At 38.8% G+C, this 72089-nt stretch overlaps 3 protein-coding genes and 3 non-coding genes across 6 annotated transcripts; 3 read left to right on the forward strand and 3 right to left on the reverse strand.

The window, feature by feature from the left end:
• Nucleotides 1-26334: 26334 nt before the first annotated feature.
• Nucleotides 26335-27975, reverse strand: LOC112803823 (uncharacterized). Its single transcript, XM_025847281.1, has 2 exons — nucleotides 27237-27975; nucleotides 26335-27158 (listed from the first exon to the last, which is right to left on the reverse strand). Exons 1-2 carry the CDS (start codon nucleotides 27973-27975, stop codon nucleotides 26335-26337), a joined length of 1563 nt encoding a protein of 520 aa, XP_025703066.1.
• A 1226-nt stretch (nucleotides 27976-29201) lies between these two features.
• On the reverse strand, nucleotides 29202-29879 carry LOC114927784 (uncharacterized). The gene has a single exon (XM_029298739.1). The coding sequence runs from the start codon at nucleotides 29877-29879 to the stop codon at nucleotides 29202-29204; it is 678 nt and encodes a 225-aa protein (XP_029154572.1).
• Nucleotides 29880-29885: 6 nt separating this feature from the next.
• On the reverse strand, nucleotides 29886-30974 carry LOC112803824 (uncharacterized). The gene is made up of 2 exons (XM_025847283.1): nucleotides 30900-30974; nucleotides 29886-30740 (listed from the first exon to the last, which is right to left on the reverse strand). The coding sequence occupies exons 1-2, from the start codon at nucleotides 30972-30974 to the stop codon at nucleotides 29886-29888; spliced, it is 930 nt and encodes a 309-aa protein (XP_025703068.1).
• Nucleotides 30975-32390: 1416 nt separating this feature from the next.
• LOC112804642 (small nucleolar RNA Z43) lies at nucleotides 32391-32491 on the forward strand. The gene has a single exon (XR_003203255.1). It is a non-coding gene; the product is annotated as a small nucleolar RNA Z43 (small nucleolar RNA).
• Nucleotides 32492-32583: 92 nt separating this feature from the next.
• LOC112804738 (small nucleolar RNA SNORD14) lies at nucleotides 32584-32707 on the forward strand. The gene has a single exon (XR_003203354.1). It is a non-coding gene; the product is annotated as a small nucleolar RNA SNORD14 (small nucleolar RNA).
• An 80-nt stretch (nucleotides 32708-32787) lies between these two features.
• On the forward strand, nucleotides 32788-32915 carry LOC112804641 (small nucleolar RNA snoR86). The gene has a single exon (XR_003203254.1). It is a non-coding gene; the product is annotated as a small nucleolar RNA snoR86 (small nucleolar RNA).
• The last annotated feature ends 39174 nt before the right edge of the window (nucleotides 32916-72089 follow it).

The raw sequence follows: 72089 nt of genomic DNA on the forward strand, positions 1-72089 counted from the left end.
TGAGATGACTTACATACCTAGGGAAGACAATAGTAGAACTAATATTCTATCAAAACTCGCAACAACAAGGGAGACAACACATACTTCCACACTTTTACAACTAACTTTAGCTGAGTCTAGTATCAGCTCCATGTCTATCTTTGCAATTTCACAGGATGCAGATTGGAGGATACCTTACATTGTATACTTCAAAACAGGAGCCCTACCACCAAGTGTATGAGACAGCAAACTCTTCAAGCGCGGAGCATGTTTGTTTACACTTATCGATGACACTCTATATAAATGTGGTTTCTCAAGACCCCTACTAAAATGTCTAAGGAAAGAGGAAGTTGACCTAGCAATATGAGAAATACGTGAAGGAGTTTGTGGCAATCAATTAGGAGGAAGAACTCTAGCATCCAAAATACTAAGGTGGGCTATTATTGGCCCACAATCAAGAGAGACTGCATCATCAAAGTCAAACAGTGCAATCAATGTCAAAAATACTCTCTATAATAATACATCAACCAGCCGAGCTCCTGCATAACTTGGAGGTAAGCTAACATTTTCAAAAATGGGGGCTAGATATCTTCGGACCATTTCCAATAGTAGCCGAGCAGGTAAAATTTTTTACTTGTAGCGATCGATTATTTTTCTAAATTGATCGGAGAACAACTTTTCGCCAGAATAACCTCACACAAGGTATAACCATTTATTTGAAAATACATTATATGCCGTTATGGATTACCTAGAGAAATAGTTATAGACAATGGTAGATAATTTACTGATTGAAACATAGTAACATTTTTACAGCAATTTCATATACAACACCACTACTCCTTAGACTGATGGGCTCGTAGAAGTTGCTAACAAAATACTTTTACAAGCTCTTTGCAAAAAACTAGATGAGGCCAAAGGACTCTAGGCTGACATGATCCCAGAGGTGCTATGGGGTTATAACACCACCATAAATTCTACAACAAACAAAACACCTTTTCGACTGGTCTATGGAGCAAAGGCAATGCTTCCTACAGAGATATCACAAAAATCTCTTAGAATCGACAACTACAACAATGACGATAATAACAACAAAAGACGATCAGAGTTGGATACAATTGAGGATGACAGAGACATTGCATTATTGCGACAACCGTTGATATAACTCTTCGTCCAAAACAAGTACAATCGAGGAGTCAACCTCCTATTTCCGACCTCATGACCACGTGATTAGAAAAACCAAAGAGGCAAGGAAACCAAGAGGGCAAGGAAAGTTGCAACCACATGAGAAGGTCCTCTCCATGTTAGACAAGTGCTCGACAAGGGGCTTACAAACTGGAAGCTTTAGACGAATCCAATGTATATGGAACATGGAATGCGTCCTCATTGAAAATGTATTACAACTAAGTAAACTAAAAGGGAGGTTTTCGTATGTACTTTTTTTCTATTCCAATTTTTTTCCCACCTTGGACTTTTTATTAGAGAGATTTTAATGAGGCATCACGCATCTCACCTGCTATTATAGCAGAAACACATTCATAAAAAAAATTGTTTGTACCTTTGTTGTTTTTTGGATTAACCTTCAATAATATCCATGACCCTTTTTGAAAATTATAGCAATCATAAACCAACAATACATAGTGCAATACCTACTACAAAGTTCAAACATCCATTTTTAAAATCGAGTCTATATCTCGATGCACCAAATAACAATCATATAACAATCTAAACCAACCTACGTAGTCAATACATCCAAATTCAAAATAATCATAAATCTACTAAAGCTATTACAATTCAATCATTTTGTTGCTCAATAACATTATCGTCAATCCCCTCTTCTAGTACCCCATTATCAACCAATTTGCCATTTATGACGACCTTCGTAATGTCCATCGCGCTAACATCAACCTCAAAGAGCAAAGTCTTAATTTGTAATACTGCATGATCAAATCCTTGAGTAAAAACCTCGTATACCTCATTTTCTTTGGTAGATAATGAGGCTTCCAAATCCTTAACTCGGGTCAACAATCTTTCCTTTTCCTTACGATCAGAGTTGGATACAATTGAGGAGGGCAGAGACATTGCATTATTGTGACAACGGTCAATATAACTCTTCATCCAAAACAAGTACAATCAAGGAGTCAAACCCTTATTTTTGAATTCACGACCTTGTACTTAAAAAAACCAAAGAGGCAAGGAAACTAAGGGGATAAGGAAAGCTTGCAGCCACATGGAAAGGCCTTCTCTGGGTTAGACAAGTGCTTGGCAATGGGGATTACAAACTAGAAGCTTTAGAAGAATCCAATGTATGTGGAACATGGAATATGTCCTCATTGAAGATGTATTACAATTAAGAAAACTAAAAGGGAGGTTTGCGGATGTATTTTTTTCCTACTCCAATTTTTTTCCCACCCTGGATTTTTTATTAGAGGGGTTTTAACGAGGGATCCTGCCTCCCATCTGCTACTATAGCGGGAACACATTTCATAATAAATTTGTTTTGTACCTTTGCTATTTTTTGGATTAACCTTTAATAATATCCATGACCCTTTTGGCAATTATAGCAATCATAAACCAACTGCAATACCTACTGCAAAGTTCAAACATCCATTTTTAAAACCAAGGTCTATATCTCGATGCACTAAATAACAGTCATATAACAATCTAAACTAACTTACATAGTCAGCACATCCAAATTCAAAATGATCATAAATCTACTAAAACTATTACAATTCAATCATTTTGTTGCTCAACAATATTATCGTCAATCCTCTCTTCTAGTACCTCATCATCAACCAATTCGCCATTTATGGCGACCTTCATAACGTCCATCACACATTGTGCTAATACTGCACAATCAAATCCTTGAGTAAAACCTCGTATACCTTATTTTCTTTGGCAGATAATGAAGCCTCCAAATCCTTAACTTGGGTCACCAATCTTTCTTTCTCCTTAGCACCTTCCTTCACTTCCTTTTCCAGCAAAGCCATTTTTTTCTCAACAGATTTCAACTCCTTTTCTCTGTTTTTCAAATCTTCTATCGAACTATTCAACAACTCATCCTTAATCTTCAGCACGCTCTGAAGCTTGGTAATTTCATCTACCTCATACTTTTTTTTCATTAATGTCAATTCCTAAGTCCTTCGTATTGATAGCAAACACACACCAATCACCTACAAAAATCATCCTACATAGCTACAAAACAAATCCCAACCAGATAAATGAAATAAATACAGAGCAAGGTTATACTTGGAGATATTGGCTGACCCCAATTTTTTCAGTCTTTGTCATCAAGCTAACATCAATAGGAGATTGGGCAAAGTCATCAGCTATGGTAGAAAACGAATAATGCTCGAACCATGGTGAAGACGATCCACCTCCAAGGAATACTCGTGTAATTTCTTTTGTCGTTCATACGTCGCAATGCTTTCAACCGAGCTATATATTTTCCCACCCTCCCTCGGTGGAGAGACGACTAAAGGCTCTTCCCTTGACTTCCCATGCTACATTTTCCTTTTCTTTATAATGATCGGTTTCGGCTGAGTTCCCCCTATACTACTTTAACCCCCTTCTTGGTCTGTGTTTGTGGATGATATCTCTTTTTCGCCTTTCTTTTTCTTGTTTAGTAAAGCTTTTAGTCTAGGGGTGGTTAGACTTGATTCCCTGCTTCTTGCAGTAGCAACATATTCGCATCAATCACTTTCGTCATAAAAATATCCTAACACAATATAAAGACATCACTTACCTATATGCTTTGCCACAACATCCCAATCGATGTCATACTATAATAGTTCAAATACAAACAATAATTTCCTAGTTTCAAACACCACCATCAAGAACTTTAAAAACAACTCATGCCTCTTACTCATTTTCTTTACATCTAAAATTTGATTTGGTTCAGATGACCAATACAAAGGAATCTCTCTTCTAGGATTTCAAAAAGGTAAAAGAAAACTCAGTCTCTACTGACCAAACTTTCACAAACATGTCTTTGAAGTCCTTATAGGAGGACTTATACAAACCAAATATTAACATTCCTAAGTGGCTACTAATTAAGATTCACCCACAGGCCACGACGAACACCTTTCGCCTAAAATAGAGCAAAAAAGACATCTATGGAGATATAATATTTGAGATAATCCATTAACACTTCAAAGGCATTCACAAATTCCCAATAATTCGGATGCAGTTGGGATGGCACCATAGTTAAGTTGATATATCACCCCATACTCAATATGTAAACAGCAACCTCATGCTTAGTTCGATCAACATGCATGTATAAATGTAAATGTAAGTCCAATCTTTGCTCTTATCACACGTTCTGTCATTTTCTCCACAGCACAAAATCTCAACCCTAGCTCCATTTTTACCCCCTAATAAACATCATTTAAACTAGAGATAGACTCAGTATCACTAAAAAGAGAACTACGATATCTCATATCAGCTTTAATCCAACCATATGAATTGTCACCTGATCAAACATGTTTCCCTTTGTCTTTCGACATAGCCCACCCAAAACAACAAAATAAATTTGAAAGAAGACACAGAGATAGCGATAGAGAAAATGAGCCAGAAAACAAAGATGAAAACGTGTAATACAAAGAAAACTGACCTTTTGGTTCTTTTTTTCTTTTCCGAAAAGTCGCAAAACTTATCAACCTTTCCACTTCCAACTATTTCCCCTTTATTAACTCTCCCTTACACGAAATGGTTTACTTCATTATTGCCACTACTCACATATACGACCCTCAAACAATAAAATCCAAACATCAAGCCATCTCGTAAACTATCCATTTCCCACAAATCAACGACCCAGATTTCCTTGAGAAAAATTCATGAGTCATGTCAATTAAATTACATCAAGTAAGTACCCTCTAACAAATGTTTGTTATGCATGTCAAAACACATGTTGACCTTTGGGGATAGCATATGTCTCCGAGTTATAGGGTTAATCGATATATTATGAAACTCAACCTGCTTATTTGAAAAAAAACAACAAATGGGCCAAGCTTGGGGGCTGTGTTCTGTTTTCTATAAGCTCAGCAACCGATTATAACTCAGAGACCAATTCTGGGTAGGTAATTTCTAGCCAAAGTCCACTTTTCAACTACGCTAATAATTTGATGCCTGATTTTAATTATATATCCAAACACATATCGCAGAGAAAAGATATATCATAAAACACAACTCAGCAATTCATTATAAGCTCAAATATTCATTCGATAATAATAGTTTGTTGATTCCTTTATTGACTTGAACGTTGGAGTTCTTTTTATAGGTATTCGCTCGCCTGGTGTTTAGAGAAGTTCAGAGAGCTCTCTTTCTCATGGCCGAGCTATACCTCCGAGTCTCCAAGCAGCACAAAACGAAAAGGATTTCAGTTGAAAAAAATTAGAATTTAATTTTAAAATGGTTCCCTTATTGGTGTTGTACACGGCTATGGGGGATATGAGTGATTAACAGTGGATATGAGCACCACAGCATCTCACAATGAGCATGCTACTAACAAAGGTATCTCGCACCCTACAAGATGGTTGTGTGCCGCCATGTGTCCGTTGTGACAGGTGCTTGCAACTCGCACCATGCAATAAGGTGTGACTTTTCTTTGACCGCAACTCTTCTTCAAATATCTGATTTTTTTTTGGATTACTTAACATCATACCTTTCAGATATTTACTTGAACTTTGCTACAGCTTTTTCTTTATTCTTCACTTGTTCCTTGTTCTCCACCTTAATTGTACGAAAAAAAGATTATAACTTTTGTAATGGGATTTAAGAAAAGTTTCAATTTTCGAGATTGGGTGTAGGTTTGGTATGTGTAACTGCAAAAGGGAATGGTTGGTGGTGGTGAGATTGAAGCAAAAGAAGAGGCAAATTCCATATGTATGAAGTTTGAAGAATTAGAATTAGTGTGTATAAGAATATCACTTTAAGAAAAAATTTTCTCAAGAGACAAAGGGAATGCAAGCAAAAGTTACTAAATATTGACTACTGAGAGAGAGAAAAGGTATTCAAGACTTTTTTTTAAAGGAAAACAAATCTTCAATTGTATTTAGAAAAAAAAATCCTTTGCTTCTAGCTAATTGCAAGAAATCACTATTCCACATCTCTTAACTTTTCCACCTAACCGCATCTTAAGGCACAACATCTTTATAAATTCTATAAGTAAATTTTTTATCTTAAAAAATTATCAATGAGAATGGCTGTACAAATAAAATAATATTACTATTTAGACAGTGATTTTAATGTGAAAAACTTGAGGTTTCTAAACTTCTCAGCTCATATATTTATATATACTAATTAATCATTACAATATAAACTAAAGATAAAATATAATTATTCATAATTAATTCTAATCTAACTTAATTGGCACCTGATAGCTAATTGACTGACCTAATCTAACCTAATTGACACTTATAAATTAATTGATTAAATTATTTAATTTGAATATAATATCAACATCCTCCGTCAAGCTAGAGCATATATATTATATGCACCAAGCTTGTTACAAATGTAATTACTACGAGGATCTTTAAGAGACTTTGTGAGAATATCAGCCAATTGTTCACTTGAATTAACAAATTTAGTGACAATTTCTTTAGATATAACCTTCTGCTTTATGAAATGACAATTCACCTTTATGTGTTTAGTTCTTTCATAAAATACTGAATTGGATGCAATGTGGAGTGCTGCTTGATCATCACAATATAACTTCATTTAGTTAACTATCTCGAACTTCAACTCTGAGAGGAATTGCTTGACCCATATTAACTCACAAGCCACTAATGCCATGGTGTGATACTTTGTTTATGCACTTGATTGTACAACAATGCTTTGTTTCTGATTTTTCCAAAATATAAGGGAAACAAAGAAAGACATAATATCCAAAAGTAGATCATCTATCAATAGAAGAACCTGCCTAATCGGCATCACAATAGCCAATGACTTTGGCATTTTCTTTATCTTTGTATAATCATCCTTGGCCCGAGGCTTTCTTAATATATTTTACAATTTACATTACAGCATCCCAATGATCAATGCAAGGAGATTGCATAAACTGACTCACTACACTAACAGGGTATGAAGTATTTGGTCTAATAATAGTGAGGTATAGTTCAGTTTTTCTTTTGATATCTCCCAGGATTAGAAAAATGTTCCCTTTGGTTAGGTAGTAATTTAATATTAAGATCTATTGGACTGTCATTACATTGGCAATTCACCAAACCTGTTTCTTCCAATATATCAAGGGCATATTTCTGTTGAGATATAGCAACTCCATCTTTAAATTGAGCAACCTCAATACCAAGGAAGTACTTGAGTTTACCTAAATTCTTAGTTTGAAAGTGATGAAACAATGTTTCTTTAACTTTGTTATCCCTTCATGATTATTACAAGTGATGACTATATCATTCACATAAACAACTAAATAGATGCACTATCTATGTGAGTTGTGTTGATAGAACACTAAGTGGTTAGATTCGCTTCTTTTCATGCCAAATCTTTGAATAACAGAGCTGAATTTGCTAAACCAAGCTCGAGAAGATTGTTTTAACCCATAAAGGGAGCATTTCAACTTGCAAACCAATCCCGACTCTCCCTAAGCAACAAATCTAGGTGGTTGCTCCATGTGTACTTTCTCGTTAAGGTCTCGGTGAAGAAAAGCATTATTGATATCTAATTGATACAATGGCCAATGACATATTATAGCAATACAAAGGAAAATACAAACAGAATCAATCTTTGCTATCGGAGAAAAAGTTTCTTGATAATCTTGCCCATATGTTTGACTGTAATCCTTGGCAACCAAACGAGCCTTAAGACGATCAATTAAACTATAAATTCCAACCTTAACAGCATACACCCATCGGGACTCAACCACTGATTTTCCTGGAGGAAGACGAATCATGTACCACTATACTCTAGAGCATTCATTTCATCAATCATAGCTTATCTCCATCCTGGATGAGAGAGTCCTTCATGACATACTTAGATGTAGGTATAGAAGATAATGTGAAAAAAACATAGTATGTGGGGACAATTGATGAAAACTCAAGAAATTATAAATTGAATGAGAATTTCTCGTATTACGATTACCTTTTCGAAGAGCAATCGGAAGCTCATCAATAGATACAATTTGATCCGTAGTAAGGGAAACCAAAGGAGTTGAACATGTGCCACTATCCTCTACCATCTCAGCATTAGTGGACCATTTATAGTGGTTGTTGGATTTTCTAGTAAGGACAATAAGGGTGGACCAAAATAAGAAATTGGAAGAACTTGTGAGACAACATTAGAATCAACATGTGAGGTAAAGTATGGTGTGTCTTCAAAAAGGTCACATCAGCAGAAACATAGTGATGATGAGTAATAGAAGAGTAACATCTTTACCCTTTTTGGAGCCTAGAGTACCCAAGAAAAATACATTAATAGACCAAGTAGATAACTTATCTTAACCAAGAGAGAGATCATGAATAAAATAACTACACCCAAACACACAAGGAGGAACATGGTACAATTTTTTCATAGGAAACAAAATGGAATGAGGAACTCAATTATTGAAAATAGAGGATGGCATACGGTTAATTAAATAACAAGCTATTAAGATTGCATCTCTCCAAAAACATATAGGTACATTAGAATGTAACAATAAAGTACAGGTTATTTTAATGAGATGTCTATTTTTTCTTTTAGCAACTTCATTTTGTTGTGGTGGATGGGGACATGTGGACTAGTATAAAATACCATGAGATGTCATAAAAGTAGAAAAAGATTTGGAAAAATATTCTCTAGCATTGTTGCTACAAGAACCTTAATAGTTTTATCAAATTGTGTTTGAATTTCAGCAACAAAGGAAGTAAAGATGGAAAATAGTTCAAAATGATCTTTCATTAAATATAACCAAGCACAACGAGAAAAATCATCAATGAAAGTAACAAAATACTTAAAGCTCGAAGAAGACACATGACTAGGACCCCATATACCAAAATGAATAAGAGAAAAAAAAGATGACTCATATTGATCCTTATTATGATTAACAAAGGAAGACCTAACATGCTTTCTAAGTTGGCAGGATTCACAATTCAAAGATTCTAAATTTAGCATAAGTAGAAACCATAGTTTTAAGTTTTGATAGACTTGGATGATCTAATCGGTTATGGAGGAGATTAGGTAATGCAACAACTGTATATACCACGGAATAAGTTGACTTAAGATGATAGAGACCTTGTGACTCATATCCTGCACCAATTGTCTTTCTCGTACGACGATCCTGTATAATAAAAGAATCAACATCAAATGTGACAAAACAATAATTAAGAGATTGGGTAAGCTTGTTGAGTGAAATTAAATTGAAAGGGTAGTTTTTGATAAATAAAACTGAGGTTAATGACACAGATTTAGTAGGTGAGACAAAGCCAACTCCTGTGGCAACGACTTTGGAGCCATCTGCTAAAGTAATAAATTTAGAAAATATAGGTGAAAAAAGAGAAGCAAATAGGGATTTGTTATCAGCAACGTGATTTGAGGCACCCAAATCAATTACCTAAGAACTTGAAGTATTACCAGATTGAGATATGCATGCTGTAAAATGATTCAAGTGAGTAATAGTGGTATCAAGAGATGGCTTCTATTTTGCTGCCCGCAGCTAAAGATATTCATTAAATTCTATTGGAGAAATGGCAATTGGTTGATTACTAGAAGGTGCATCAATTGTTTTCTCTTCATTGTGGTCCAATCCTATCTGAAAAACATTGACAGTTTTCTTAGAAAATCCATGAAGAGAATAGCATGTATCTTTAATATGCCCAATTCACTTACAGTAGGAGCATTGGGGGATGATCGGGGCATTGGCCCGCTTGACTTCTACGTCCTCTTTAAGCTCTACGAGTTTTTCGACCACCACGAAAACCTAATGCAGTCATTGTGGCAGCGACTTCAACTGAATTTGAGGATGTATATATTTGGGTGCATTGCATGCAAAACCATTACCATATACTAATTGTTTAGCTTTGTCTTGAAGGCTTCTAGAGTGTTGGCTTGTAGAAACAATTTTAACTCCTCCACTGTAGCTTGGGCCAAAGTAACAAAAATGGTCATATCATGATCAATCTACTTAAGGAAAACCCATTTCTAAGCGGAATCATATAGGCACTAAATATCATTTGAAAATAAGTTTTGAGTCTTTTTCCAAAAGAAAGAATAAATCTTAAAAGACCTTAAATTAACTAAGATGCAGGATCAACTGACTGTCATAATAATGCACACAATTGATAGTTAAACATTTTTCATTGAATTCTATTTTCTTCAGAAATTTCATTGGTAGATTTAGTGTCTAAGAGACCTTGACCTATGAACCATAATTCAACAGATGCTGACCATCCAAAAAAGCTTTTATCATTTAATTTTTCAGATGTAATTGTAAGAGTACCAGAAAAAGTCATAAATAATTGATATAATATTGGACAATTTAGGATGAATATTTAGGGTTGTCGCATCTTCTACTGGAGTATTTGTACTAGCACTGGACATTCTAAATTTTAAGAAAATGCTTAATTTTAATATTTAGAAGTTATATATATATATATATATATATATATATATATATATATATATATATATATATATATATATATAAAAGATGGTTCACAAGGAAGAAAATGATGGGAACACAAACAAAATTTGAAAAGAAGAAAGATGGAAAATGAATAGAGACTGAAATAGATGGTTTAAAGAAGATAATGATAGAATGGCTGAAACCTTCTGACATTGGCTATAGGCTTGATATTTCAGATAAGAACAGCAAACTAATAAAATACCATAGAAAATGGTGGCTGAAAAATAAAAAAAAAATAGCTAAAAAATAAAGAACCTTATATTCTGATACCATATGTTGACAGTGATTTTAATGTGAAAAGTTTTAGGTTTACTCCTCAGCTCATATATTTATATACACTAATTAATCATTATAATACCTACTAAAAATAAAACACAATTATTCATAATTAATTCTAATCTAACCTAATTGACATCTAACCGCTAATTAACTGACTTAATCTAACCTAATTTATAACTATCAACTAATTGATTAAATTATTTGATTATAATATCAATAATTAGTAACAAGTTTAGCTGTATAGGGTTTAAAAGAGTAAATAGCTATTTTTGACCATAAAAGATTTGAACGCTAACAAAATTGACCATGAAAAATTAAAACTAAAGTTATACCTATATAAGATATATTTTGTTCGACAAAAATGACCAAATTTTTGTTTACAATTCCATAAATACCTCTCACCTCTCATCTCCCTTCATCTCCAAACCCAATTCCTAACCCAAACAATATAATCGCCGCTCCCTCCTCCTCTATCTCTACCTAGGGGTGTCAAAAATCCCCAGGAGGCGGGGATCCCCACGGAGACCGCCCCGAATGGGACCCCAATGGTGGGAAATTTTTCCCGTGGGGATGGAGATGGGGAGCAAAATTCCCTCGAGACAGGCGTGGGGACTCGAGCGGGGATCCCCGCCCCATCCCCGATAATTCCCCGAATATTTGAAATTTCTTAAATAACCTTACTTTATTTCTAACATAGGAATTTTTTAGTAATTTCACAAATTAAAAAAACCCTAACCCTATTATTCAGTCTTCCTTACTCACTGTGTTGTTTGCTGTGCCATCCACTCTCTATTCCCAGTCCCAATTCTCTTCCATCTCCACTTTGTTCAAACTCCAAAACTCCCACAGTACCATACATTGTTCTCTCCCACAGTCTCAACTCTCTCCAGTTTCTACTTGATGTTAAAGACTATATCTTATTATTTTTTTTAAATGGAAATTTTAAGATTTTATTTTATGGACTATAATTTACTATGTTGTATTTGTGGACTTATAATCTTGGATAAGATATGTTTGTGTGTTTGTAATAGTATTTTCTAGTTTGTTTTTTTATTTTTTTGATATTTTTTACTATAATTTTCATATGAATGTTAAACATAAGGGGATGGGGAATGGGGCCCCGCGGGAAATATGGGAAACACAGGGAATAGGGATGGGAACAATTATCCCTCCACGGCAGGGATCGGGGTGGGGATGGAGATTAATTCTGGGGGCGGAGACGGGAAGCAGGGAGGCATCCCCCGTCCCCGCCCTGCCCACAAGGAAGAAAATGATGGGAACACAAACAAAATTTGAAAAGAAGAAAGATGGAAAATGAATAGAGACTGAAATAGATGGTTTAAAGAAGATAATGATAGAATGGCTGGAACCTTCTGACATTGGCTATAGGCTTGATATTTCAGATAAAAGCAGCAAACTAATAAAATACCATAGAAAATGGTGGCTGAAAAATAAAAAAAATGGCTAAAAAACAAAGAACCCTATGTTCTGATACCATATGTTGACAGTGATTTTAATATGAAAAGCTTTAGGTTTACTCCTTAGCTCATATATTTATATACACTAATTAATCATTATAATACCTACTAAAGATAAAACACAATTATTCATAATTAATTCTAATCTAACCTAATTGACATCTAACCGCTAATTAACTGACTTAATCTAACCTAATTTATAACTATCAACTAATTGATTAAATTATTTGATTATAATATCAATAATTAGTAACAAGTTTAGCTGTATAGGGTTTAAAAGAGTAAATAGCTATTTTTGACCATAAAAGATTTGAACGCTGACAAAATTGACCATGAAAAATTAAAACTAAAGTTATACCTATATAAGATATATTTTGTTCGACAAAAATGACCAAATTTTTGTTTACAATTCCATAAATACCTCTCACCTCTCATCTCCCTTCATCTCCAAACCCAATTCACAACCCAAACAATATAATCGTTGCTCCCTCCTCCTCTATCTCTACTTAGGGGTGTCAAAAATCTCCAGGAGGCAGGGATCCCCACGGAGACCACCCCGAATGGGGCCCAATGGTGGGGAATTTTTTCCGTGGGGATGGAGATGTGGAGCAAAATTTCCCCGATACAATCGTGGGGACTCGAGCGGGGATCCCCGCCCCATCCCCGATAATTTTTCGAATATTTGAAATTTCTTAAATAACCTTACTTTATTTCTAACATAGGAGTTTTTTAGTAATTTCACAAATTAAAAAAACCCTAACCCTATTATTCAGTCTTCCTTACTCACTGTGTTGTTTGCTGCGCCATCCACTCTCTATTCCCAGTCCCAACTCTCTTCCATCTCCACTTTGTTCAAACTCCAAAACTCCCACAGTACCATACATTGTTCTCTCCCACAACCGCAATTCTCTCCAGTTTCTACTTGATGTTAAAGACTATATCTTATTATTTTTTTTAAATGGAAATTTTAAGATTTTATTTTATGGACTATAATTTATTATGTTGTATTTGTGGACTTATAATCTTGGATAAGATATGTTTGTGTATTTGTAATAGTATTTTCTAGTTTGTTTTTTTATTTTTTGATATTTTTTACTATAATTTTCATATGAATGTTAAACATAAGGGGATAGGGAATGGGGCCCCACGGGGAATACGGGAAACGAGGGGAATAGGGATGGGGACAATTATCCCCCACGGCGGAGATCGGGACGGGGATGGAGATTAATTCTGGGGCCGGAGACGGGGAGCAGGGAGGCATCCCCCGCCCCCGCCCTGCCCACAAGGAAGAAAATGACGGGAACACAAACAAAATTTGAAAAGAAGAAAGATGGAAAATGAATAGAGACTAAAATAGATGGTTTAAAGAAGATAATGATAGAATGGCTGGAACCTTCTGACATTGGCTATAGGCTTGATATTTCAGATAAGAGTAGCAAACTAATAAAATACCATAGAAAATGGTGGCTGAAAAATAAAAAAATGGCTAAAAAACAAAGAACCCTATGTTCTGATACCATATGTTGACAGTGATTTTAATGTGAAAAACTTTAGGTTTACTCCTCAGCTTATATATTTATATACACTAATTAATCATTATAATACCTACTAAAGATAAAACACAATTATTCATAATTAATTCTAATCTAACCTAATTGACATCTAACCGCTAATTAATTGACTTAATCTTACCTAATTTATAACTATCAACTAATTGACTAAATTATTTGATTATAATATCAATAATTAGTAACAAGTTTAGCTGTATAGGGTTTAAAAGAGTAAATAGCTATTTTTGACCATAAAAGATTTGAATGCTGACAAAATTGACCATGAAAAATTAAAACTAAAGTTATACCTATATAAGATATATTTTGTTCGACAAAAATGACCAATTTTTGTTTACAATTCCATAAATACCTCTCACCTCTCATCTCCCTTCATCTCCAAACCCAATTCCTAACCCAAACAATATAATCGCTGCTCCCTCCTCCTCTGTCTCTACCCTTCACCCTTTTCCGCCACCACAACCCCTTTCCACTACCACCATCCCCTCCACCTTCCCTTCCCTTTCCCCTTCCCTTTTGTCCATCATCACTTCATCGCAAACAAAGACTCCCATTCTCGTTCTCATTCTCATTCTGAATGCACAAAGGGCAATGATATTGGGCATCATGTTATTAATGTGAATTTCAGTAATTCCAATCACGATTACTATCATGGACATGTTAATGGCCATGTTCATTTTGCACATTGTAGTCATAATAACCATGGCAAAGACAGAAATGAAAGCATCCCATTGAACTTAGTTCTTGGCCTTGGACGGAACAGCATAGTTGCACCCTCCTCATGATATTAACACGTCCGGTTATACTCAATTATAATGATGTATATCATAGACACACATTCATGTTAGTTTGTCCGTTAATGTTAAGTTTTTTATGACTTTTTTCTTCTACTTTCACCAAAGTGCAATTCTCTGTTTTTTCTCTTCTCTTGCCTATCATTTTAATTTTTTCTATGTTCTATTTTGTAAGTAATTCAATTCGCGTTTATAACTAGTAAGGAACTTATTTCTCCTTGAAACCAAAGTTAAAAGATGCTACTATCGAACACCTCTTTAACACTTGTTCTTTAGTTTCAGTTTTTGTTGTTGTTGCTGCTGCTACTATTGGACGAATGGTTTCACAGCCTCAGGAGCAAGATTTGCAGCGACAATTTTCAATTGAGGCATGAGCCTTGTTCGTCTCAATTTAGGGATTATTTTGAGGCAAGATTTTGGGTGCTTCAAGGTTAGATTCCAGGATCACTTGAGACTTTGAATCGAATTCGAAGAAAGGAAGATTGGTGAAGTAGTGGTTGAGGGAAATCAAAGAATTGCTAGAAAAATTTGAGATTAAGGTTGAGATTGACATTTTGATTGATGAAAAAAAAAGTCTGAAATTATTTTTGTTATGGAAAAGGTGTTGGTGTTTTTGCAGGTTATGGGGGAGTGGGGTGATTTACCGGATGATGGAGGAAGCATCCACCACGCAGGGGGCATGCTGTCCTTGCTGATCAGCCGCGTGTCAGAAGCCCAGCACCCGCAGGGGGCGTGGTGACACGGCACGCATGCAGGAAGCCAAGCACCACAGGGGGGCATGGAGGAGCTGGCGTCGCGGAGTTCCAATGCGGTCTGCACCACGGGGGGGCGTGTTGACTGCTGCCTCCATGCAGGGAATAGTCTTCCACCCCGGTAAACAGCAAGCAAGCTCTTTATAAAGAGCCTCAGCCAGCACCCTTGGTCATATGGTAGTAGTGTGTTGTGTTAGGGAGAGTAGAAGAAAGAAGTGTGTTTCACTACCAGGGAATTTTCGGATCAACAAATAGGGGAAGGAGGTTGCCGTAGAAAAAAGAGAAAGATTGGGAAATAGGAGAAAAAAAATAGTTTGTATTTATTTTAAAAAATGGTTCGTAATTATTGTGCTCTGGAGGAACATATTATAAATTATTTGGATCATCCAATTTATATAAGTTGGTAATTTATATTTTTATTGTGTGTTAAATTTCTGTTATTTTTTTTGTTATTTAATATATTAGAATATAATTTTATTTTTCTGTTAATTTTGGATTAATGTTATGTTATAAATATACTATAATAAAATGTATATTATATGATATAATAAAAATTCTATAATAAAATATATTTTTTCTACCATAAAATATAAAAATAATATAGTAAAATAAATCTGTAAATAAATTGGTGGTATGTTGCAAATATTCAAAATTTTAATAAATAAATGTTAAAATAATAAATAAATAAATAAATAAATATTAGAAAATATGCATTTTAAATATTAAAAAAATATATTTTTTACGCACGAAGAAAAAAATATCGCCTGGGTCATTCATTTATATTAATTTAAAATAATAATAATAATAATAATAATAATAATAACAATAATAATATATATACATATATCTATTTAAACGGTTTGTATACTAATAAATAATGCATAAACTTTTTAAATAGTAAATATTACCACGTTAATGATTTTAATAAATAAAATATTAAAATAAATAAATATGTCAATATTTGTTTATTAATAAATTTATATTTATAATTTATCTAATAAATATATTTTTGTTAATGCAGTCCAACAGAAATTTGTTGGTGCGTAAACTGGATCCGCCACAGACGTGGAACCCGATGGTGAAAAACTATTTACGCGCCACGGGATTCTACCACGTATCGAGGATTGGGATGATAAGAGAATTTCACCCCTTATTAGCTGCTCTGGTTGAAAGGTGGAGGCCGGAGACTCACACTTTTATGTTGCCGGTGGGTGAGGTTACAGTAACATTGGAAGATGTCGCACATATATTTGGCTTACCTATCGATGGAGAACCTGTGAGTGGATGGACTGACAGTAGTAATGACTTCGTTCAAAGTCAGAGCATGGCAGTATTCGGACGTGAACCAGTACTCAGTCGTAATTCGAAATCCTATATAAAGCTTGGTTGGGTTCGACGTATCAGAGATGCAGAGCCGTTGGACACTGAAGAGTCCATAAAGAGATACGTCAGATGTCAGATTTTCTCTATATTAGGGTCGACCCTATTCACAGATAAGTCGACCGCATACGCCCACGCGAAGTATCTACCGTTACTTCGCGATTTCGAGCGGATCCATACTTATAGTTAGGGGTCAGCATGTCTTGCACATCTTTACAGAGCACTATGCCATGCATCACGATATGATACGAAGGAGATGAATGGCCCTCTTAATCTGTTGTTTGTTTGGGCATGGGAGCGAATGCCGTGTCTTGCGCCGGTACCGAAACATACCCTTCCACCTGCAGAGATACCAGTTGCCATGAGGTAAATATTTATGGTTCTTGTCGGATATTATATTCACTATGCATATTTCATTTACGGTTACTTATGTAAATTTTTTCAACGTATGATGTACCAGGTGGAGTCATTCGGAACGGACCACATCGTGGTTAGCGAAGACCGTAGCGAATTTTAGGCATGATATAGACTACATGGAGGAGGTAAATATTTATGGTTCGTGTGATTCCTATTTTCAAACATTAATGTTAGTGTTATGACATACGAATTATATGTGACAGTTTGAATGGCGGCCGTACGAAGGAATGATCATACCCGGTGAGTTACATGGATATCTTGATATGTGTGATACCGTTGCTCCGTTGTTGTCGTTCGAGTGTATCGAATGGCACCCTGCAGAACGAGTGATGCGCCAGTTTGGGTTCGCACAGCCTCCCCCGCTAGGAGCAAGGGACATTCCACTGGACCAGCATTGCCTCGCTCTTCGCAGAGTGCAGCTTCATGACTGGACAGTTTTGCATGGGCCATGGATAGTGGAGTGGAGCAACAGGCGAAACACTCAACTGCGGGATCTGCACCCCCTTCCGACCTGGGACTTTACACCAACCTAGGAGTATCAGAATTGGTATGTGCGCTCGTTCGGACATATGCTGAGATTGTCGGAGTATGTTCCTCAGGACCCAGCTGCACCTCAGCCCCCACCTCAGCATGCAGTGTTTGAATCGTTTCCTTATTATGTACCACAGCCACTGGACCAGAGTCATGGTAGCCATCACAGTCACCACAGTGCATCCAGCCACCACTCTCAGCACTCTCAGCACAGCCAGCACTCTCAGCACAGCCAACACCCTCAGGGAAGCCACCCGGGCCAATCCAGCCAGTTGCATTAGCCCATACTGACGATTCCATCCGGTGATGATTGCTTTGACTTCTCCGTCGGCGGTCACGGAGATCAGCAACAACAGAATTGGGCCAATGCTAGTTTGGGTGGTTGGTCCGATTTTAGTGCTATGTATTCACCGTCAGGGTCAGCTGATCCACATGGGGCATCAGTCGGTACGACGCATGGTTTGCGGGGTCATGCTTCCGACCACTCGTCAGTGGGTGCGTCGTGTGACAGTAGATTCCTTCGGTGGACATACACATTAGTTGACGAGTACAACCCCGGTGCATCCGCTCCAGTAGAGGTAGGTGGGTCGGCCCGTCCGGCAGAGGCAGGTGGGTTAGTCGCTCCAAGTGCAAATGACCGGGATCCAGGGCACCCATATGACCTACGGACGGAGTGAAATCCGCCTGATAGGTATACTTCGTCGCGGCCCGGTCAGGGCATGATGGGTAAGGCACTGAACTGGATGGCTCGTAGGAAGTGACCATTGGGTTGGATTTTTTAGATTTATTCCTAAGGTTTAATGTAATTCATATTTAATGTTCTGTATGTTGACCGATGTAATTCGTACTTAATCTTTTGTATATTTGCTTCACGAAGGCAGTAAATGTTTATATTAACTTGGTGTTAAACATCAATGGATAATCTCATATTTGAAAATACAAACACGACTAAGATAAAAAAAATCAACTGACAAATTGCAAATTTAGAGATATAAACACGATGAAAATAAAACCCTAAACCCCCGCACCACTCGGTCCAGCACGCTGAGGACATCGACTCCAACTATGACCCTGAGCACCACAGAGACGACATATCCGAGGACCACGCATGTCGCGTGAGTCCATTTCATTCAAGTATCTGGTCAATTTCGGGGACCATTCGACGTTCGCCTCAAGGCGGGATTAGAGACCAATGTGGGTCCCATATATAAAGGCCATGTCTCGGCATCACCTATCGGTGTGAACTCGAATCTATATACCTTACGAACCTCTGTCATCTTGTACACATCATGCACATACAGCTGCCAATCGAGACGCTGGTTAGCACAGCTAGCAATAACATGGCAACATGGTATTCTTTCCACCTGAAAGTGCCCACAGTCACACCTTCGTCGCGCAAGATCAACGACTGACACCTTTCCGCTAGTCATTTTGCGTACCTCAAATACCTCATTTTGCCATGTTTCTAATGCATATTTGCCTCAATCCGCTGTTGTGCGAATACGGAATAGGTAAATCCAGCATGCTTGCGTTCGTGACTCTCAGCACTCTTCCACGTAAAAAGTTCATTTAACCGATAATATGTTGCTTGGACTAGTGCCAACACAGGTAGATTACGGGCACCCTTCAACACTAAGTTAATACACTCGACAAGGTTTGTCGTCATATGGCCTCATCAATGTCCCTAGTCGAACGCCAATACCCAATGTCTAAGTCCGATGTTGTCGCACCACCTGGCATATGCCTCGCCTCGCTCTTCCAACCTCTTATAGTTGATGTTATACTTCTCCACCGTTCTTGAATACCTGATGTTGACCACAAGCTTTTGCAAGTGAGGGACTTTGAATGCTCGTAGGAAGTTGCTGCCGATGTGCCTTATACAAAACATCCACCATGCTCTTGGAGGTTGCTAGTCACCTCCGAAACGATTTACTGCTACCCGAATTGACTCATGCCGGTCTGAGATCATTCCCACACCGTCTTTTCTGACAACATGCATTCGCATATTCCTGAGAAAGAAGTGCCACGCGTCGGCCGTCTCCCCTTCCACCAAGGCAAAAGCGATAGGCACAATATTCTGGTTCCCGTCTTGTGCAACAGCGACCAGAAGTGTACCTTTGTACTTTTCATATATGTGTGTGCCATCAACCTGAACTAGGGGCTTACAGTGCCTAAATGCCCGAACGCATGTATTGAAACTCCAAAATACGCGATGAAGTATTTTTACCCCTTGCGCCTCCTCATTCCCGTTGTACAATGGCCGTGTTTCTATTTGGACAACTGACCCAGACATCTTCTGAACCACAACCGAGAGCCACCATGGCAAGGCTTGGTAACTCTCCTCCTAATCACCAAAAACCTTCGCTATGGATTTCTGCTTTGCCAACTAAGTCTTTCGGTAACTGATGGTATAGTTGAACCTTGACTAGACTTCGGCTATTATAGATTTCACCTTGATGGATGGGTCAGTCTCGACCAACGGCCTTATAGCCTCAGCAACTGTATCCGAGTCCAACTTCGAATGATCTTGTGAAATCACTCCCATTGAGCACGTGTGCCTACCGTTGTATCTGCGTATCTCCCAACAACCTTTTTTCCTTATCAAGCTGGCTCGGATAAGCCAGTCGCACCCACGCCCATACATCTTGCATTTTGCATAGAACGTCTGTGGCTCACACTCATACACGTCGTAGTCAACTCCTCTAGCGATAGTGTAGCTTCTAATTGCTGCCACGACCGTCTTTCTAGAACTGTATTCCATTCTAATCCGAAACTCTCCGTCCTCAGGATTAGCAACGCCTACAGAAAGTAGAAATCATCGTTTATTAATCAATCCAATGCATAAATTAACAACAAGGTATTATTTAGTCATCACGCACCTATGTTTGAATATTCCGGAAACTCCGGTGCATGCATGGCGTCGAGATCCACCTCACGCATAGAAGGTGGGATGTTCATCGGTTGACTGATCGAGGGATGAACCACTACATTCTTCGCTGCTGTCTCAACTCCCACATCACCATCCTCATCTTCGTCTCCGGCTTCATAAGTGGCTTCGAAGTCCTCTTCACTGTCACTGTTCATTCCCTCGTACACTGCAGCTCTATCATCCGCCACCTCTAAATCATTTTGAGTCCCTTCTGCCTCTACAGTTTCAAACTCAACATACAGCTCAATCTGTGGCTGTCGCATCTGAGTCTGTCGCTGAATTTGAAATATATTCTGCATACTCACTTCGTCTGTGATTGGCATGGTATCAAACTGTATTAGACCACCAAAAACTACAACCGGATTTTGGTACAGAATTCTGCTCACTCTCATTAACATACTGTTCTCCATGCTTTGACAGAGACCATTATGAAGCTCCATTAACGTCATGGTGCATGGAACCACAAACAAAAATGGATTCTGGCACACAAACCTCATTCCCTCATGAGTATTATGTATTATCTCACCGTCGCGATACACCACCAACTTTGCGGTACCCTCCATTACCCTTAAAACACACTCAAAGAACACTCATACACTCTTACTCAGAATGAAAATGGACTCGAGCACTACCTTATATAGAGGAGAGTTTTCACCACGCCCCCACGTGCTGATTGTCTCAGCCAATCACAGCTTGCCACGTGTCAAAACGCCCCGCGTGCTGATTCATCACGCCCCCCACGTGATACATCCACGTCAGCACGCCCCCACGTGCTGAGTCAGCACGCCCCCCACGTGCTGCTCTAGCCAGCCAACCATCTTCAGCCAGGTCATTATGTCCCCTGCGTGATGACGTCATCACGCCCCCCGCGTGGTGCCTGTTCGTCCAACCACATGCTGCCACGTCATCTTCACGCCCTCCACGTGTAGCAGGCACTACGCCTCCTGCGTGTTGGCCTTGGACCAGAGGCATTCACCTAGACGTAAAACACATTTTTTCTTCCTAAACAATCAAAACACCAACTTACAAACTATATTCAAATTTTTTAACCAAAAAAAATAAAGTTTATGGAATAGCAAAAGTGGTAGTAATTATGGAAGAAAAATAAAAAAAAGAGAAAAAAAATAATATTTATGAAATCATCAACAAAAATTTAAAAATTAAATATTTTTATCGAACAAAATATATCTTATATGAATATAATTTTAATTTTAATTTTTTATTTTAATGATCAATTTTGTGAGCGTCTAAATCATTTATGATTTATCATCATAAATAGTTAGTTACTTGGATTTAAAAACTAGAAACTTTTTCTTCCTAAAGTTCTTGATGATTTTAAGGAGGCATAACTTTAGGCACGTGTTGCCTAGTTCTTTGAACACATAGACTTCTTCATGTAATTTTGGTTCGAATCGTTATAACTCGAGTTATTTTGTTATCGAGTAAGATTATATAAATAAATTTAATTTTAAAACAATGATAGTTAAAATATTTTATATAATTATTTAATTATATTTATTTTATTAGATAATTATTGATTTGAAATGTAATATTATCTAATATAATGTATTTGTAAAATAACTGACTTATTATGATATCAAAATTAAATTATATATTAGATTATACATTTTAGAGATTAATTTTTTTTTCATGCGTGTTAAATAAACGATGAGTGATTTTTGTTGGAAATTATTTTCTGAATGGATAGAAAAATGGTGATATGCAGCTTAATGAGTGCATGGCATGTAATCCTGATATGTGGATCTGCCATAGTCAGGAATTTAAAAAACGCAAGTTGCGTTTGTCAGTGTTGGAAGGTCAAATTTGGCAACCTATCGTAGCTCCCTGCATGGAGACAGACACCTGCTGCTGCGTATTGACCGCTTGGAACTCAACAAACGCAGGTTGCGTTTGTCAGTGGGGAGAAATTAATCGCAGGTTGCGATTGTCAGAAAGCTATGTTGCATGCGTGACACGTTTCGAATGGGGAAGTTGAGCGTGCATTTATAAAGAAAAATGCAGGAGGAGAGGCAACAAAGAGGGAAGAAAAAAACGGTGAGGTGGGTTCCATTGTGCGGAAAGAGGGGAGGCTGGTGCGCTGAGTAGTTGGAGAAAGTGGAGGAAGTAGAAGAAGAGTAAAAGATTTAGGAATTTAGTTAGTTCATAAAAAAAATGGTTCGCAATTTTACGTTACCTGAAGAACATATTATTGAGTATTTGGATCATCCGGAATTAGTAAGTTTTTTTTTTTAATTTGTGATAAATAAATATATTTATTTTTATTTTATTTAATTTTATTTGGACCGGTTTATTGTTATTTTTATTATTATTATCGGTATTATTATTACTGATAGTTGCAATATTATTATTATTATTATTATTATTATTATTATTTTTATTAGTAGTAATGATAATAATAGTAGTTATTATGGTTATTGTTATTATTATCATTAGTAGTAACCGTATTATTATTATTACTATTATTATTATTATTATTATTATTATTATTATTATTATTATTATTAGTAATAATAATAATAATAGTAGTTATTATGATTATTGTTATTATTATCATTAGTAGTAACCGTATTATTATTATTATTATTATTATTATTATTATTATTATTATTATTATTATTATTATTATTATTAGCCGTAGCATTATTATTATTATTATTATTAGTAGTAGTAGCTGTAGCATCATTATTATTATTATTATTATTATTATTATTATTATAATAATAATAATAATAATTATTATTAGCCGTATTATTATTGTTATTATTATTAATATGCAGCAGCAGCAGCAACAGCAGCAGCAGCATTATTATTATTAGTAATAGTAGTAGTAGTAGTAGCCGTAGCATTATTATCATCATCATCATCATCATTATTATTGCGTTAGTTGTTGTTAATTTGAATAAATATTATCTTTTATTTTGCAGGCGACCAGAAATTTGTTGCCTAGAAAGCTTGATCCGCCAGATACCTTTAATGAGAGAGCTGCAACGGCACTAGCATTAACTGGATTTCAACACGTTTCGCGAATAGGCGAAATGAGAGGTCATTCTGCACTCTTGAGTGCCTTGGTGGAACGATGGCGGCCAGAAACCCACACGTTCCACCTTCCAGTGGGCGAGGTGACGGTGACGCTGGAGGACGTGATACATATACTTGGCCTCCAGGTTAACGGAGAACCCGTCACGGGTAGATCGGATAGCAGTTACCAGTTTTTAGTGGATAACTGCATCGCTTGTTTTGGTCGGCAACCAGGTCCGGACGATCACGTGTTGGGCAAGGTAAATCTTGCATGGGTCCGGCGGTGCAGAGACATTGAACCGTGTGACACGCAGGAGTCTATTGAGCAGTACGTTAGGGCTCACATTTTCTGTGTGCTTGGTACAGTGGTGTTCCCAGATAAGTCTACTACGTCTTTAAATTCAAAGTTTTTGCCTCTACTTCGAGATTTTCATCGGATTTCGGAATATAGTTGGGGGGTAGCTAGTCTGGCACATCTGTATAGATCGTTGTCTCGTGCATCATGGTACAACTGTAAAGAAATAGATGGGCCACTCATTCTGCTTTTTGTTTGGGCGTGGGAGCGAATGCCGTTCATGGCCCCTATACCGCGAAATGAGCTCCTTGATGTTGGTGTTCCACTTGCGCAACGGTATTGTATTTTATTATTATTATTGTTGTTGTTGTTGTTGTTGTTGTTGTTGTTGTTGTTGTTGTTGTTGTTGTTGTTGTTGTTGTTGTTGTTGTTGTTGTTCTTATTGCGTTCATCCTACTCGAGCTTAGGTGGAGTCATTGGCGCCGGCATACAAGATATACACGGAGGTCTACAGCGCAGTTTAGGCAAGGACTCGATGACATGGGAGTCAATGATGTAAGTTTTAACTATTTATGTTACCGTGCTTATTTAGAATAATAATGTTACTAATAGGTCTCATGGTACCTGATGTGCAGTTTACATGGCGGCCGTATGTCGGAGTTGATGTTCCACAAGACCTCGGCCCAAATTTGTTTATTCCACAAAGTCGCCGTTAGTATCGTTCGAATGTATAGAGTGGCACCCAACAGATCGAGTTCGAGACAGTTTGGGTTGCAGCAGCTTCCACCAGACCCGGCATTTCAGATCGGCAGTGCTCATTGCAGGCGTTTGAGCGGTGCCCAGCATCATGACTGGAGAGACCGGACCAAGGAATGGCTTGACATGTGGCGTTATGGCCGCTATAACTCACTGCAAGTCGGGGACGAGATTGTCGACTTTCATCCCCTCCCATTGTACTATGACTGGTATACACAGCAGTACGGGGCTCACCTACAGCTGTCAGATAGAGTTGCAGGTGAACCACAAGAAGGTCCACCACAACCAGTTGGACCTCAGCATCAAGATCCGGCGTATGACCAAGGGTTTCAGGTATCATTAAGGTCTATTAGTATTAATATTACTTCCTCTACTTATTATCATTACTGTTACCGTTATTTATTAGTTGCATTCATTTTCATTTAGGTGCCGGCCCATGATCACCACTTTCAGATGCCGGCATTAGAGCACCCTTTTATGATGCCGGCATATGAGCAGCATTATCAGGTGCTGGCATACGAGCAACACGTTCAGGAACCGGCATACGAGCAGCACGTTCAGGAGCCGGCATATGCCCAACAGTTTCCGGTAGTTCAGGAGCAACAACCATACATACCTGAACCACAACAACATCAGGTAGCGGATCCCTACATACCACAGCTGGTAATTCCAGCTGATGGTCAGTTTAGTCCGTTGGGTGCTCTAGATTCGATCAGCTTCTCTCGGCTCATGAGAGAGACATCTCATCTCTTTCCAGCGCCAGGGCAGCAAGGGCCTGCTGGTAGTGAGCCGTCTGTTGGTCGTCGTGCAACATCAGGTCATGCCAGTGACTTCGATATGGATCGATCGTCGGGGCATGTAGATCCTCCTCGTCCGTCCGCACCGCCGCGCACCGAGTTGTTCGACTTGAATGAGTACCCGCAACCGGAAGAGGGATTCCTGGGACTTGACCTCCAGCACGAGTCTCATTATGGTGGTTATAGCGCTTCGGGTATGAGTAGTTCCGGTTATGTCGACGCTGGCGGTGCCAGCATGCCAGATGTCGGTGTTGGTGACGCCAGTATATCTCAAGGTCATCGGTATAATTTACGGACACAAACTGCGCCCCCGGACAAATACACCCCATCGCAGTATGCGAAGAAGGCGCCAAGGAAGTAGGTTGTTGCTTTTTAGTTCAGTCTGTTTCAATTTATGTTTCCATTCAGTAATGTAGATCGTATAGTATGTTTAGATATTTCTATTAGTCATTGTATCTGTTACTATGTACTTAGATTTGTATAATATATTTATGTTTTAGTTCCGTGTGTTGCACATTTTAACTACAGTTGTGGTTATTATTTAATGCATATATAAATAAAATGCACAAAGACATAAGTAAAATGCACAAAGACATAAAAAAGCTTACACACTAGTTAGAACTAAGTAATGAAGGCACAAAAAAAGTTACATGAAAAGTTAAATAGGTCATAAAAAGTTACATACAAAGTTACTGACTAGTTTAAAATACGTTAACATGCAAAAGGCTTAATCACGATTGACCCCCGGCAGAGCTTGGACCTGCGCGCTGTGGACATCTGCTCCGGCTATGTCCCTCCTTACCACATGTAGTACACCGGCGAGGACCACGCATGTCCTGCGAATCCATCTCATTCAAGTAGCGGGTTGATTTGGGTCTTCCTTTGGTTGCGCGCCTCAATGTCCAGTTCGCGATCACCTTCGCTCCTTCATACGGAGCCCACGTAGATGGGTCACCCATCGGGACAAACTCGCCTCTATAGACCTTGCAAATTTCGAACATCTTGTACACGTCATGCACATATACTTGCCAATCAAGACGCTGGTTAGCGCAACATGCAAGGACGTGGCGACATGGAAGTCGCTCAACTTGGAAATGGCCACAGTCGCAGTGTCGTTGTGCGAGATTAACAGTGTAAATGGACCCATCTGGCATCTCGCGAACCTCAAACACCTCGTTGCGCCTGTCGAACCGATTGACCACAATGCTTCTTGCATGTCGAAAACTTTCTTCTACTCTTTTGATGGCAAATTCTGAATACGTGAATCCATTGCGGACACGCTCATGAGCCTCGGCGCTCTTCCGAGTGAACAACTCGTTTAGCCAATAGAAAGTAGACCTAACAATGACAGTCACAGGAAGGTTGCGTGCACCCTTTAGGACAGAATTTATGCACTCTACCAAGTTTGTCGTCATATGTCCCCAACGATGACCCCTGTCGAATGCCAACACCCATCTCTCAACACCGATCTCATCACACCATTGCGTGTACGCCTCACCCCGCTCTTGAAGCCTTTGGTAGTTCTTGTTGTACTCTTGTTCTGTCCTCGAATATCCTGTTATACAAACCATTTAATCATAAGCAAATGCCACAAAATTATTGTGAATACAATCATATCAGCAAAATCAAATACCTGTGTTAACCACAAGTTTATGCAAATACGGAGCCTTAAACCTCCTTAAGAAGTTGGACCCGATGTGCCTGATGCAGAACATGTGCCATGCTCTTGGTGGTGACCATGCACCGTTACTGCGAGCTATTGCTGCATCGATGGAGTTATGGCGGTCAGAAATAATGCCGACACCATCAATCGTAACAACATATCTCCGCAAGTTGGTTAGGAAAAACTCCCACGCATCTGCCGTCTCACCCTCGACTATTGCAAATGCAACAGGTACAATATTTTGATTCCCATATTGTGCAACGGCAACTAGAAGTGCACCTTTATATTTTCCGTACAGGTGTGTGCCATCAACCTGTACCAGTGGCTTGCAATGTCGGAAGGCTACTATACATGGATAGAAACTCCAAAAAACGCAATGCAAAACTCTTACACCTTGAACCTCCTCACTCTCACGGTAAACGGGGAGCGTCTTTATCTGGACACGAGACCTCGGCATCTTTGCAGTCATTGCTTTTAACCATACCGGCAGAGTCTGGTAAGAAACTTCCCAATCACTGAAAACTTTTGCGACAGATTTCTGCTTAGCCAACCAAGCCTTGCGGTAACTAACAGTGTAGTTGAACCTGGATTGAACTTCTACAATAATAGACTTCACCTTTATCGACGGGTCTGCTTCGACCAACGGCCTAATGGCATCTGCAATTGTGTCTGAGTCCAACTTGGCATGATCTTGTGAGATCGTGCCCATGGTGCACGTGTGTTTGCCATTGTATCTTCTGATCTCCCAACAAGCTTTCTTTTGAATCAAGCTAGCTCGGATAAGCCAGTCGCACCCGGCACCATAACCTTTGCATTTCGCATAGAATGTCTGCGGCTCAGACTCATACACAGTGTAATCAACTCCTCTAGAGATAGTGTAGCTTTTGATTGCAGATATCACCGACTCTCTAGAGCCAAATTCCATTCCGACACTAAACTCACCATCTTCCGCCGCAATGTTGCCTTCACCTACAACATGCGCACCACCATTACACAGACAACGCAAATAAAATGCACACTAATGGTAACTTGAATTAATAATCATAACATACCTTATTCGCATACTCTGGAAATTCCGGGGCATGCATGGCTTCGAGATCCAGAGTCCGCATAAAAGATGGAACACCAAACGGGTGCCGGCTTACAATCGAGGCCGCTTCATTCTGCATCACCGGATTGCCTGCCAAGTCTCTGTCATCGTTTTCGTCATCGACTTCATAGTTGGCTTCGAACTCCTCTTCACTATCGTTGTTATCTTCTTCCCAATCTAGGTCCCCGCACTCATCAACATCGACCTCCTCACTGACCACGTCCAATCTCGAATGCTGTTCGAACTCAACGTACAGCTCTATCATCAGCACGTGAAATCGGGTTTGTTGATAAATACAGAACATCTGCTGCATGCTGGTGTCATCCGTGATGGGCATTATTTGAAATTGTATCAGCCCACCAAATACTTGTACAGGATTCCTGTATAAAATATTGCTCACCCTTTTCGAAATGTGATTTTGTATGTTATCACAAAGACTATTTTACAACTCTACAAAACTCATCGTGCACGGTATAGCAAATGACAACGAACATTGACAAACAAAACTCACTGCCTGATAGGTATACTTCGTCGCGGCCCGGTCAGGGCATGATGGGTAAGGCACTGAACTGGATGGCTCGTAGGAAGTGACCATTGGGTTGGGTTTTTTAGATTTATTCCTAAGGTTTAATGTAATTCGTATTTAATGTTCTGTATGTTGACCGATGTAATTCGTACTTAATCTTTTGAATATTTGCTTCACGAAGGCAGTAAATGTTTATATTAACTTGGTGTTAAACATCAATGGATAATCTCAGATTTGAAAATACAAACACGACTAAGATAAAAAAAAATCAACTGACAAATTGCAAATTTAGAGATATAAACACGATCAAAATAAAACCCTAAACCCCCGCACCACTCGGTCCAGCACGCTGAGGACATCGACTCCAACTATGACCCTGAGCACCACAAAGACGACATATCTGAGGACCACGCATGTCGCGTGAGTCCATTTCATTCAAGTATCTGGTCAATTTCGGGCGACCCTTCGACGTTCGCCTCAGGGCGGGATTAGATACCATTGTGGGTCCCTTATATGAAGGCCATGTCTCGGCATCACCTATCGGTGTGAACTCAAATTTATATACCTTACGAACCTCTGTCATCTTGTACACATCATGCACATACAGCTGCCAATCGAGACGCTGGTTAGCACAGCAAGCAATAACATGGCAACATGGTATTCTTTCCACCTGAAAGTGCCCACAGTCACACCTCCGTCGCGCAAGATCAACGACTGACACCTTTCCACTAGTCATTTTGCGCACCTCAAATACCTCATTCCGTCTGTCAAAACGGTGCACAACTATATTTCCAGCCTGATGCATATTTGCCTCAATCCGCTGTTGTGCGAATACGGAATAGGTAAATCCAGCACGCTTGCGTTCGTGACTCTCGGCACTCTTCCACGTAAAAAGTTCATTTAACTGATAATATGTTGCTTGGACTAGTGCCAACACAGGTAGATTATGGGCACCCTTCAACACTAAGTTAATACACTCGACAAGGTTCGTCGTCATATGGCCTCATCGATGTCCCTCGTCGAACGCCAATACCCAATGTCTAAGTCCGATGTCGTCGCACCACCTGGCATATGCCTCGCCTCGCTCTTCCAACCTCTTATAGTTGATGTTATACTCCTCCACCGTTCTTGAATACCCGATGTTGACCACAAGCTTTTGCAAGTGAGGGACTTTGAATGCTCGTAGGAAGTTGCTGCTGATGTGCCTTATACAAAACATCCACCATGCTCTTAGAGGTTGCCAGTCACCTCCGAAACGATATACTGCTACCCGAATTGACTCATGCCGGTCTGAGATCATTCCCACACCGTCTTTTCTGACAACATGCATTCGCATATTCCTGAGAAAGAAGTGCCACGCGTCGGCTGTCTCCCCTTCTACCAAGGCAAAAGCGATAGGCACAATATTCTGGTTCCCGTCTTGTGCATCAGCGACCAGAAGTGTACATTTGTACTTTTCATATAGGTGTGTGCCATCAACCTGAACTTGGGGCTTACAATGCCTAAATGCCCGAACGCATGTATTGAAACTCCAAAATACGCGATGAAGTGTTTTTTCTCCTTGCGCCTCCTCATTCCCGTTGTACAATGGCCGTGTTTCTATTTGGACAACTGACCCAGACATCTTCTGAACCACAACCGAGAGCCACCATGGCAAGGCTTGGTAACTCTCCTCCCAATCACCGAAAACCTTCGCTATGGACTTCTGCTTTGCCAACCAAATCTTTCGGTAACTGATGGTATAGTTGAACCTTGACTGGACTTCAGCTATTATAGATTTCACCTTGATGGATGGGTCAGTCTCGACCAACGGCCTTATAGCCTCAGCAACTGTATCCGAGTCCAACTTCGAATGATCCTATGAAATCATTCCCATTGAGCACGTGTGCCTACCGTTGTATCTGCGTATCTCCCAACAACCTTTTTTCCTTATCAAGCTGGCTCGGATAAGCCAGTCGCACCCACGCCCATACATCTTGCATTTTGCATAGAACGTCTATGGCTCAGACTCATACACGTCATAGTCAACTCCTCTAGCGATAGTGTAACTTCTAATTGCTGCCACGACTGTCTTTCTAGAACTGTATTCCATTCTAATCCGAAACTCTCCGTCCTCAGGATTAGCAATGCTTACAGAAAGTAGAAATCATCGTTTATTAATCAATCCAATGCATAAATTAACAACAAGGTATTATTTAGTCATCACGCACTTATGTTTGAATATTCCGGAAACTCTGGTGCATGCATGGCGTCGAGATCCACCTCACGCATAAAAGGTGGCATGTTCATCGGTTGACTGATCGAGGGATGAACCACTACATTCTTCGCTGCTGTCTCAACTCCCACATCACCATCCTCATCTTCGTCTCCGGCTTCATAAGTGGTTTCGAAGTCCTCTTCATCACGCCCCCACGTGATACATCCACGTCAGCACGCCCCCCACGTGCTGCTCTAGCCAGCCAACCATCTTCAGCCAGGTCATCACATCCTCTACGTGCTGACGTCATCACGCCCCCCGCGTGGTGCCTGTTCGTCCAACCACATGCTGCCACGTCATCTTCACGCCTTCCACGTGTAGTAGGCACCACGTCCCCTGCATGTTAATCTTGGACCAAAGGCATTCACCTAGACGTAAAACACATTTTTTAACCAAAAAAATAGGATTTATGGAGTAGCAAAAGTGGTAGTAGTTATGGAAGGAAAATAAAGAAGAAAGAGAAAAAGAAAATAGTATTTATGAAATCATCAACAAAAACTTAAAAATTAAACATTTTTATCGAACAAAATATATTTTATATGAATATAATTTTAATTTTAATTTTTTTATTTTATTGATTAATTTTGTGAGCGTCTAAATCATTTATGATTTATCATCATAAATAGTTATTTACTTGGATTTAAAAACTAGAAACTTTTTCTTCCTAAAGTTCTTGATGATTTTAAGGAGGCATAACTTTAGGCACGTGTTGCCTAGTTCTTTGAACACATAAGACTTCTTCATGTAATTTTGGTTCGAATCGTTATAACTCGAGTTATTTTGTTATCGAGTAAGATTATATAAATAAATTTAATTTTAAAACAATGATTGTTAAAATATTTTATATAATTATGTAATTATATTTATTTTAAAAATGCAATATTATCTAATATAATGTATATGTAAAATAACTGACTTATTATGATATCAAAATTAAATTATATATTAGATTATACATTTTAGAGATTAATTTTCTTTTTCATGCGTGTTAAATAAACGATGAATGATTTTTGTTAACATAGTTAAGTAGCGGCGCACCTTCCTAACTCTGGAAACCCTAATTCACCAAAAGCCTCCCTATAAAGCACCACCTATCGCTCTCTCCCAAATTCATTCATTCACGCCTCAACCCTAGTCGATCTCTTAATTCTCTCTATCTCCTCTCTGCAATAGATCGTAATTTTATCATTGTATCTGTTCATTAGGCTCTGACTCTGCTGGTTATCGTGTCCAGTTTCAAAGCATAATTGGGGGCAATGACGATTTGAATGTTATTAAGGTCTCGTTCGTCGTAATTGGCCATGTTGGCCTTGCCGACCATCCTGATATATCACCACCCATATTCCGAGTCCCTTTCGTATTCTCAATTTCTTTCTTTCTTTTTATCAATTGCATTAGGGTTTTACAGATTTTGCCATTTATGCTTGAGTAATGCGATTTATGCGTCTGATGATGATAAATCCAAAGGCTTGTTTCTCTAAACATTCGCAGTGGCCGCCTAAGAGCTTTCGCCTTCGCCAGGCTTGAGAGCTAGTGCTGCTTTAATCCTTCCTTGGATGTCTGAGGGCAGTTTTGGTATTACGAACTCTTTTTTCTCTATTCTGTAGTGTTCAGTTTTTTGTTATGTTGAATAAAAAGCCAATTTGCAGAGCAAGAGCGTCTTCAATCAAATGGCGCGACTTGCCTTGAAGGTTGGCGATAACAATGGCAATGGCGATTCTCCGTGCCTATCAAATCCTTTTGTTTTGATCTTGGCCTCGAACAAGTCGCTACATTTTGTTTTTCTCGTTATTATTATTATTATACTCTTCTCCTTTCAGTTTTTACAAACAAAGCTAATGTGAATTTTTTTCATTTACGAGGTTCTATTCTTGACTAATGACTATACAGAATTTGATTTAGATAAGTTAGTTCTTTCAAGGTTTTTTTCTATTTAAAAAAATATTTATTGTGTTTCGTTGGGACCTTAATGGCCAGATTTGCTCTTAATGCAGCAAGTAATTTGCATCATAACCAGCAAATATTATTTTTTAACCAAATATTATTTTTTACAAGTACTTAACCAGCAATAATTTGCATCATAACCACCTTGGCTATCGACATTCGTATCCGGCACTTGTCCTAAATCACCCTTATTGTCATTATTTAGTACAATGAAATTTATGTGTTAGATTCATCTTATACTAGCAAGGATATTTTTAGTGTTCTCTGTTTGGGTTTTTGTCTCGCTTTGTGACTTGAAGGTTTGTTCATGGCTAATTTTCTCTACATGCTCTTCCCATCACATGTACGTAACCTGTTTTACAACCTATTCATTAACATCTTCACCCAATCCATATTCTTTCATCACCAATGCCTTTCTCATTTAATCCTTTCCATGTATAATCTAATTATTCTTTCTATATTCTACTCGATCTTTTCTCTTCTTTTCTTTCCACAATAAATCTCTCAATCTTGCTTCTATCAATCCATCCTCTATTTTTTTAATTACTGAATTTGAGTGATGACAGGGAGGCTCATCGCCCTACAAATCATGATGGTGATGTCGATGAGGAGGAGGAGGTGATTGTATTGAAAGAAATAGATATATCTGAAAGGATTTAGATTTGCACTAAAAGTTTGTTTGGTCGTATTTTTGTTGATAGATTTTTTTTATTGGCACATTAGAGAATGCCCTATTTTCGATATGGTTTAAACCAGAGGAATTTAGGGTAGTGGAAAAAGGTAACAATCCATTCCAATTCTTTTTTGAAAAGGAAGCCGATGTTACAAGGATTAAAAGGGTAGCCCTTTGGCTGTTAAAAAACTATATGCTTCATGTTCAAAGATGGAACCAATCAGGAGAGGTATCTGAAAACGTGATATCTATCTTTTCAATTTGGGCTCAGTTTTAGGGGCTTCCAGAATAGTTCAAGACGTTGGAGGTGGGTAGAAAATTGGGGGGTCATTTGGGAAACATTAGTCACATTGACTTATTTGAAGTTAGAGGGAAGGAGGCACGCATTAAATCAACGGTAATAAGAGACTCTGGAACACTCTAAAAATTGTGGGTCTGGATCGAAAAACAGTGGAAATAGGAATCATATATGAGCGAATAGGAATTTTCTGCACCTATTGTGCTATGTTGGGACATGATACCAAGCATTGTCAAGACTTCAGTTGCGACTCTACTAAGAATAACCTAAAGGAGGATAAGGTTGATGAATCGCTCAAAGTGGATAAAGACTTGAATGGAAGGAAATGCCAGGTAGTTCACAACAGATTGGTGCAAATGTTGGATCCTCCCAGCCAAGGAAAAAGCCTCTTTTTTCATGGTTAATTGACAATGAAAACATCAGGCTCCCTCTAACTTAGAGTCTAGGGTGGAACGAGAGGGTGATTTGGAGGATACTGGTCGAATCTCTTCTAGCAATGCTACCCTATTGGTTCTGGTTGATATTTTGAATGCCTTGACTCACGATCAACAGATAATTGCCTCTTCTAAAAGATCTAGTATTGGTGTTAAAAAAGTGAGTATGAAATAGCTTGCCAAAACAGCTCTTGTAACAAGTCTTTTATAGGGAGTAAACGGAGGAATGGAGGAAAGGGGAACCCAGAATAGATGAAGAAGTGTTTTGATGAAAACACTATTGCTACTTTGAGAATGGAGGGTTCTAGTCGTCAATTGACACTCCAGGAACCATGAAGTTGATGGGTTAGAATTATAAGGGTTTGGGAAGACCCCTAACATTCCACAATTTTAAAGAAATTTGTGGATCTTACTCTTCAGAGGTTGGTTTCTTTTGCGAAACTAAAAATCAACCTTGTCAAGTTGAGAGGAAGTTAAGGGCATGTGGCTTTGTGGACTGGTTGTTGGTGAATTCGGAGGATACTGTAGGTGGGCATGCTCTAGTATGGAAGGAGGGGGTCCTAACATTCCACAATCTTAAAGAAATTTGTAGATCATACTCTTCAGAGGTTGGTTTCTTTTGCGAAACTAAAAATCAACCTTGTCAAGTTGAGAGGAAGTTAAGGGCATGCGGCTTTGTGGACTGGTTGTTGGTGAATTCGGAGGATATTGCAGGTGGGCATGCTCTAGTATGGAAGGAGGGGGTGGAAATTTAAATTATTCTTTCCTATTGATTTTTCTTTGCTGTCAGAGTTAAAGATCCAGTTAACAATGAAATTTGAGGAGTTGTAGGGGTGCATTTTAAGTACGTCAGATCAGACACCGGCCACTCAATTTAAAAAATTATCATCACTTTTTTAGAAACTACAGAATCGTTTCTTGTCCTCGGAGATTTTAATACTATTATAAGTCCCTAAGAGAAGGATGGCGGGGGAGTTAAATCTACTGCTTCTATGGCTCTCTTTTCTGGGTTCATTAATGAGAATGACTTGGTAGACTTGGATATGATTGGGAGACTATTTATTTGGTACAAGAGAAAAGGGCAAGAGTTAATCCAAGAATGTTTAGATCGCGTCATGGCTGATGAAGTGTGGATCAATTCCTATCTGGCAGTAGTTACTAGATTATCTGAAAATGGATTTGATCATATCCCATTATTGCTGGACTCAAATCTCCCATTGGAAATATCTAAAAGAAGGTTCAAGTTCCAGAAACGCTAGTGTGGTGTGGAAGGGGTTAGGCAGTTGTTAATAGAAATTTGGAGTGTTGTAATTACGAGTTCACCAATGTTTAAACTGGTTGAAAAATTGAAGTTTTGCCAGTATCATTTGGTTTAATGGCAGAAAAAAATCACATTAACTCAGCAAATCACATTCAGGACCTGAATGCTAGTATTAAGGAGTTGCGGGGTTTAGGAGTACAAGGAGGGGATCAACTAGATGAACTTTAACGAATGGTAGAGGCTGCCCACATTTAGGAGGAAAGTTTTTAGAAGGATAAGTCACGAATTAAATGGTTACAACTTGGTGATAGGAACACAAAATTCTTTCATTAACATTTTTAAGTAAGGAACTGAAGAAACAAACTTTGGAGACTAGTTCAGAATGACTGTGTAATTGCTACCTCTTATAGAGACATTGTAACAGTGGTGGAAAGGTATTTTCAAGAGATTTTTACGTCAAATAACCCTACTGATCCTAGTCATGCTTTCGAAGAGTTTGAGGCTAAAGTTACACCAGCTATGAATCGTAAACTAATTTGGCCAGTTTCAATGGAAGAAGTTAAACGAACTACTTTTAGTGTACACCCCCAAAGCGCTCCAAGTGAGGATGATTTTATTGCAAAGTTTTTTCATTTTTATTGGGATATAATTGGTGGGGATGTATTTCGTGCAGTGAAGAGTTTCTTTATGGGTGGTTGAATACTGAGAAGTTTTAACCATACCCAGATTTGTCTTATTCCAAAAATTCCAGATGCTAAGGATATGACATAAGTGAGGACTATTAGCTTGTCCTCAGTGTTCTATAAAATTATTTCAAAAGTATTAGTTTATGGATTGCAAGGAATTATGAATTCTCTTATTAGTCCTAACCAAAGTGCCTTTTTAAAAGGTAGGCTCATTTCTGAAAATATCTTGATTGCTCATGAATGTATGCATTACCTAAAGAATAAAAGGAGGGGTTTAGAAAATGAAATGGAAGTTAAGTTGGACATGAGCAAAGCCTATAATATAGTTGAATGACAATTTTTGTGGTTATTCTGAAGAAACTTGGTTTTGATTCTCAATGGATTGGATGAATTTGGGAAGTCATCATAACTGTTTCTTACTTAGTTATTGTGGAAGGACATCCTTTTGGTTTTTTTAAACCAAATAGGGACATCCGACAGGGTGATCTCCTATTTCCATGTCTTTTCTCTTCTGTGCAGAAGGACTTCCCTTCTTGCTATACAAGGCTAAGCAAAATAGTATTATCTGTCTAATTTAGATTAACATGAGATCTTTTAGGGTAAATTACCTACTATTTGCATACGAGTCAATTCTCTTCAATAAAGCTACTATTGAAAACTGGCAGCACATTATTGACTTGTTAGATGACTATGAGGGGTTTAGCGGGCAGAAAGTTAATCTGACTAAATCGGCGGTGTTTTTTAGTAATAACACTTCTCCCCCATTGCGACAAACTTTGGCAGCCACACTTCACATTCGTAATATAGGAAGCAAGATAAATATTTAGGACTATCTTCTGTAGTCCAGAGATCTAAAAAGGCCACTTTTGGGATGATTAAAGATAAAGTTAGAAAAAGGGTGGAAGGGTGGAAGCGAAAACTGCTCTCAGGTGAGGATAGACACGTTCTTATCAAAGCAGTTGGGGAAGCTATCCCTATCTACAACCTTTCTTGTTTTAAACTACTAGATAGTCTTATAATCGAGATCCATAAAATTTTATCTCAGCTTTGGTGGGGACAGAAGAGAGGGGAGAGAAGAATGTCTTAGATAAGTTGGGAGAGTATGACGCAACCTAAGAAGGAAAGGGGTCTGGGTTTTAAGGACCTTCGATATCAGAATTTAGCACTTTTGGAAAAGCAATGTTGGAGAATAGCTACCAGACCAAACACTCTACTAACTAAGATGCTGAAAGAAAAGTACTACAGATACCAATCTATTATGGAGGTAGAAGTGAGAGCAGTACCTTTGTGGGGTTGGAGAAGTGTCTTGGAGGGACGTAAAGTTCTTGAGAAAGGTTTGCTCTGAAAAGTAGGTTTAGGAAAGAGTATCCGTGTTTATGTAGATCCATGGCTACCATCCCCTCATCCCTATTGTGCTCTTATGCAGTCTGCAACAATAAGGCAACATGTAACTTGGGTGAAAGAACTCCTAACTCAGAACAAGGAGTGGAATAATCAATTAATACAATCTTTGTTTCCTCCAAAAATTGTTCAAAGTATTCTTTTAATTAATATTGAAGAACGAGAAGACCAAATATCCTGGATTTTTTACAAATCTGGTAATTACGAAGTAGCATCAGTATATCAAGTGGTTTACCATTTTCAGCATCCACTAATTGAGTTCTATCCACCTATAACTCAATTCAGTGATATTTGGAAAGACTTGTGAAAATGAGGTTACCCCCAAGTATCAAATTTTTCCTCTGGCGTGCTCTCCATGGAAGACTTCTTGTCTTGTTAAATCTTCAACGGTGAATTCTTTCAATTTCTGCGATTTGCCTCCGGTGTCAGGTAGAGGAGGAATCTATTATGCATTGGTTATTCATCTGCAATAAGGCAAAAGAAGTATGGCTCAGAAGCCCATTTGCAGGTGTGACGATATGAGAAGAGGAAGAGAAATTCTATCGATGTTAGAGGAGGAAAAAATCTTACCTAGCGAAGATTGGGGGTGATCAACAAAACTTACTCCTGGTTGGCATCATGTGTTGGAATATTTGAAGAGCTCAAAACCGCTTGGTCTTTGAGCACAAAGAAACTCCACCGAAAGAGATAGAACGAGCTTTTCGAAGATTATTGATGGAACTGGTAAATGCCCACTCAATTCCCTTCTAGTAAAACATTAGGGGTTAAAGCCCTCTTTTTAGATTCTCTCCTTTCATTATACCTCTTTTATAATTCTTTCCTTTTATTATTTTTCTTTACAACTCATTACAAAAGTTGTTTGGGAGCTCCCCATTCTCTTTTTTTTTTTAATCCTTAATGGACCCATTGTATTCCTTTGATTATGAAATGAATACCTTTTGTCTTTAGAAAAAAAAGAAAGAACTACTTTTAAAGTAACAAATAAGCAGTAAAATAAATGTTTAGTTATTTTGTTGGTCTTTATAGTTTTGTCAAATTTTTAATTACATTTTTACATTTTTCTTTTTTTTTTTTAATTGAGTTTCTGAACAAATATTTTTTTAATTAGTCTTCTCTTGCCATTAAATGTTATAAAAAATGTTAAGAAAAAATAAATTTACCATTATACTCATTTTTTATTCTTAAAAATCACTCATTTAACTACCCTTCCCTTCCATAATTTTTTGGACCTCCACCCAGTGTCTCATCTAACCCGACCCAACCTGCAATTTCTCTTCACCGCATCTCTCCAATCTCCGTCCTCAAGGTCTCCACTTTCTCCTCCTTCGTTGTCGACACCGTCGACCACATCGCCATAAACCTTACTATTGTCGAGGAATTAGTCAACACGATCCGGTTTCTCACAATCGATGCCGTTGAGAAAAAGTTCTGTGTGGGATGAAGAGCTGGTAGTTCTACAATCATGAAGAGGTGTGGCAGAACTGGGAGGAGTGAGGGTGGAATCGGAAAGAAGAGAGGGTGTCAAAAATAGTAGTCAAAATTTAAGAATTCAATATGGTAAAAAAAATTGTACTCGAATTGATGGACTAATTCTCCAAGGTGATATTTGATATGTATCAACCTTTTTAAGACGATGCTGCTCTTTACTAGTGACTTCAGTATTTTTTTATACAATGAATAGATTGAAATTATTATTTGTGCATAGGTATATGTTATTATATGAAGAATTTCAACTGCAAACATTCAATTTTCATTGTGGTCATAAGCTCTCTCCTCAATAGCACCTTCTTCAGGCTAATAATGGAAAAAAAATATTAAAGATTAGGAGTACAACATAGACAAAAATTCAAGAAATAGAATGCATGAAAATGGAGGAAGGTGAGAGGAGTGAGCGTGAGAAAGGGAGAGGTGAAAATAAAAGACGGAGATAGAGAGATAATTAAATATTTTTAAAAATTTAAGATATCTTCAATTTGAAAGTAAAATATTCTATTAAATCAAATATTTTTGTTAGGTAGAGACTTAATTAAAAAAAATTGATTTAGAAATTTAATTGAATGAAAAAAAGTATAAGGACTTCATTAAAAATTTGAATAAATTATAAGAATTAATAAAATACTTAAGCCTAAAATAAAAGGAAAAAAATATGTCTTATTGATTCTTGTAATAATATTTGGTAGCCTTGGGTTACGTATATGGGTAGACATAGACCGGACTACTTGATGGGGTTCATGACGGACTCATAATTTTGTGGGACTCGTGACTTGGCTCGTTTTAAACTTAGCTCATTTTATTAAACAGGTTAGACTTGGACTTTTTGTAAAACCTATTAGTTAAAAAAAGTCATGTCTTAGGCTTTAAAAAAAGCATACAAAGTTCGTTGAGCCGGCACGTCAAAATATTTTTTTGTAAAAATAAGTTATTCTTAGTTTAGACTTTCAACTTTTTACTTATATTAAACGCAAAACAAATTAAAAAGAATCAATAGCCAATATTAAGGTAAATTTTATGGTGAGATAAATTTTATGGTGTAGAAAAAGAAAATCTTCTACATATATTAATGTGTTGTCAAAATATATTACTACAAGTATTTAGAGTAAGAAAAATTGAAGACAATTTCTGAACAATTTTAGCAAGCTACAGTGTATATTGTTCCCTTATGCATTTGTGTTAGCTTAATTTGTAAACTTGATTGAATTATATTTCATTGGTTCTAAGTGACATGAGCATGGGCCTTGGTTAAAGATGATTTTTTTTGTTTTTCATAAAATTGTGTAGATTATGGGTCAGGCGAGTGGAGTTTATTTGGGCATCTGGTATTTTTTTACAAGAATAAGGCTTTGTCTATGAATATATTGATTGGGCATTAACTTTTTGTTTTGGACTATGAGATATATAGGTAATGGACCTTGACCTTAGTCTAGGAAAGAATACAAAAAACGTCGGACATAAAAAAAATTAAAAGAAAAGTTAAAACCCAAAAAGAAAAATATAAAGGAATATCTAAGATAATTTATGAGTAGTGTTACAGTATTTTAGTATATAGTGTTAACGTATAATAATAATAATAATAGTAATCGGTAATAATAATTTTTTTACGCTATATGGTTGTTTATTTTGATAACAATAAATGTTAATAAAATTAAAAAGTTAACAAATAATATTTAAAAGTAATAAAAATAATATCGACAGTAATAGTAAATTCATAATAATGTTAGAAGATAATAATAATAGCAGTAAGAATAATATAACAAAAATAATAATAATAACTATAATAAATTGTCCACAACTATTACTACTAGTAGTAGTCAAATGTATAAGGTTTATGAGTTATAATTTAATGTAGGATTCAGAATATAGAATTGAAGATTTATATAATTTATAGTGCTAGGATATATATGTTATGATTTACGGTGCATGGTCTAAGTGTTTGAGCTTTAATATTTAGGAGTTAAAGTATATAATTTAGAGTTATTTGACAATAAAATAAGATTATCGGTATATAGTAGAATATGATATCAACCGAGTATTTAGAGTTAAGAATTTATTAGGGTAATTTACTATAATAAATAATGTAGCCTCTAATATTACCAGAATGCATAAAATAGAAAATGGATATCCAAATGCATTTTTTTCATAATTTATGTAAACCACAATAGGGGTATCGCGGTTTACAAATGTACGTAATCTGCTACAGAGGTGTCGCAAATTACGTTAAAAAAAACATCACATAATTCGCGGTAGGGGTGTCGCGGTTTATGTGTATTTTGGGTTTTGTGCATAAACTGCTATAGAGGTGTCGCAGTTTATGCTTTGTCAACTTTGCCTATAAATACCAAGCAAGATAGAGAGTGGGTTATTTGAGGAGAGATATTTTCATTCTTTCACAAATTGATAGTGAGAAGAGCTTGTTGGTTCTAGTCCACTGCTCTGGTAAAATTAAAAAAAGAATAGGCATGGTGTTAAGTTCACGGATAAAGAACCGCTGAGAATTTTTATCCGTTCGACAGATACTTTGTCGGATCTAAAGAGGAATATATTGCAAAAGGCAGGGTTGTGTGGGGCCAAGTTGGTGAAGAAGGTGTTTTACAAGATTCTGATGGCGATTGTGTCAAGTGGTGTGCAGTATAAAACATTTGTCATAGGGTCGGATGAAGACATGGGGGTCTTGTTTCGTTGTCGGCGGAGTTTTCCGGAGGTGAGAATACACGAGTTGTTTGCTAAGTTGGAAGACCGAGTGAACAGTTTCGGGACTTCAGCGCCAAATCCTCAGTCGACGACGGTGGGGGGGTGCTTCTACTTCGATGCCTGTCGTTGCACCTGGTTGTCTCCTAGCTGCACCTTCACTTGCTTTAGCACCGGCAGCTAGGTCACATGGTTTGATTACTAGTCTTGTTGGTGGTGGTGAGCCGGATCACATTGAGGACGCGATGCGGGACGATGAGCTGGATCACATATCAGGGGATGGTGAGGAGGACACTCCAGTGCCGCCATCTGCATTTCAGGGGCCATCCAATTCTGGGTCCCACCAACAACCACCGCATTTCTCGACGCTTAACCTGGAAGCAGTGAGTCAACAACCGGATGATGCACACACTTTCGGATACCAAGGATTACACGACGACAATGCTTCTGGTGAATTTTAGATTGGCCAATCCTTCCAGACTAAGGAGGAAGCTGTGATGAGTGTTAAGGATTATAGCATTCGTCGTAGAGTTCAGTATCGGGTTATGGAATCTGATCATTTGAAATATGTTGGGAGATGCAAGGAGTTCGGAATCAGCTGCACTTGGATGATCTGCGTGGCACTTCGGCAGCGTAAAGGTACCTGGGAGGTTAGAAGGTACAACGGAGCCAACACTTGCCTGGCCACATCAATTTCGAGCGACCACCGACAACTCGATTACCACGTAATTTGTGCGAGGATCTATCCGTTGGTTAGGGCGAATGCAGCGGTTACCATAAAGGTGTTGCAAGAAGCTACTGAGTCAACCTACGGATTCAGGCCTAGTTATAGGAAGGTGTGGAAGGCAAAGTAGAAGGCAGTCGCGCAAATTTACGGGGATTGGGAAGAGTCGTATACGAAGTTTCCCTGGTGGATCCTTGGGATGCAAGCAACGATGGACGGAGCCGTAACTTGTTAAAGACTTCTCCAGTGCGTGTAGGCGGTGAGGTTGATGAGTCTACAGAGTACTTTCACTGACTTTTCTGGACATTCCCTCCATGCGTTGAGGCTTTCAAATATTGCAAGCCACTAATCAGCGTTGATGGAATGCATCTGTATGAGAAGTATGGCGGGACTTTGCTTCTGGGTATTGCGCAAGGTGGTAACTCAAACATATTGCCAGTTGCGTTTGCACTCGTTGAGGGAGAGAATGCTGAGTCGTGGGCTTTTTTCTTGTCCTACTTGCGTCAACATGTGACCCCACAGGAAGGGACTCTGGTGATCTCTGACAGACACAACGGCATTAAGACTATACTTGAGGCACCAGACAATGGTTGAAAACCGCCTCATGCATATCGAGCGTATTACATTCGACACGTTGCAACTAATTTTGCTCTCAGTTTCAAGGGTCAGGATGCAAGGCGGATGATCGTGAATGTGGCGTATGCTAAGACTGAGGCCGAGTTTGAGTACTGGTTTGATATTATGAGGACTGAGAATCCGGCCATGTGTGACTGGGCCAACCGACTGGAGTATGATAAGTGGACCCAACACCAAGATAGAGGCAGACGGTTCGGCCACATGATGACAAACATATTTGAGTGTGTTAATTATGTACTGAAGGGGACACGGAATCTGCCGGTTACTACACTTGTCAAATCCACATATGGGAGGCTAGCAGAGCTTTTTGTCGTCTGAGGGCAAATAGCAGAGGGGTAGTTAGGATCAAGCCAACGGTTTGCCAGGCGCTGGTGAAAGCGATAGAGCGCAACCTGAAAGATGCGAGGTGCTTCACGGTTACTCTGTTCGACAGACATCAGTCTGAGTATACCGTGACTGAGACGACTCCTACCGGTAACTTCTCGCTTGGGAAGTATCGGATTTCCCTCAGAGATCGCACTTGTGACTGCGGGTACTTTCAAGCTCTCCATTACAGGTGCTGCCATGTGAATGCATGATGTGCTCAGTCTCGGTTAGACTGGGCTACGTACATCCATGAGGTTTATACCATGAGTAAGGTGTTCAGTGTATACTGGATGGGGTTTTTGCCCCCTATTCCAGAGGGTCTGTGGCCCATAGGGTTTAGGGTTTAGGGTTTTTCCCCCCTAAACCCTAAACCCTAAACCCTAAACCAAACCTGCATAACATTCTCCTATCTCATAATGTCACAGTATTTTTTTTTACCAATGTCATGGTGCTTTTTTTTTGTCAGGGTCCAACCCAACAAACAAACCCAGACCGTAGAAAACCAAATCCCCAACCATATGACCCAATCCGACATTGGAAGATCTCTCCTTCCCCAATTTGTCACTGTAGCTCCTTAGTCCTTACATATGCTGCCTCCATTCCAGTTCAATATGCTGCCTCCATCCTATTCCAATTCAATTCCCACTATGGCAAAAAACAATCACAATGACAATTAAAAAGTCCAAACACCTCTAGCCCAATATCTTTTAAATTAATTACTCATACTAAACTAAACTAATTAACATAATTTAGCAAAAGTCAAAATGTATTTTATGTCAACTGCTTCTGTAATATTTGTCTTCAACCAACATTTATTTTAGACATTTGTCAAAATCTTAAGGTAACAGCAATAAAATACATGTGTAGAAAGAATTTTCCTTCTACACCCTAGACCTCACTCAATATTAATTAAGATAGTAGTTTTTTTGTTCAAAGAAAAAGTTTATAAATTGTAATTATAGTTATGATATGTGACTACGGATTAATATATAAATATTTTTTTTACAAATTATAAATTATAAATTTTAAAATCTATTTAATATCAATTTTGATTTTTTTAAGTTTATTATTTTTTGAGTTCTAATCATAAAATAGACTTTTTAAATAGGTTCGTGGGCTTATATAACTTAAAATATATCAAACTTAAAAAAATCTATAAAAATAACATATATAAACTTAAACCATTTTATTTACGATATAAGTCAGATTCATCAAAATCAAAATTTGGCTTGCCTCAATATATTTCCATCCCTAATTACGTACTTGTACTACATCCATCATCTATGAATTATTGAGTACAATAGTAGTACTAATGAATCTTAAGTCATGCAATGTGTATTTGTCAATGAACAAGTATGTATGCACTTAGACATTCCAAATTTTATTCTCATTCAACAAATACGAAAAAGATAGTTTAATTAGAAAAGAATATGCGCTAAAGTTTCAAATCGAGTTAATAGTCTAAATCGTCCCTAAAAGATACCCAAAATTTCATTTTCGTCCTTGAAAGATAAATTTAATCAAAATTGTTCTCGAAAGATTTAAAATTAATCACGTTAGTCCTTCCGTCTATTCTGTCACTAACAACATTAATTTTGCTGACATGACACGTTAGTTTTTTTTTGTCTTTTTGGTCATGGGCTGTTAAGCCCAAAAACAGAAACAGAATCCTAACTACCCAGAACCCGACCCACCTGTACCCGCCCCGAAAATTCCTCATCAACCCGTCTGAGTAGCTTCGAGCCTCCATTTCTGTCCCGCTGCAACACAACCCCCACAATGGTGGTTCTTCAAGCATTCCTTCATCATCCTCAGTTGGCAAGCCATCACATCTTTGAGCTGTTCCCCATTCGATAGCAGGTATTATGTTCGATAACTGGTCGTTTGCTCCAGTCCCCTATTAACCGAGGATTCAGGTGAAGAATTGGTGCACGAAATTGCAATCACACTTTTGCAATCCCGCACAACTAACCAGCAAGTGTACTGGGTCGTCCAAGTAATACCTTGCGTGAGCAAGGGTCGATCCCACAGAGATTGTCGGCTTGAAGCAAGCTATGGTTATCTTGTAAATCTTAGTCAGGATATCAGAAATTATCAGGATTGGTTGTGAAAAGCAAAAGAACATGAAATGATTACTTGTTTGCAGTAATGGAGAATAGGTTGAGGTTTGGAGATGCTCCATCTTCTGAATCTCTGCTTTCCTACTGTCTTCTTCTTCAAACACGCAAGTCTCCTTCCATGGCAAGCTGTATGTAGGGTTTCACCGTTGTCAATGGCTACCTCCCATCCTCTCAGTGAAAGCGATTGCATATGCTCTGTCACAGCATAGCGGAATTCATCTGTCGGTTCTCAATCAGGCCGGAATAGAATCCAGTGATTTTTTTGCGTCTGTCACTAACGCCCCGCCTTCAGGAGATTGAAGCTCGTCACAGTCATTCAATCATCGAATCCTACTCAGAATACCACAGACAAGGTTTAGACCTTCCGGATTCTCTTGAATGCCGCCATCAGTCCTAGCTTATACCACGAAGATTCCGATTAAAGAATCCAAGAGATAACTACTTAATCTAAGGTAGAACGGAGGTGGTTGTCAGTCACACGTTCATGGTTGAGAATGATGATGATTGTCACAGATCATCACATTCATCCGGATTAAGAACAAGTATTATCTTAGAATGGAAGCAAGCATGATTGAATGAGAAACAGTAGTAATTGCATTAATCCATCAAGACACAGCAGAGCTCCTCACCCCCAACCATGGGGTTTAGAGACTCATGCTGTGGAAGATACACAAAGAAAGGTGTAAAGTGTCATGAGGTCATTCTCTGTGTGTGTAGATACAATGTCAAAAGATCCTATTAATAGTAAACTAGTATCCTAGGGTATACAGAAATGAGTAAATGACGTAAAAATCCACTTCTGGGTCCACTTGGTGTGTGCTTGGGCTGAACAATGAAGCTTTTATGTGTAGAGACGTTTTCTGGAGTTAAACGTCAGTTCTCATGCTAGTTTGGGCGTTTAACTCCAAGTTTTATGCCAGTTCCGGCGTTTAACGCTGGAATTTCTGAGGGAGGCTTTGAGCGCCGGTTTGGGCCATCAAATCTTGGGCAAAGTATGGACTATCATATATTGCTGGAAAGCCCAGGATGTCTACTTTCCAATGCCGTTGAGAGCGCGCCAATTGGGCTTCTGTAGCTCCAGAAAATCCACTTCGAGTGCAGGGAGGTCAGAATCCAACAGCATCTACAGTCCATTTTGGTCTCGGAATCAGATTTTTGCTCAGGACCCTCAATTTCAGCCAGAAAATACCTGAAATCACAGAAAAACACACAAACTCATAGTAAAGTCCAGAAAGGTGAATTTTAGCTAAAAACTAATGAGAATATACTAAAAACTAAATAGATCACACTAAAAACATACTAAAAATAGTGCCAAAAAGCATACAAATTATCCGCTCATCACAACACCAAACTTAAATTGTTGCTTGTCCCCAAGCAACTGAAAATCAAAATAGGGTAAAAAGAAGAGAATGTACTATAGACTCCAAAATATCAAGGAAACATAGTTCCAATTAGATGAGCGGGACTAGTAGCTTTTTGCCTCCGAACAGTTTTGGCATCTCACTCTATCCCTTGAAGTTCAGAATGATTGGCATCTATAAGAACTCAGAACTCAGATAGTGTTATTGATTCTCTTAGTTGAGCATAATGATTCTTGAACATAGCTAGTGTATGAGTCTTGGCTGTGGCCCAAAGCACTCTGTCTTCCAGTATTACCACCGGATACATACATGCCACAGACACATAATTGGGTGAACCCTTTCAGATTGTGACTCAGCTTTGCTAAAGTCCCCAATTAGAGGTGTCCAGGGTTCTTAAGCACACTCTTGTTGCCTTGGATCACAACTTTATTTCTTTCTCTTTTTTTTTTCTTTTTCTTTCTTTCTTTTTCTTCCTTTTTTTTTCGAAAATTTTCTCTTTTTTTTTTGCTGCTTTTTCTTGCTTCAAGAATCAATCTGATGATTTTTTTCAGATCCTCAATAACAGTTCTCTTTCTCCTCATTCTTTCAAGAGCCAACAATTTTTTTAACATTCTCAAAACAACAAATTCAAGAGACATATGCACTGTTCAAGCATTCATTCAGAAAGCAAAAAGTATTGTCACCACATCAAACTAATTCAACTAGTTTCAATGATAAATTTTGAAATCCTGTACTTCTTGTTCTTTTGTGATTAAAGCATTTTTCATTTAAGAGAGGTGATGGATTCATAGGACATTCATAGCTTTAAGGCATAAAATTTCAATTTTATTAACTATGAATTAAGAAAAAGACTAAAAAATAGATATAAGACAAAAAAATAAAAATAGAAAACAAAACAAAAGAAAAAGAAAACGCAAAAACATAGGCTCCTAATGATAGAGGTTTTCACAGAGTTAGGACTCAACAACCTTGATTTTGAGAAGTGGAAGCTCCCTCAGCTTGAGAGGAGAACTTTTGGCGTTTCAATTCTTGGAGTTCACGCCCCTGCTTCTCTTGTTCCTTCAGCAATTTGCAGAGCATGCAGTTCTGATTCTGCTGTTCTTCCTTCAGTTGCTCCATAGTCTCTTGCAGCTTGTTAATAGATGCTTCTAGGATGGTCCAGTAGTCAATTCTTGGGAACTCAGGGAGGAATTCCTGCGCCCTCCTCTTGATAGAGTTGTCTTGCACTTGTCCTTCCATTGACTTCTTGGTGATTGGGTGTTCAATGGGTATGAACTCATCTACTCCCATCTTCACCCTAGCCTCTTTACAGAGCAAGGAGATCAAGCTTGGGTAAGCCAGTTTGGCTTCAGTGGAATTCTTATTTGCAATTGTGTAGATCTCACAAGCAATCACATGATGAACCTCCACTTCTTTTCCAAGCATAATGCAATGAATCATCACTACCCTCTTGATGGTGACCTCAGAACGGTTGCTAGTGGGCAATATGGAACGCCCAATAAAGTCTAGCCACCCTCTTGCAATTGGCTTGAGGTCTCCCCTCTTGAGTTGGTTTGGGACACCCTTTGAATTGGTTATCCACTTAGTCCCAGGGAGGCATATGTCCTCTAGAACTTGATCCAACCCTTTATCTACTCTCACCATCCTCCTATTGAAGGAATCAGGATCATCTTGTAGTTGAGGTAGTTTGAAGATTTCTCTTATTTTGTCCAGATGGAAGTACATAACTTTCCCTCTGACCATGGTTCTGTAGGTATGGTAAGCAGTTCCAGTCATTCTCTGCTTATCTGTTAGCCACAGATTAGAGTAGAATTCCTGAACCATGTTCCTTCCAACCTTTATTTCAGGATTGGTCAGAACTTCCCATCCTCTGTTTCGAATTTGCTCTTGGATCTCCGGATATTCATCTTCTTTCAGATCAAATTTAACTTCCGGGATCACTGACCTCAGACCCATTATTTTGTGATAATGGTCTTCATGTTCTTTGGTTAAGAACTTCTCTTGATTCCAAAGACTCTTTGGATTAGTCTCTTTCTTTCCTCTTGAGTTGGTTTGTTTTCCCTTGGGAGCCATGATCTTGATGAATCTTGGCTTAGTGATCACGGAAAAGCACACCAAACTTAGAGGTTTTGCTTGTCCTCAAGCAAAAAGGAAAAGAAAGAAGAGAAGAGAGAGAGAGGAAGAGGAAATTCGAATGGTGTGGGGAATAAGGGGTAAGAAACGTTCTTTTATAGAGTGGGGGGAAGAGAATTTCGAAAAAAAAAAAGAGAGATTTGAAAGGAGATTTGAGAAGATATGGAAAGAAATTGAGAAAAGGGTGAGTTTTTGAAGAAAATTTGGGATTAATTTGAAATAGATTTGAAGAATAGTTTTGATTTGTGAAGATTTGAAAGTGAATGATGAAAGGTTGAAGTGCATTTATGTAGAAGAGTGTGGGTAAAAAGAGGAAAGTTTGAAAAAATTTGAGTTGAAAAACAAAAATGTGGTCCCCCCACCTTTCTGGCGTTAAACGCCCAGAATGGCACCCATTCTGGCGTTTAACGCCCATTTGCTACCCCTTTTGGGTGTTTAACGCCCAGCCAGGTGCCCTGGCTGGCGTTAAACGCCAGAAAGTCTTTGTCACTGGGCGTTTTTCAAAACGCCCAGGATGCTGCATGACAAACCCCATTTTGACGGTTTGTTTTGCATTGATTCTAAGAGATTTTAATACCTTTTACCCTCATTTATCCATTGAAATAGCATGGTTTTGTGATTGTCTCCTTATTTGTGCTTAGATGTAAAAACATGCTTTTAGACCCTTAATTTGATGGTTTTAATCTCCTTTCGATTCCATTAGATGCCTTGATATGTTTGTTAGTGATTTCAGATTGAAGAGGCTAGGAATGGATCAAAGGAGTGAAGAGGGAAAGCATGCAAAGTGGAGAAATCATGAAAAGTCAAGGAAGTTGAACTCGCCCATGGACGCGCACGCGCACCTGGCGCTGGCGCGCACCTGCGAATCACCCCATGGACGCGTACGCGTGCTGTGCGCGTACGCGTCGGTGTTGGTTTATGATTTTTTTAATGAAAACGTGGCCAACGAATTCTGAAGGGTTGTGGGGCCCAATCCCAACCAACTTTGGCGCCAAAGATGCTATTTAAAGCCAAGGATTGAAGAGCAAAGGGGGGATTTCATTCATTAGTTCATTTTTTCACTCATTAGGATTAGTTTAGAAGTAGTTTCTAGAGAGAGAAGCTCTCTCTTCTCTCTAGAATTAGGATTAGGTTTAGGTTTAGTTCCTAGATCTAGATTTAGATTCATCTTCCTCTACTTCTATCTTCTCAATTCCTTGTAGTTACTTTCATTCTTCTTCTATTCTTTTGTTGTAATTTCCTTTATGTTGTTCTTACATTGTATTGTAGATCTACTTTTGTTCCTTCTCTTTTCCTTCAATTCAATTCAAGGTAATTCAATAATACTTGTGTTCCTTTTGATTTGTGTTGTTAATTCCTTTCAATAATTGTTGTTAGATTTTGTTCTTGTTGTTGATTTACTATGTTTTCCTTTTATGCCTTCCAAGTGTTTGATGAAATGCTTGGTTGGATTTTAGAGTAGGATTTTATACTCTTGGCTTGGAAAGGTAACTTAGGACCTCTTGAGTTACTAATGTCCAAGTGATTGATGATTGGAAGCCATTGACGCTAGTTCTCACTAATTGAATTAGTGGAGAGTTAGGACTTATGGACTAGGATTGATATAGCTCATTTGACTTTCCTTTACTACTAGTTAGAGGATGATTTAATGAGATTAATCCTTGCCAATTCTCATATTGTGGTTAGTGATTAGGATAGAGATCCTTGACCACCAACCCTTGCCAAGACCTTTTTTTTAGGCCTTAGTTTACTTTCTTGCCATTTATCTTTCATGCTTCATATAAAAACCCCAAAATAGCTCATAACCAATAACAAGACACTCTATTGTAATTCCTAGGGAGAACGACCCGAGGTTTGAATACTTCGGTTTATAAAATTAGGGGTTTGTTACTTGTGACAAACAATCTTTTGTGTGAAAGGATTAGTGATTGGTTTAGAAACTATACTTGCAACGAGAATTCATTTGTGAATTCTAAACCGTCAAAAATCCAATCGTCAAAATGGCTCCAATCGTCAAAATGACACCATGCCCCCAGCGCAACTCAGCTGGCGCGCTCGCGTACGCTGCGCGCACGCACCGACCCTCTCGGACACCACCCACGCGCACGCGGCATGTACGCGTACGCGCGGATCACCCTTTCTTCCATCTACTTCTTTCCTTCTCCTCTTTCCATTTCTTTCCTTCTCCTTTCTTCTTCCCTTCTTCTACCCCTCATCCAACACTTCCAAACACCATGGATAACCATTTATTTTAGTTAGTTAACTAGTTAGTCGGTTAGTTTGTTAGTTAGTTTTAGTTTAGTTTTCATTTTATTTTCTCTCTTTTCATCATAAGTGTTGGATTATTGACTTTGTTTACTATGCATTGCTTCCCCCTTATTGCCTAAATGCTAATTTAGAATTAATGTTCTTAGATAATCTTTGTTGGATTCTATGATTGAGGTTATACTTTCCTACTTGGTTTTGAGTTTTTCATGCTTATCTTTTGAAAAATACCAAGTGATGAAAATTGCCTTCGAGCTTGTAACTCTTCTTGAATTACATGATTTGGCCACCATGTGATTTGAGCCTTATTTTGTGATTAGGCAACTTTTTGATAGATGATGTTGTGCATTTACCTTAATGCATGGTATTTCATGATCATATGCATCCATATGTGTTTGACTTGAATGCTTTCATGCTTCTTTAATGCTTGTTTTACCTTACAAGCTTACTTAAAGCATCTCAAGCACACTAGGATAAGTGATGTACATGCTTCTTTTGTGACATAACTTTTATGCTAATGTGTGTTCTAAACCGCACAATTTAGAATTCACACACTTATTTGTCATTATTGTCACACTAATTCACTCACTCATTTCTAGTGATTTACCTCATTCCAACGAAGTATGCTTCCTCGCTTTTATAAGTTCTCATCTTATGGTGTTCTATTTTTGTTTTTCATAAATGATGCACCACAAGCAATAACGGAAGCAAGACCAAGAACACGTAGCAATCCGGAGAGTCGCCGTACCCCCTTGCTCATCTTTGAGTGCACCGAGGACGGTGCAAACTTTTAAGTGTGGGGAGGTCGTCCGACCGTTCGGCGATTTTGGGTGACAAGTTTCTAATCCCAACACTTTTGCATTTCATTTTAGGATTTTAGGATTTTTACTTGCATTTTCTTAGTTTTTGCATATATATACAAAATAAGCCTAGTCAAAATAATGAATTTTCAAGATTTCTATCTATAGGGCACCTCAATTGATTTGAGTGAAAACTTTTCATAAAACTTGCTTGAATTATATATCTTGTGGATCATGTTTTGAGCTAAGAACACAAGCAAGTGAGATTTGAGCCTAATGGTGTGGTTACATCTTATAACCACTTATTTTCCATTCTTGTGTGTATTATTCTCTTTCTATAATTGTAATCTTTGATTTGTTTGATTCTTTATGTCCATTATTTTATGTATTCATGCATTTATATGATTGAGGCCATCATTTCATTAGCTCACTTACCCAACAAGCCTTACCTTTTATATTCCTTTGTTAGCCAATTTGAGCCTACGATTAACCCACTTGTTCTTATTTTAGCACATTACAAACCTTAAAGCGAAAAACAATAAAAGTCCTTATTTGGATCTTTGATTAGCTTAGGCAAGTGTGTGTGAGTATCATTCAAGTGTGGGAACCTTGGGACATTGGGTGAATAAAAGGGTAATTTTGAATTGTTATTGAAAATATTGGGAATTGGGTACATACTCATGTATTGATCAAATGTAAAACCTTATGCATTGATGCTCTTGTATATAGAAAGAAAAAAAAATGATGAGAAAAACAAAAGAAAAAGAAAAAAAAATAATAATATGGAAAAGAAAAAAAAATAGAAAAAAAGGAAGAAAAAGAAGAAAAAAAAAAGAAATAAAAAGGGGACAAAATGCCCCAAAGCAACGTAAAGCTCAATAAAGATCGATGCATAAGTGTTGTGAAATGAAAAGGAAATGCATGAGTATGTGAAAAAGTGAGGAATGGGTAGTTATATTAGAACTTAATTGTATAGGATGTCGTAGGTTAGGTGGGAAGTTTAAGCTTATCAAAGATTCAAATTTCAAACTCACTTGACCAAATATGCACCCTACCTTGACCCTAACCCCATTACAACCTATGAAAAGACCTCATGATAGATGTATGCATGCAAGAAATATTTGTTGATTGTGAGAAGAAAAACAAATCTTAGAAAGCATGATTAGGAGAGAATTGAGAGAATCAACCCTAAACACTTGAGCGAATAGAGTGCAAACACTACCGGTGAGGGTTTGATGCTCAATTACATGTTTCCACCTATGATCATCTTTTCATGCAAGTTTGTAAAAATATTTAATAACTCAATTCAATTGTGGATTAGACTTGCTAGTCCTTAGCCCTTGTGCATATATGCTTCTTGGAAATTGATTTATTTTGACCAAGCAATTGCATTCACTTAGATAGTTGCATATAGGTAGATTGCATTTAGTTAGTTTCTATTGAATAAATGCCATACCCTTACTTCATTCTTGGTTTAAGCATGAGGACATGCTTGGTTTAAGTGTGGGGAGGTTGACAAACCCCATTTTGACGGTTTGTTTTGCATTGATTCTAAGAGATTTTAATACCTTTTACCCTCATTTATCCATTGAAATAGCATGGTTTTGTGATTGTCTCCTTATTTGTGCTTAGATGTAAAAACATGCTTTTAGACCCTTAATTTGATGGTTTTAATCTCCTTTCGATTCCACTAGATGCCTTGATATGTTTGTTAGTGATTTCAGATTGAAGAGGCTAGGAATGGATCAAAGGAGTGAAGAGGGAAAGCATGCAAAGTGGAGAAATCATGAAAAGTCAAGGAAGTTGAACTCGCCCATGGACGCGCACGCGCACCTGGCGCTGGCGCGCACCTGCGAATCACCCCATGGACGCGTACGCGTGCTGTGCGCGTACGCGTCGGTGTTGGTTTATGATTTTTTTAATGAAAACGTGGCCAACGAATTCTGAAGGGTTGTGGGGCCCAATCCCAACCAACTTTGGCGCCAAAGATGCTATTTAAAGCCAAGGATTGAAGAGCAAAGGGGGGATTTCATTCATTAGTTCATTTTTTCACTCATTAGGATTAGTTTAGAAGTAGTTTCTAGAGAGAGAAGCTCTCTCTTCTCTCTAGAATTAGGATTAGGTTTAGGTTTAGTTCCTAGATCTAGATTTAGATTCATCTTCCTCTACTTCTATCTTCTCAATTCCTTGTAGTTACTTTCATTCTTCTTCTATTCTTTTGTTGTAATTTCCTTTATGTTGTTCTTACATTGTATTGTAGATCTACTTTTGTTCCTTCTCTTTTCCTTCAATTCAATTCAAGGTAATTCAATAATACTTGTGTTCCTTTTGATTTGTGTTGTTAATTCCTTTCAATAATTGTTGTTAGATTTTGTTCTTGTTGTTGATTTACTATGTTTTCCTTTTATGCCTTCCAAGTGTTTGATGAAATGCTTGGTTGGATTTTAGAGTAGGATTTTATACTCTTGGCTTGGAAAGGTAACTTAGGACCTCTTGAGTTACTAATGTCCAAGTGATTGATGATTGGAAGCCATTGACGCTAGTTCTCACTAATTGAATTAGTGGAGAGTTAGGACTTATGGACTAGGATTGATATAGCTCATTTGACTTTCCTTTACTACTAGTTAGAGGATGATTTAATGAGATTAATCCTTGCCAATTCTCATATTGTGGTTAGTGATTAGGATAGAGATCCTTGACCACCAACCCTTGCCAAGACCTTTTTTTTAGGCCTTAGTTTACTTTCTTGCCATTTATCTTTCATGCTTCATATAAAAACCCCAAAATAGCTCATAACCAATAACAAGACACTCTATTGTAATTCCTAGGGAGAACGACCCGAGGTTTGAATACTTCGGTTTATAAAATTAGGGGTTTGTTACTTGTGACAAACAATCTTTTGTGTGAAAGGATTAGTGATTGGTTTAGAAACTATACTTGCAACGAGAATTCATTTGTGAATTCTAAACCGTCAAAAATCCAATCGTCACTGCACACCTGGCGTTAAACGCCCAGAATGGTGCCCATTCTGGCGTTTAACGCCCAAAATGGCACCATTCCTGGCGTTAAACGCCCAGAATGGTACCCATTCTGGCGTTTAACGCCCAAAATGCCCCTTACTGGCGTTTTTTCGCCTGTAAGCTCATTTTCTCTGCTTTTTGAGCTGAATCCTTCTGTAACTCTGTGAATTCCTTCATTTTTGATATTTGCCTCTGTAAGAACAATTCATACAACCTCCTAATGACTGGGTTGCCTCCCAGCAAGCGCTTCTTTACTGTCTTTAGCTGGACCTTTACTGAGAATCACTCAAGTCTCAGTTTTGAGCATTCCTGCTCAAAATTTCCTTCAAGATAGTGCTTGATTCTCTGTCCATTAACAATGAACTTCTTGTCAGAATCAATATCCTGAAGCTCAACATATCCATATGGTGACACTCCTGTAATCACATACGGACCCCTCCAACGGGATTTGAGTTTTCCTGGAAACAGTCTGAGCCTAGAGTTGAAGAGCAGAACTTTTTGTCCTGGCTCAAAGACTCTGGTTGACAACTTCTTGTCATGCCATTTCTTTGCCTTTTCCTTATAGATTTTTGCATTTTCAAAGGCATTGAGTCTGAACTCCTCTAGCTCATTTAGCTGGAGCAGTCTTTTTTCACCAGCTAACTGTGCATCCATGTTTAGGAATCTGGTTGCCCAGTAGGCTTTATGTTCCAGTTCCACAGGCAAATGACAGGCCTTCCCATACACCAGTTGGTATGGAGAGGTTCCTATAGGAGTCTTGAATGCTGTTCTGTATGCCCACAGAGCATCATCCAAGCTCTTTGCCCAATCCTTTCTTCGGGCCATCACAGTCCGTTCCAGGATTCTCTTTAGCTCTCTGTTAGAGACCTCAGCTTGCCCATTTGTCTGTGGATGATACGGAGTTGCCACTTTGTGGCTAATTCCATATCTAACCATAGCAAGGTGTAGCTGTTTATTGCAGAAATGAGTGCCCCCATCACTGATTAGCACTCTGGGAACGCCAAATCTGCTGAAAATGTTTTTCTGGAGGAATTTCAGTACTGTCTTAGTATCATTGGTGGGTGTAGCAATCGCTTCCACCCACTTAGACACATAGTCTACTGCCACCAGAATGTAAGTGTTTGAGTATGAAGGTGGGAATGGTCCCATGAAGTCAATTCCCCATACATCAAACAGTTCTATCTCTAATATCCCTTGTTGAGGCATGGCATATCCATGAGGCAGGTTACCAGCTCTTTGGCAACTGTCACAGTTACGCACAAACTCTCGGGAATCTTTATAGAGAGTAGGCCAGTAGAAGCCACATTGGAGGACTTTAGTGGCTGTTCGCTCACTTCCAAAATGTCCTCCATACTGTGATCCATGGCAGTGCCATAGGATCCTTTGTGCTTCTTCTCTGGGTACACACCTACGGATCACTCCGTCAGCACATCTATTAAAGAGATATGGTTCATCCCAGAGGTAGTACTTGGCATCTGAAATTAATTTCTTTCTCTGCATGTAACTGTATTCTTTGGGAATGAACCTCACAGCGTTAAAATTTGCAATATCTGCAAACCATGGAGCTTCCTGAATGGCAAATAGTTGCTTATCTGGGAAAGTCTCTGAGATCTCAGTAGAAGGGAGGGACGCCCCTGCTACTGGTTCTATTCGGGACAGATGATCAGCTACTTGGTTCTCTGTCCCTTTTCTGTCTCTTATTTCTATATCAAACTCTTGCAGAAGCAACACCCATCTTATAAGCCTGGGTTTTGAATCCTGCTTTGTGAGTAGATATTTAAGAGCAGCATGGTCAGTGTACACAACCACTTTGGATCCCACTAGATAGGATCTAAACTTGTCAATGGCATAGACCACTGCAAGTAACTCTTTTTCTGTGGTTGTGTAGTTCTTCTGTGCGTCATTTAGAACACGGCTGGCATAGTAAATGACGTGCAGAAGCTTGTTATGCCTCTGTCCCAACCCTGCACCAATGGCATGGTCACTGGCATCACACATTAGTTCAAATGGCAATGTCCAATCTGGTGCAGAGATGACTGGTGCTGTGACCAGCTTAGCTTTCAGGGTCTCAAATGCCTGCAGACACTGTGTGTCAAACACAAATGGTGTGTCAGCACTCTCAGGTGTCTGATTCTCCCCAGGCGTCTGAACGCTAGGAATGGGTGAAGTTTGGGCGTTAAACGCCAACTTTTCCCCCTTTTCTGGCGTTTGAACGCCAGAACTGGGCAAGGAATGGGCGTTTAACGCCAGCTTTCCTTCCCTTTCTGGCGTTTGAACGCCAATAGCATTCCTCTCTGGGCTCTTACTGTCCTCAGAGGGATTTTGAACAGTGGTTTGGTAGTCCTCTGTCAATTGTTCCTTGTTTGGCTTTTTACTCTTTTGAGCAGTGTTATTCAGGGTCTTCCCACTCCTCAATTGAACTGCTTGACATTCCTCTGTTATCTGTTTAGATATTTGCTGTTTTTCTTGATTCAACTGCAGTTCTATGCTCTTGTTAGCAACTTTAGTCTCATAGAGCATCTCTTTAAAGTCTGCTAACTGTTCTGTTATCAGGAGCAATTGTTGATTAAGCTCATTTATCTGTTCTTGAGGATTAGGGTCAGTGACTACTGTCATGACTTCCTCTTTTGGAGAGAACTCATTGCTAGAATACAAATATTGGTTTCTAGCAACAGTGTCTATAAGCTCTTGAGCTTCTTCAATTGTCTTCCTCATGTGTATAGATCCACCAGCTGAGTGGTCTAAAGACATCTGAGCTTTTTCTGTAAGCCCATAGTAGAAAATGTCTAACTGTACCCACTCTGAAAACATTTCAGAGGGACATTTCCTTAGCATACCTCTATACCTCTCCCAGGCATTATAAATGGATTCATTATCCTCTTGTTTAAAGCCTTGGATGTCCAGTATTAACTGTGTCATCCTTTTTGGAGGGTAAAAGTGATTCAGGAATTTGTCTGACAACTGTTTCCATGTCTTTATGCTTGCTGTAGGTTGGTTGTTCAACCACCTTTTAGCTTGATCTTTTACAGCAAATGGAAACAGTAATAGTCTGTAGACATCCCGATCCACCTCTTTATCATGTACTGTGTCAGCAATTTGTAAAAACTGTGCCAGAAACTCAGTAGGTTCTTCCTGTGGAAGACCGGAATACTGGCAATTTTGCTGCACTATGATAATGAGTTGAGGATTTAGTTCAAAGCTGCTTGCTTTGATGGGAGGTGTACAGATGCTACTCCCATATGCAGCTGTAATGGGGTTAGCATATGACCCCAGAGTCCTTTTGGACTGATTAATCCCACTTAAGTCCATAATGGACAAGAGGGAAATGATAATGATTGCAAAGAGATAAATTTTGTTTTTTTTTTGTTTTGTTTTTTTTTTGAATTAACGAAAAAAAATAGAATAAAACAAAATAAAATTAAAATAAAAATTTGAAAATCAAAAAGAAAATAAGATCAAAGCAAATTGAGAACTGAATCAATTAGTTAATTAAAAAGATTTTGAAAATAGCAATTAGAAAGATATGATTGAAAAATTTTTTTGAAAAAGATTTGATTTTGAAAATAGGAAAGAGAAAAACACAAAAAGACACCAAACTTAAAATTTTGGAAAATCAAACTCAAATTTTTCGAAAATTTTTAAGGGAAAAACACAAAGAGGACACCAAACTTAGAATTTTTGTAAATCAAAAAGGGACTAAAAACATGCAAAAATCGAAAATCAAAAGAAAACAAAAGCATGCAATTGACACCAAACTTAGAATATGGAACTAGACTCAACTAAAAGACTCTAAACCAACAAAAATAAAACAGTCCTAATCTAAGCAACAAGATAAGCCGTCAGTTGTCCAAACTCAACAATCCCCGGCAACGGCGCCAAAAACTTGGTGCACGAAATTGCAATCACACTTTTGCAATCCCGCACAACTAACCAGCAAGTGTACTGGGTCGTCCAAGTAATACCTTGCGTGAGCAAGGGTCGATCCCACAGAGATTGTCGGCTTGAAGCAAGCTATGGTTATCTTGTAAATCTTAGTCAGGATATCAGAAATTATCAGGATTGGTTGTGAAAAGCAAAAGAACATGAAATGATTACTTGTTTGCAGTAATGGAGAATAGGTTGAGGTTTGGAGATGCTCCATCTTCTGAATCTCTGCTTTCCTACTGTCTTCTTCTTCAAACACGCAAGTCTCCTTCCATGGCAAGCTGTATGTAGGGTTTCACCGTTGTCAATGGCTACCTCCCATCCTCTCAGTGAAAGCGATTGCATATGCTCTGTCACAGCATAGCGGAATTCATCTGTCGGTTCTCAATCAGGCCGGAATAGAATCCAGTGATTCTTTTGCGTCTGTCACTAACGCCCCGCCTTCAGGAGATTGAAGCTCGTCACAGTCATTCAATCATCGAATCCTACTCAGAATACCACAGACAAGGTTTAGACCTTCCGGATTCTCTTGAATGCCGCCATCAGTCCTAGCTTATACCACGAAGATTCCGATTAAAGAATCCAAGAGATAACTACTTAATCTAAGGTAGAACGGAGGTGGTTGTCAGTCACACGTTCATGGTTGAGAATGATGATGATTGTCACAGATCATCACATTCATCCGGATTAAGAACAAGTATTATCTTAGAATGGAAGCAAGCATGATTGAATGAGAAACAGTAGTAATTGCATTAATCCATCAAGACACAGCAGAGCTCCTCACCCCCAACCATGGGGTTTAGAGACTCATGCTGTGGAAGATACACAAAGAAAGGTGTAAAGTGTCATGAGGTCATTCTCTGTGTGTGTAGATACAATGTCAAAAGATCCTATTAATAGTAAACTAGTATCCTAGGGTATACAGAAATGAGTAAATGACGTAAAAATCCACTTCTGGGTCCACTTGGTGTGTGCTTGGGCTGAACAATGAAGCTTTTATGTGTAGAGACGTTTTCTGGAGTTAAACGTCAGTTCTCATGCCAGTTTGGGCGTTTAACTCCAAGTTTTATGCCAGTTCCGGCGTTTAACGCTGGAATTTCTGAGGGAGGCTTTGAGCGCCGGTTTGGGCCATCAAATCTTGGGCAAAGTATGGACTATCATATATTGCTGGAAAGCCCAGGATGTCTACTTTCCAATGCCGTTGAGAGCGCGCCAATTGGGCTTCTGTAGCTCCAGAAAATCCACTTCGAGTGCAGGGAGGTCAGAATCCAACAGCATCTACAGTCCTTTTTGGTCTCGGAATCAGATTTTTGCTCAGGACCCTCAATTTCAGCCAGAAAATACCTGAAATCACAGAAAAACACACAAACTCATAGTAAAGTCCAGAAAGGTGAATTTTAGCTAAAAACTAATGAGAATATACTAAAAACTAAATAGATCACACTAAAAACATACTAAAAATAGTGCCAAAAAGTATACAAATTATCCGCTCATCACAACACCAAACTTAAATTGTTGCTTGTCCCCAAGCAACTGAAAATCAAAATAGGGTAAAAAGAAGAGAATGTACTATAGACTCCAAAATATCAAGGAAACATAGTTCCAATTAGATGAGCGGGACTAGTAGCTTTTTGCCTCCGAACAGTTTTGGCATCTCACTCTATCCCTTGAAGTTCAGAATGATTGGCATCTATAAGAACTCAGAACTCAGATAGTGTTATTGATTCTCTTAGTTGAGCATAATGATTCTTGAACATAGCTAGTGTATGAGTCTTGGCTGTGGCCCAAAGCACTCTGTCTTCCAGTATTACCACCGGATACATACATGCCACAGACACATAATTGGGTGAACCCTTTCAGATTGTGACTCAGCTTTGCTAAAGTCCCCAATTAGAGGTGTCCAGGGTTCTTAAGCACACTCTTGTTGCCTTGGATCACAACTTTATTTCTTTCTCTTTTTTTTTTCTTTTTCTTTCTTTCTTTTTCTTCTTTTTTTTTTCGAAAATTTTCTCTTTTTTTTTTGCTGCTTTTTCTTGCTTCAAGAATCAATCTGATGATTTTTTTCAGATCCTCAATAACAGTTCTCTTTCTCCTCATTCTTTCAAGAGCCAACAATTTTTTTAACATTCTCAAAACAACAAATTCAAGAGACATATGCACTGTTCAAGCATTCATTCAGAAAGCAAAAAGTATTGTCACCACAACAAACTAATTCAACTAGTTTCAATGATAAATTTTGAAATCCTGTACTTCTTGTTCTTTTGTGATTAAAGCATTTTTCATTTAAGAGAGGTGATGGATTCATAGGACATTCATAGCTTTAAGGCATAAAATTTCAATTTTATTAACTATGAATTAAGAAAAAGACTAAAAAATAGATATAAGACAAAAAAATAAAAATAGAAAACAAAACAAAAGAAAAAGAAAACGCAAAAACATAGGCTCCTAATGATAGAGGTTTTCACAGAGTTAGGACTCAACAACCTTGATTTTGAGAAGTGGAAGCTCCCTCAGCTTGAGAGGAGAACTTTTGGCGTTTCAATTCTTGGAGTTCACGCCCCTGCTTCTCTTGTTCCTTCAGCAATTTGCAGAGCATGCAGTTCTGATTCTGCTGTTCTTCCTTCAGTTGCTCCATAGTCTCTTGCAGCTTGTTAATAGATGCTTCTAGGATGGTCCAGTAGTCAATTCTTGGGAACTCAGGGAGGAATTCCTGCGCCCTCCTCTTGATAGAGTTGTCTTGCACTTGTCCTTCCATTGACTTCTTGGTGATTGGGTGTTCAATGGGTATGAACTCATCTACTCCCATCTTCACCCTAGCCTCTTTACAGAGCAAGGAGATCAAGCTTGGGTAAGCCAGTTTGGCTTCAGTGGAATTCTTATTTGCAATTGTGTAGATCTCACAAGCAATCACATGATGAACCTCCACTTCTTTTCCAAGCATAATGCAATGAATCATCACTGCCCTCTTGATGGTGACCTCAGAACGGTTGCTAGTGGGCAATATGGAACGCCCAATAAAGTCTAGCCACCCTCTTGCAATTGGCTTGAGGTCTCCCCTCTTGAGTTGGTTTGGGACACCCTTTGAATTGGTTATCCACTTAGTCCCAGGGAGGCATATGTCCTCTAGAACTTGATCCAACCCTTTATCTACTCTCACCATCCTCCTATTGAAGGAATCAGGATCATCTTGTAGTTGAGGTAGTTTGAAGATTTCTCTTATTTTGTCCAGATGGAAGTACATAACTTTCCCTCTGACCATGGTTCTGTAGGTATGGTAAGCAGTTCCAGTCATTCTCTGCTTATCTGTTAGCCACAGATTAAAGTAGAATTCCTGAACCATGTTCCTTCCAACCTTTATTTCAGGATTGGTCAGAACTTCCCATCCTCTGTTTCGAATTTGCTCTTGGATCTCCGGATATTCATCTTCTTTCAGATCAAATTTAACTTCCGGGATCACTGACCTCAGACCCATTATTTTGTGATAATGGTCTTCATGTTCTTTGGTTAAGAACTTCTCTTGATTCCAAAGACTCTTTGGATTAGTCTCTTTCTTTCCTCTTGAGTTGGTTTGTTTTCCCTTGGGAGCCATGATCTTGATGAATCTTGGCTTAGTGATCACGGAAAAGCACACCAAACTTAGAGGTTTTGCTTGTCCTCAAGCAAAAAGGAAAAGAAAGAAGAGAAGAGAGAGAGAGGAAGAGGAAATTCGAATGGTGTGGGGAATAAGGGGTAAGAAACGTTCTTTTATAGAGTGGGGGGAAGAGAATTTCGAAAAAAAAAGAGAGAGATTTGAAAGGAGATTTGAGAAGATATGGAAAGAAATTGAGAAAAGGGTGAGTTTTTGAAGAAAATTTGGGATTAATTTGAAATAGATTTGAAGAATAGTTTTGATTTGTGAAGATTTGAAAGTGAATGATGAAAGGTTGAAGTGCATTTATGTAGAAGAGTGTGGGTAAAAAGAGGAAAGTTTGAAAAAATTTGAGTTGAAAAACAAAAATGTGGTCCCCCCACCTTTCTGGCGTTAAACGCCCAGAATGGCACCCATTCTGGCGTTTAACGCCCATTTGCTACCCCTTTTGGGCGTTTAACGCCCAGCCAGGTGCCCTGGCTGGCGTTAAATGCCAGAAAGTCTTTGTCACTGGGCGTTTTTCAAAACGCCCAGGATGCTGCACACCTGGCGTTAAACGCCCAGAATGGTGCCCATTCTGGCGTTTAACGCCCAAAATGGCACCATTCCTGGCGTTAAACGCCCAGAATGGTACCCATTCTGGCGTTTAACGCCCAAAATGCCCCTTACTGGCGTTTTTTCGCCTGTAAGCTCATTTTCTCTGCTTTTTGAGCTGAATCCTTCTGTAACTCTGTGAATTCCTTCATTTTTGATATTTGCCTCTGTAAGAACAATTCATACAACCTCCTAATGACTGGGTTGCCTCCCAGCAAGTGCTTCTTTACTGTCTTTAGCTGGACCTTTACTGAGAATCACTCAAGTCTCAGTTTTGAGCATTCCTGCTCAAAATTTCCTTCAAGATAGTGCTTGATTCTCTGTCCATTAACAATGAACTTCTTGTCAGAATCAATATCCTGAAGCTCAACATATCCATATGGTGACACTCCTGTAATCACATACGGACCCCTCCAACGGGATTTGAGTTTTCCTGAAAACAGTCTGAGCCTAGAGTTGAAGAGCAGAACTTTTTGTCCTGGCTCAAAGACTCTGGTTGACAACTTCTTGTCATGCCATTTCTTTGCCTTTTCCTTATAGATTTTTGCATTTTCAAAGGCATTGAGTCTGAACTCCTCTAGCTCATTTAGCTGGAGCAGTCTTTTTTCACCAGCTAACTGTGCATCCATGTTTAGGAATCTGGTTGCCCAGTAGGCTTTATGTTCCAGTTCCACAGGCAAATGACAGGCCTTCCCATACACCAGTTGGTATGGAGAGGTTCCTATAGGAGTCTTGAATGCTGTTCTGTATGCCCACAGAGCATCATCCAAGCTCTTTGCCCAATCCTTTCTTCGGGCCATCACAGTCCGTTCCAGGATTCTCTTTAGCTCTCTGTTAGAGACCTCAGCTTGCCCATTTGTCTGTGGATGATACGGAGTTGCCACTTTGTGGCTAATTCCATATCTAACCATAGCAAGGTGTAGCTGTTTATTGCAGAAATGAGTGCCCCCATCACTGATTAGCACTCTGGGAACGCCAAATCTGCTGAAAATGTTTTTCTGGAGGAATTTCAGTACTGTCTTAGTATCATTGGTGGGTGTAGCAATCGCTTCCACCCACTTAGACACATAGTCTACTGCCACCAGAATGTAAGTGTTTGAGTATGAAGGTGGGAATGGTCCCATGAAGTCAATTCCCCATACATCAAACAGTTCTATCTCTAATATCCCTTGTTGAGGCATGGCATATCCATGAGGCAGGTTACCAGCTCTTTGGCAACTGTCACAGTTACGCACAAACTCTCGGGAATCTTTATAGAGAGTAGGCCAGTAGAAGCCACATTGGAGGACTTTAGTGGCTGTTCGCTCACTTCCAAAATGTCCTCCATACTGTGATCCATGGCAGTGCCATAGGATCCTTTGTGCTTCTTCTCTGGGTACACACCTGCGGATCACTCCGTCAGCACATCTCTTAAAGAGATATGGTTCATCCCAGAGGTAGTACTTGGCATCTGAAATTAATTTCTTTCTCTGCATGTAACTGTACTCTTTGGGAATGAACCTCACAGCTTTAAAATTTGCAATATCTGCAAACCATGGAGCTTCCTGAATAGCAAATAGTTGCTCATCTGGGAAAGTCTCTGAGATCTCAGTAGAAGGGAGGGACGCCCCTGCTACTGGTTCTATTCGGGACAGATGATCAGCTACTTGGTTCTCTGTCCCTTTTCTGTCTCTTATTTCTATATCAAACTCTTGCAGAAGCAACACCCATCTTATAAGCCTGGGTTTTGAATCCTGCTTTGTGAGTAGATATTTAAGAGCAGCATGGTCAGTGTACACAACCACTTTGGATCCCACTAGATAGGATCTAAACTTGTCAATGGCATAGACCACTGCAAGTAACTCTTTTTCTGTGGTTGTGTAGTTCTTCTGTGCGTCATTTAGAACACGGCTGGCATAGTAAATGACGTGCAGAAGCTTGTTATGCCTCTGTCCCAACACTGCACCAATGGCATGGTCACTGGCATCACACATTAGTTCAAATGGCAATGTCCAATCTGGTGCAGAGATGACTGGTGTTGTGACCAGCTTAGCTTTCAGGGTCTCAAATGCCTGCAGACACTGTGTGTCAAACACAAATGGTGTGTCAGCAGCTAACAGGTTACTCAGAGGTTTTGCAATTTTCGAAAAATCCTTTATAAACCTTCTGTAAAATCCTGCATGCCCCAGAAAGCTTCTGATTGCCTTAACATTGGCAGGTGGTGGTAATTTTTCAATTACCTCTACCTTTGCCTTATCCACCTCTATTCCCTTGCTTGAAATTTTGTGCCCAAGGACAATTCCTTCAGTCACCATAAAGTGACATTTCTCCCAGTTTAAAACCAGGTTAGTCTCTTGGCATCTTTTCAAGACAAGTGCTAGGTGATTAAGACAGGAGCTAAATGAGTCTCCATATACTGAAAAGTCATCCATGAAGACTTCCAGAAATTTCTCTACCATATCTGAGAAGATAGAGAGCATGCACCTCTGAAAGGTTGCAGGTGCATTGCACAGACCAAAAGGCATCCTCCTATAGGCAAACACGCCAGAAGGGCAAGTGAATGCTGTTTTCTCTTGGTCCTGAGGATCTACTGCAATTTGGTTGTAGCCTGAATAGCCATCCAAAAAGCAGTAATAATCATGGCCAGCTAGTCTTTCTAGCATTTGGTCTATGAATGGTAAAGAAAAATGATCCTTTCTGGTGGCTGTATTGAGCCTTCTGTAGTCAATACACATGCGCCACCCTGTGACTGTCCTTGTAGGAACCAGTTCATTTTTTTCATTATGAACCACTGTCATGCCTCCCTTTTTGGGAACAACTTGGACAGGGCTCACCCAGGGGCTATCAGAAATAGGATAAATAATCCCAGCCTCTAGTAATTTAGTGACCTCTTTCTGCACCACCTCCTTCATGGCAGGATTTAGCCTCCTCTGTGGTTGGACCACTGGTTTGGCATTATCCTCCAACAGGATCTTGTGCATGCATCTAGCTGGGCTAATACCCTTAAGATCACTTATGGACCACCCAAGAGCTGTCTTGTGTGTCCTTAGCACTTGAATCAGTGCTTCCTCTTCCTGTGAGTTTAAAGCAGAGCTTATAATCACTGGAAAAGTGTCACCCTCTCCCAGAAATGCATATTTCAGGGATGGTGGTAGTGGTTTGAGTTCAGGCTTGGGAGGCTTATCCTCCTCCTGAGGAATTTTCGAAAATTCCTTTACCTCCTCTAGTTCTTCTTGATCAGTTTGAGCATCCTTGAAGATGTCCTCAAGCTCTGATTCTAGGCTTTCAGCCATATTAATCTCTTCTACCAGAGAGTCAATAATGTCAGCGCCCATGCAGTCATTTGGTGTGTCTGGATGCTGCATAGCTTTTACAGCATTCAACTTGAACTCATCCTCATTGACTCTCAAGGTGACTTCCCCTTTTTGCACATCAATGAGAGTTCGTCCAGTTGCTAGGAAGGGTCTTCCTAGAATGAGAGTTGCACTCTTGTGCTCCTCCATTTCCAGCACCACAAAGTCAGTGGGAAAGGCAAATGGCCCAACCTTGACAATCATGTCCTCAATTATGCCTGATGGGTGTTTAATGGAGCCATCAGCAAGTTGGAGGCATATCCGGGTTGGTTTGACTTCTCCAGTCAACCCAAGCTTTCTGATAGTGGATGCAGGTATTAGATTGATGCTTGCTCCAAGATCACATAGAGCTGTCTTGGTGCAAGCACCTTCTAATGTGCATGGTATCATAAAGCTCCCTGGATCTTGAAGCTTTTCTGGTACGCTCTTTAATATGACTGCACTGCATTCTTCAGTGAGAAACACTTTTTCAGTTTCTCTCCAATCCTTCTTATGGCTTAAGATTTCTTTCATGAACTTAGCATAAGAAGGTATTTGCTCAAGTGCCTCTGCAAACGGAATCTTTATTTCAAGAGTCCTTAGATAGTCTGCAAAGCGGGCAAATTGCTTATCCTGTTCCGCTTGGCGGAGTTTTTGAGGATAAGGCATCTTGGCTTTATATTCTTCAACCTTAGATGCTGCAGGTTTATTCCTTACAGAAGTGGTTGAAGAAGCCTTGTTAGAGGGATTACTGTCAGCACTCTCAGGTGTCTGATTCTCCCCAGGCGTCTGAACGCTAGGAATGGGTGAAGTTTGGGTGTTAAACGCCAACTTTTCCCCCTTTTCTGGCGTTTGAACGCCAGAACTGGGCAAGGAATGGGCGTTTAACGCCAGCTTTCCTTCCCTTTCTGGCGTTTGAACGCCAATAGCATTCCTCTCTGGGCTCTTACTGTCCTCAGAGGGATTTTGAACAGTGGTTTGGTAGTCCTCTGTCAATTGTTCCTTGTTTGGCTTTTTACTCTTTTGAGCAGTGTTATTCAGGGTCTTCCCACTCCTCAATTGAACTGCTTGACATTCCTCTGTTATCTGTTTAGATATTTGCTGTTTTGCTTGATTCAACTGCAGTTCTATGCTCTTGTTAGCAACTTTAGTCTCATAGAGCATCTCTTTAAAGTCTGCTAACTGTTCTGTTATCAGGAGCAATTGTTGATTAAGCTCATTTATCTGTTCTTGAGGATTAGGGTCAGTGACTACTGTCATGACTTCCTCTTTTGGAGAGAACTCATTGCTAGAATACAAATATTGGTTTCTAGCAACAGTGTCTATAAGCTCTTGAGCTTCTTCAATTGTCTTCCTCATGTGTATAGATCCACCAGCTGAGTGGTCTAAAGACATCTGAGCTTTTTCTGTAAGCCCATAGTAGAAAATGTCTAACTGTACCCACTCTGAAAACATTTCAGAGGGACATTTCCTTAGCATACCTCTATACCTCTCCCAGGCATTATAAAGGGATTCATTATCCTCTTGTTTAAAGCCTTGGATGTCCAGTCTTAACTGTGTCATCCTTTTTGGAGGGTAAAAGTGATTCAGGAATTTGTCTGACAACTGTTTCCATGTCTTTATGCTTGCTGTAGGTTGGTTGTTCAACCACCTTTTAGCTTGATCTTTTACAGCAAATGGAAACAGTAATAGTCTGTAGACATCCTGATCCACCTCTTTATCATGTACTGTGTCAGCAATTTGTAAAAACTGTGCCAGAAACTCAGTAGGTTCTTCCTGTGGAAGACCGAAATACTGGCAATTTTGCTGCACTATGATAATGAGTTGAGGATTTAGTTCAAAGCTGCTTGCTTTGATGGGAGGTGTACAGATGCTACTCCCATATGCAGCTGTAATGGGGTTAGCATATGACCCCAGAGTCCTTTTGGACTGATTAATCCCACTTAAGTCCATAATGGACAAGAGGGAAATGATAATGATTGCAAAGAGATAAATTTTGTTTTTTTTTTGTTTTTTTGTTTTTTTTTTTTGAATTAACGAAAAAAATAGAATAAAACAAAATAAAATTAAAATTAAAATTTGAAAATCAAAAAGAAAATAAGATCAAAGCAAATTGAGAACTGAATCAATTAGTTAATTAAAAGATTTTGAAAATAGCAATTAGAAAGATATGATTGAAAAAATTTTTGAAAAAGATTTGATTTTGAAAATAGGAAAGAGAAAAACACAAAAAGACACCAAACTTAAAATTTTGGAAAATCAAACTCAAATTTTTCGAAAATTTTTAAGGAAAAAACACAAAGAGGACACCAAACTTAGAATTTTTGTAAATCAAAAAGGGACTAAAAACATGCAAAAATCGAAAATCAAAAGAAAACAAAAGCATGCAATTGACACCAAACTTAGAATATGGAACTAGACTCAACTAAAAGACTCTAAACCAACAAAAATAAAACAGTCCTAATCTAAGCAACAAGATAAGCCGTCAGTTGTCCAAACTCAACAATCCCCGGCAACGGCGCCAAAAACTTGGTGCACGAAATTGCAATCACACTTTTGCAATCCCGCACAACTAACCAGCAAGTGTACTGGGTCGTCCAAGTAATACCTTGCGTGAGCAAGGGTCGATCCCACAGAGATTGTCGGCTTGAAGCAAGCTATGGTTATCTTGTAAATCTTAGTCAGGATATCAGAAATTATCAGGATTGGTTGTGAAAAGCAAAAGAACATGAAATGATTACTTGTTTGCAGTAATGGAGAATAGGTTGAGGTTTGGAGATGCTCCATCTTCTGAATCTCTGCTTTCCTACTGTCTTCTTCTTCAAACACGCAAGTCTCCTTCCATGGCAAGCTGTATGTAGGGTTTCACCGTTGTCAATGGCTACCTCCCATCCTCTCAGTGAAAGCGATTGCATATGCTCTGTCACAGCATAGCGGAATTCATCTGTCGGTTCTCAATCAGGCCGGAATAGAATCCAGTGATTCTTTTGCGTCTATCACTAACGCCCCGCCTTCAGGATATTGAAGCTCGTCACAGTCATTCAATCATCGAATCCTACTCAGAATACCACAGACAAGGTTTAGACCTTCCGGATTCTCTTGAATGCCGCCATCAGTCCTAGCTTATACCACGAAGATTCCGATTAAAGAATCCAAGAGATAACTACTTAATCTAAGGTAGAACGGAGGTGGTTGTCAGTCACACGTTCATGGTTGAGAATGATGATGATTGTCACAGATCATCACATTCATCCGGATTAAGAACAAGTATTATCTTAGAATGGAAGCAAGCATGATTGAATGAGAAACAGTAGTAATTGCATTAATCCATCAAGACACAGCAGAGCTCCTCACCCCCAACCATGGGGTTTAGAGACTCATGCTGTGGAAGATACACAAAGAAAGGTGTAAAGTGTCATGAGGTCATTCTCTGTGTGTGTAGATACAATGTCAAAAGATCCTATTAATAGTAAACTAGTATCCTAGGGTATACAGAAATGAGTAAATGACGTAAAAATCCACTTCTGGGTCCACTTGGTGTGTGCTTGGGCTGAACAATGAAGCTTTTATGTGTAGAGACGTTTTCTGGAGTTAAACGCCAGTTCTCATGCCAGTTTGGGCGTTTAACTCCAAGTTTTATGCCAGTTCCGGCGTTTAACGCTGGAATTTCTGAGGGAGGCTTTGAGCGCCGGTTTGGGCCATCAAATCTTGGGCAAAGTATGGACTATCATATATTGCTGGAAAGCCCAGGATGTCTACTTTCCAATGCCGTTGAGAGCGCGCCAATTGGGCTTCTGTAGCTCCAGAAAATCCACTTCGAGTGCAGGGAGGTCAGAATCCAACAGCATCTACAGTCCTTTTTGGTCTCGGAATCAGATTTTTGCTCAGGACCCTCAATTTCAGCCAGAAAATACCTGAAATCACAGAAAAACACACAAAATCATAGTAAAGTCCAGAAAGGTGAATTTTAGCTAAAAACTAATGAGAATATACTAAAAACTAAATAGATCACACTAAAAACATACTAAAAATAGTGCCAAAAAGCATACAAATTATCCGCTCATCAAGAATCTTTGGAGGATCTTCCCCTTCAACTGACTTTAGTCTTTGTAACTTAACCATGAATTGTGAAACTGCAACCAATCCATCACTTTTCCTCAACTTTTCAAGCTTAGGAACATATTCCTTATGAGAAAAATGGGTTGTCCCCACCACATGAATTGAGGAACCTGCTGCTCGCACTGCAAGGTAGAAACATCAAGCCATCTCTCTTATGCAATTCATCCCTAGTCATTGATATCCAAGAAGGACAAGACTCAGACTTTCCTTGAATGATAAATTTCTCTCCGGACTCCACGTCATCAGCTGTGTCTAATTCTCCTCAAGCTTTCAGCCCCAATGTCTATGCCTCATCTGCCATTCTCTCAAGCACAGATAAATTGTTTGTCCTATTCATTTGCTGCATGATTCTTCCAGTAATTCTGAAGAACACGTTCCACGGATTCACCACCATGATCTTCCTCCTTTAGTGAAACTTTGTTGGGTCTCAAAGGAGCATCCTTCTCCGTGCAATCCTCTAGCCTCCGGTAAAGTGAATCTCGATAAACAAAACTAACAAAAGGCTTGCTCAACTCTAAACCTTCTGAGCCACCAACAACAGCGGCTCAAAGAAAACCTCTTCAAAATGGAAGGTTCAGTTTTCTGCCTCTTCATAGTCTTCAAAATCAACAAACCAAAGAAAAAACGATACAATCTACACTACAGCAAGTTATCAACTACAACAATACCCTACACTGCAGATGTTTTATGTGAATAAAACCATAAAGAACTACATCAACGTGAGAAAGCACGCAAATGGCAACAAAGTTGTAATTTTGAAAGCAAACTTCCAAGTCCAAAATTTTCGCTAAAAGCGACAGGACAACGAATTGGATTGGGGGTGGAAAGCGAACACTATACCTTTGATGCGGTGGTGGCAGCAGCTGTAGAGAAGGGGATCTAAGACACTTGATAGGTGGCGTAGGTTGGCGTTCAGGCAAGGCGTGGTATCTCTACAACATCCGGCAACGCGGTGGTTATTGGAGATGGTACACAGTGTGAAGCTTGAAGAACCACCATTGCGGGGGGTTGTGTTGAAGTGTGACAGGAATGGAGGCTCGAAGTTATTCAGATGAGTTGAGGAGAGA

This window comes from Arachis hypogaea, chromosome 5 (assembly GCF_003086295.3).
Source record: "Arachis hypogaea cultivar Tifrunner chromosome 5, arahy.Tifrunner.gnm2.J5K5, whole genome shotgun sequence".
In the NCBI taxonomy this organism is placed as follows: domain Eukaryota; kingdom Viridiplantae; phylum Streptophyta; class Magnoliopsida; order Fabales; family Fabaceae; genus Arachis; species Arachis hypogaea.

Excerpts from the sequence above, each read along its gene's own strand:
- LOC112803823 (XM_025847281.1), bottom strand. The coding sequence starts at position 27,975 with ATGGGCACGATCTCACAAGATCATGCCAAGTTGGACTCAGACACAATT. Across the intron at positions 27,159-27,236 it reads TAAACTTGTGGTTAACACAG|GATATTCGAGGACAGAACAA; the intron begins GTATTTGATTTT and ends TTTGTATAACAG.
- LOC114927784 (XM_029298739.1), bottom strand. The coding sequence starts at position 29,879 with ATGACGACGAACCTTGTCGAGTGTATTAACTTAGTGTTGAAGGGTGCC.
- LOC112803824 (XM_025847283.1), bottom strand. The coding sequence starts at position 30,974 with ATGGAATACAGTTCTAGAAAGACAGTCGTGGCAGCAATTAGAAGTTAC. Across the intron at positions 30,741-30,899 it reads CTAGAGGAGTTGACTATGAC|GATCATTCGAAGTTGGACTC; the intron begins GTGTATGAGTCT and ends ATGATTTCATAG.